Here is a 59,254-nt window from a genome sequence, read left to right on the forward strand (position 1 = left end):
AGGACACTTGTATCCTAGGCCTCTCATATATAGCGGGGGTAGACACACGATGTAAGCTATGCCAACATAATAGCACAGGCGCGCAAGGGGGAGCCGGCGGCGTGTGCCGGCGCCCGGGTGGCCGGTGTGCGGTATTGTGACGGTGTCACGGGGAGGAGCGCCCGTAGTCAGGCCCCGAGGATGTAGCCATATCGGTGAACCTCGTTAACAAATCTCGGTGTCATGCTCGTGTGATTGCTTGGTCCTCGGATGAGAGTGCCTCGAATTTGTTCTAACAAGTGGTATTATGAGCAAGGTTTGAGATCGAGGTTGATTGTGTTGATCTAGAGGCGAAATTATCATGGAAGAATCAGTAGTCGGCGAGATTAGAAGAATCGGCGTGCGGCACGATTGCATGGGCGCCGAGCTGACGTACTCGGAGTCGGCAAGGTTGGGACGTGGCTTGTGGAAACGCAGATGGGTCAAGTGCGGTCCAGCCGGAACACGGACAGGCAGCCCAAGCAGCAAAGGACGCGTGCAGGGGGCGTCTGAGAGTGGACTCGATCGGTCGCGGGGCGTCCAGATTCTAGCGATATATGGTGCAATCGGAAACAGCAAGTCACGAGATTTGTTTGGAGACCAAAAGGGGTCCGAGTCCTTTGTGGAGACGTACTCTCCTGTCGTGCTTGAGGCGGAGACGTGAGGCGCTAATAAGAGCAGCCTGGTTGGGTCACCGTAGGACGACGGGACAGAGGCACAAACAGATCGATTTGAGCGGAGGGAAAAAGACCATCACGTTGTGCATCCATTGAAAAGCAGAGACTTGGCAAGGCAACGCTAGCATCATATATTGGGCCAGGAACATATCACGATTTTTGCTATTAGTACACATGGGTGTACCTCATCAGGTTTTGCTTGTGTACTTGGGGTATTGTGGTGGAGCTCGGTTAATTTTTCGCAGAGTCAACCATACGAAGAACCATGGCGCCAACGGGTACCAGGTTTGAGGTGGAGAAGTTTGACGGGACTAAAAACCTTGAGTTATGGCAGACAAAGGTGAAACATTTGTTGCCACAGCAGGGATGCTTGAAGGCGTTGCGGGAAGTCATGTCAGCTGAGATGGAATTATCATGTGATGGATGAAAATTCGCGGAAGACGATTTGGGAGCCTCGAGCATGTCGTACAGTCGAACGAGTTCGGCTGGGTCGGACTGGATAGTCTGACGGGATCGACGCATGTCGGTTGGTACAGAAGACGGTGGTGGGATCGGCGACGACGACGTAGGAGCGTGATGCTGATGGTGACCGACTTCTGGGGCGTGGAAACACGTGCGCAGGCCTCGATGGCTTGTGTGGCTTCGACAAGACTATGGCGCGGGGTTGATTCAAGACGGTGTATACACGGAGCTTGAAGTCGATGAGGCGCAGGGGTGGATTGATCATCTACCATGGAGTCATGTTGAAGGTGAAGCTAGATTGAGGGGCTACGGCGTAAGTTGACGGGGTCGAAGCCTATTCAGCAGGTTGGAAAAAAGCGAGTGACACGTAATTAGGACTGGAGCCCAATGGTCTGATGGAAGCGTGAAACTCGTCATCGGTCGGTGATGATCGGTGATACTCTGCAGTGGGGGTTGAGTGGTGTGGGTCGCGACCCTTGAGACTCAATCGGGACAGCGGAGGCTCGACGCGGTAATAGCGGCGAGGCGTGCGGTATGCACGGGACATGGAGACGGGCCAGGGCTCTGGTGGTCATATATGTGGTGAGACAACTGTGAATTTGACTCGTGATGACTACAAGCAATGGTGAAATTCCTTCAAGTTTCAGACAGGCGGTCAAGAAATGAGCGGTGATGTTGAGTTCAGGTAACTCTTATGTGTGACACCCAATATGTGAGTCGTTCACTTTCACGTAGGTCAGTGATCAGTGTGTGATGGAGTTGGACTGATACTCTAAAAGTTGGGAGCACAAACTAGAGTAATAAGGAACTTAATTTTGCTCGAGTGTTTACTGTGATCAAGAAAAGAAGGGACTACAAGTTGCAGGTGGAGTCATATGGAGTCTTTGGAGTAGCAGCGGTGCTCATGGGATAAGCTCAAGTCCAATGTACATGGAAGTTTGACGCATTGACGAATTCAAGGTGGTGGAGAATATTCGCCAAGGTGGAGTTTGTTAGAGTTGTGTCGAATATTGTGTACAAGGTAGGTTACAGTTGGACTTGTAGTTGTATTGTGTTTAGATAGGATATGGAGTAGTGTCCTAATAGGACACTTGTATCCTAGGCGTCTCATATATAGCGGGGGTAGACACACGATGTAATCCATGCCAACATAATAGCACAGGCGCGCAAGGGGAAGCCGGCGGCGTGTGCCGGCGCCCGGGTGGCCGGTGTGCGGTATTGTGATGGTGTCACGGGGAGGAACGCCCGTAGTCAGGCCCGAGGATGTAGCCATGTTGATGAACGTCGTTAATAAATATCGGTGTTGTGCTCGTGTGATTGCTTGGTCCTCGGATGATCGACGGAGTGCCTCGGATTTATTCTAACATCTATTAATGGTGAAATAGAGCGGTGTACTTGAGCATCATCCAACCGTTGGTTTATTGTCGTGACGTGTTAATGATCTATGCTTGCATGCTTGGCACTCACAGTGCATGTAACACAAAAGATGCTGTCTTTTTACTACTGGTGAAAGAGAGCGGTGTACATAACCATCATCCAACCGTTGGTCTATAGAGCACTATAGCCTTTTTCCATTGGATTGGATGGTCGTAACGGTGGTTTAGGGCCGCATGTGGGAGGGACGACGATCGAGGTGATGGAATGGATTATTGGATTGTGAATAGATATGGATCGGGTCATCGGGACTGCCGCTCTTGCGTCTTGCCCAAAAATTCTTATCCCGAATATGCCCATGCGCGTACCTCCTCAGCCAACTTTGCCACTTGACCACCAAACTATTCAGTGCTCTTTCCAACGTCCACGTCCAGCACTTGGATATCCATATGCCCATGCACATGCACATACGTACTATAAATTCGGCGTCTCCCGGACGACGAGAGCAGAGCAAGTGAGCAACCACCAGATCAGAGAAACAGCCGCTCTCCTCCCACCGTGGTTGGCCATGACCGGACTCCCTCTCGCCGCCTGCGTCCTCGCCTTCCACCTCTGCCTTCTCCTCTCGCCGTCCTCTTCACTCCCGGCAGTAGTCGACCATGGCGTGGGCATCAGGCCCGCTTACCACTTCCTGCCCGCCAAAAACTGGCAGAACGGTATAGTAATAAACTAACGCTTCTCAACTCGCTGACCCAATTACGTCCGGATTTAGCTGGTCGCTTTGGACGAATGAATTTGGCTAACCTGATCCATATTTATGCATGCATGGTGACTTCCGGATGGTGCTGAGCAGATCCGAATGGTACGTATGTACGTGCTCTTCTCCTTCTGTATGCAAGTTTGCTACTCCCTCCTTCTAAAATGTAAGACGTTTCTTGACACTACACTAGTGTTAAAGGTCTCACATTATGGGACAAAGCGAGTACGTTGTTTTGCCTGCCCGATTAAGTAGTGTGCAAAGTGGACGTGATTTTAGTTTCCCGTCTCAACTTTTCGATAGGGACGTTGCCTTCACAGGACACTGGTAGAGGTAGAGGAAGGAAGACATTTGTGTCCAAGTGTTGCTGCCACTTGTGCACGCGTTTCGAGTTCAACGGAAAAAACCAAATTTGACTCTCCACCATGCAGCAACGTCCTTTGCTCTTTTGATCTCTGCAAATCGCTCTAGCTAGTAGGCCAGCCAATGACAAAAAGGTTGTAAATGATATTATTTGGTCAGCAGGAAGCTTATTTTAGAAAACAAGGTGAATCACCCCCCCCCCCCCCCCCACCACCTCTCGACTTCTCCACGACATCAAGGAGGAAGCACGTTCCTGGGCCAACGCGGGGGCCAATGGTCTCGCCACTCTTACACCGTAGCTCCCTAAGAACGTTTGGGGCTGAGCACACCCATTTTCCGTCATGCCCGCAATAGGATTTTTGTTCCGAACGTTTGGGGCTGAGCACACCCCAGCTCACTGTAACTATACGCGGGATTTTTGTTCCGAATTTTTTAACTTTTCGAAATGTGTATTTCGACAATGGGTGCATATGCACCTAGGAGCCAAAGGCAATTACCTCTAAAATGTGTCTATATACATTCATCCGCTTCAGAAAAAAGTTAGAACATTATAACTTGGAACGGAGCGAGTACATCTAAATATAATAGAAGAAGATGAAGTACTTGGCCCACAAAAGATAACACATACCTACGGGGAAAATCTACGAGCTAACCTCGTGGACGGAACCTGGTTTCATGTTATTGAAAGAGCCTCACACAATGCTTCGAAAGTTTCCCCCGCAGTTGCAAGCATGCACGCCACATTATTATGTTGGGAAGGATTCTTCCCGTAGATCTAACATTATTTGAACTTGCAGTTGATCATTTGCGTTGCATGCATCAACAGGGCCAATGTACCACAAGGGTGTGTACCACTTGTTCTACCAGTACAACCCGCTTGGCGCCATGTGGGGCACCGGCAACCTCTCCTGGGGTCACTCCGTCTCCCGCGATCTCGTCAACTGGGTCGCGCTCCACACCGCGCTCGACCCCACCGCCCCCTTCGATGCGAATGGTTGTTGGTCAGGCTCCGCCACCGTTCTCCCGAGCGGCGTCCCAGCCTTACTATACACCGGCATCGACGCCCATAAGGTGCAGGTGCAAAACGTCGCCTTCCCCAAGAACCCTGCTGACCCATTCCTCCGCGAGTGGGTGAAGCCCACCTACAACCCTGTCATCCTGCACCCGGCCGACGTCCCCGGCGACAGCTTCCGTGACCCTTCGACGGCGTGGATAGGCAGCGACGGTATGTGGCGCATCGCCGTTGCAGCCAAGGTCGGCGGCCCCATGGGCATTGCCTCCGCCCTTGTCTACCGGAGCAAGGAATTACGGCGCTGGAAGCGGAATGCCTCGCCGTTGTACACGTCACGCGCCGCCATCATGGTTGAGTGCCCAGACCTGTTCCCAGTGGTGAGGCCGGACACGGAGGAGGGGCGGCTCGACTACGCATCCATTGCAGCGACCGGTGCTGTGAGGCACGTGCTGAAGCTGAGTGTGATGAACACGACTCAAGACTACTACGCGGTTGGGAGGTATGACGACACGGCGGACACCTTCACGCCACAGGAGGACGTGGAGCGCAACATGGATGATTGTCGAACTTGGCGTCGTATCGACTATGGCCATGTGTATGCATCCAAGTCCTTCTTTGACGCAGGGAAGAACCGACGCGTGTTGTGGGCGTGGGCCAACGAGTCCGATAGCCAGGCCGACGATATTGCTAGGGGCTGGTCCGGCGTCCAGGTGCGCCACCATTACCATCATCCGGTCAATTTGTGATCAACTGCTCATCCTCATTAATTGGCTATTATGTGTGCATGCATCCAGACGGTTCCGAGGAAGGTGTGGCTAGACGGCGATGGGAAGCAGCTTCGACAGTGGCCGATTGAGGAGATCGAGACGCTGAGGAGGAAACAAGTCATCAGCTTGCTCGGAGCGCAAGTGAACGCCGGTGGCATTAACGAGATCGTTGGTGCAGGCGCACAAGCTGATGTGGAGGCTGTCTTTGAGATCCCTTCCCTGGAAGAGGCCGAGAGCTTCGATCCCATCTGGCTGTTGGACCCGCAAAAGTTGTGCGCGGAGAAGGGTGCGTGTGCGCGGGGCGGGGTCGGCCCATTTGGGCTACTCGCCATGGCCTCTAGCGACTTGCGTGAGTACACATCCGTCTTCTTTAGGGTGTTCAAATACAATCAGAAGTACAAAGTCCTCATGTGCACTGACCTCACAAGGTATAGAACACAACTTCCCTAATTAAGATGGGTTTCCCACTGTTGCAAAGTCAAAATTTTATTTTATTTTCACCTCGTATGTGTTCCAACAAATGATGAGTAGATCGACTACGAGGGCCAATGTGTACAAGCCATCGTACGGAGGCTTTGTGGACATGGACATCGAGGAGCACAAGAGGAGTATATCTCTTAGAACATTGGTAAATTAAAATTCTTCGATCCTTTGCTTTGTTGGACGCATCAAGTGAAATTCAGTTACAAATGTGTGACTTGCTTCTCTTCTTCCAACAAATAGATTGACCATTCGATGGTAGAGAGTTTCGGAGGAGGGGGGCGCACATGCATCACGGCACGTGTTTACCCTAAGCACGTGGAGAAGAGCAATAGCCACATGTACCTGTTCAACAACGGAACCGGTGTTGTGAAGGTGTCCAGGCTCGAAGCATGGAAGCTGGCAACGGCGACCGTAAACGCCGTCCCTCGTGGGTCATAACATCAAATGTGAATAATTGTTGTAACACTTTTCAGTGTAGGAATAATGAATGTCGAACACTTGGAGAACTTGTAGCCAGGCCTTATATTCCCTTGAGTTATACGTATATCTTATACCGTTGCATACACTTTAAACATCTACTTTACTGGGATACAAGATATCATGCATTTATGTAACTTCTACTTCCAATATAAATGAAAGACAATTGTAATGTGTGTGTCCAATGATAAATATTAGAGTTCTTGGAACATTAAAGTGGTAGGAAATAAAAAAACTAAAGTGGACCAGATGTTAGAGAGCTCGCTCGCGAGTATCAAGGTGGTTGTCTTTAACTGAAGCTTTTGTTTATTTTTAAGGTGGACCCTAAGCTTAGCAGGATGCGTTATCCATGACTCATGATGCTACTTAGAGCATGGTTAATAGTATAGTTCGTTGCTGGCTATAACATCTTGCTATGTCATCTATAACTAATATAATAGCCAACACGTATAGTAGTGGACTACGAGAAGTACTACTTTTCTATCATATGGCCCACCATACACTCTCACATAGCTTCTTGGAGCACGTGCTACAGCTGGCTGTAAGTCTACAGCCCGCTTCTCTTTTCTCTCCTCTTCTCTCTCTTCCAAGTCAGCAAAGACATAGTATTTAAATCCTTACAATCCACTTACGTCATCTTATTATACTTACTCTTATGATACTATTGTCATCGATCCTTGATTTTCTTTAGTTTCCCATCTCAACTTGTCGGTAGGAACGTTGTCATCACTGGGCACTACGGTGACTTCGTAAATCTCAAGATGATATCCCGGCTCAGTCTCTCGAAGGTGCTCATAGGGGTAGGGTGTGCGTGTCTGTGTTCATAGGGGTGAGTGTATGCGCATATGTATGAGCGCTTGCGTCTGTACTATGTTCAAAAAAAGACTGATAGGGATTTTTTTATTAGGGAAAAGTTCAACGGAAAAATAAATTTGACTCTCCACCTCGCAGCAATGACCATTGCCTTTCGATCTCTGCAAATCGCTCTAGCTTTTTTTTTTGAGAATCAACACTTCAATTATTTTTAATCAAAAGAGTTCAGGATCTCCGCCGATACAACGCTAAGAATAAAGTCTGGAGGTACATGAAACCACACTTTGCAAAGTTCATGACTCACACCCTCTTTGGCTAACAAATGTGCAGCAACATTTGCTATTCTCCGCACCCATTTTACCTTAGTCTCCTGACGACTTTTTTTTGAACGAAGACGCTAGACGCGTCCGGCTTTAAATTAATAAAGCCCTCAGGCACCAGTTCAGCACGATACAACCCAGAAAAGCAGAAAACAAGTTCAGTTCAAGACGACGACGAAAACAGAACAAAGGTTCCACGCGAAGGCACCATTACACCATCCAAATCATCCAACGCAGAAGACCAATCTAACATGAAACATCTACCGAAGGCTCCAAAAGCATCATCGAGTCGTCGTGTCTTGTCTAGCCATCACCTGGATAGTCTTGATGCGCGCCATGGCCTCCGACATGCGCTCAGCATCGCGCTCCTTCCCCAGCGGAGTCCACGTCTGTCACGTCCATGTTCTTGTCAGCAGCACGGAGCTTGGCGCTTTCCAACGAGGACAAGTCCCCGAGCTTGGCCTTGGCGCGCGCGCTAGGAGCCCGGGTCGCCACCGGAGTCGCCCTCGAACGCTTGGCCTTGGTCGCCGGCCCTGGCGCCTCCAGAGCCGCTCCCAGCTCTCCTCCCAGCGCAACGATCGCACCCGCCGCCTCCTTGGCCACCGTCTTGTTCCCTGGCTTCCTCCCTGCTGTCTTCTTGGCCTGCCGCCCGGAGCCGCTCGACATCCTCTTGCCCGAGGCCGGGGTAAGGTCAGTAACCTCGCATCCAGACCCCGAGCCCCCTACGCGCGCTGGAGAGGCAGTCAAAGGGTCTGACTCCTTAGACACCAGCGGCAAGGGCACAGGCTTGGTTGGAACTTGCAAGTTGGAGCCGTACTGGTCGAAGGACTGATCCAGGGAGCGGGCGAGGGGGGGGGGGGGGACTAACAGCAGTGTCTTGAGTAGCGAGCACACCCAACTTTTCCCAAGTCTCCGTGTCAATGGAAGTATCTGGAATGCTCTCTTCGGGCTCCTCAGTCAGCTCGCCCATCGCCACATCTTGGCCAGCCGGGGCCGCACCCGCGCCCGGCGCCACCTGCTGGGTGGCAAATTCCTGACGACTTCGCAACAACGTCTCACTTCCTTAATGACGGGTCCCAAATTCAATAAGTTCTTCCCTGGGTCATTCAACATCTACGCCACCCCCTTATTGTCTGTCTCGATGAACAACTTCTGAATATTCAACTCGGTCGCGAGCTATGCCATCCAGTGATTAAAAAAAATGTTGTAAATGATATCATTGAGCCAGGAAGCTTATAAAAAAATGGTGAGTTCCTCTTTTTATGTAATCATGCATGAGAACTATCACCTCAATTCCTAATTATAGGATGTTGGAGGTTGCGTACCGCCGCTTGGAGATGGGTGACCAATTCATCGTTGGCCGGCTTCCAGGATCTGATCGACGCTGATAGGGACTGCAGTTCGTCTCCCTGTCACTGTTATGTCTCACTAATCCCATCGAACCCTCCCAGGCGGTCAAGGATCTTGGCGATCTGCGCCTCCATGTAGTCTTGGTCTGCTTCTATTGCCAGGTGGTGTATGAGGGCTTTTTTGGCGGGAAAACTTCTGATCTACACATCATCAATCATGGCAATGCAACAAACACCAGAAATAATAAAAATTACATCAAGATCTGTAGACCGCCTAACAACGACTACAAGCACTGAAGCGAGCCGAAGGCGCAGCGCTGTCATCACCCCTCCATCGCCGGGGCCGGATAAAACTTGTTGTAGTAGACAATTGGAAAGTCGTCGTGCTAAGACTCCATAGGATCAGCACACCAGAATAGCAATCGCCGTCGATGAAGAGAAGCATATATCAAAAGGATCCAACTTGAAGACACACTAATCGTGGACGAACGAATAAGGGATCCCAACATATCAACCAAAGACAACCACTAACTGAATCCTGCGAGATCCACCGAGATGCACCTCCACACGCCCTCAACGATACTAGACACACCACCGAGATGGGGGGCTAGGCGGGGAGAACCTTATTCCATCTTCAGGGAGCCACAGCGCCATATCGTCTTACTGAGCAGGACAAAAACCCTAGCAAAAATCAAAAATCATATAAAAATGGAGTCCTCCCGCCTGCAAGGGCCAGGATCCACCGCGCCACCATGGCGCTAGGACCACAAGATACGAGGCAGATCGGCGGCGGCGCTGACGGGAGGTAGAAACCCTAGCAACCTGTTTCACTTGGAGGAGAGACGAAGGGGTAAGACATGCGGATGTATTGGTTTGTTAGAGCTCCGTGTTTTTTTGGTGTATGAGGGCTTGACGAGGTAATCCGGGACCGGCGCCAGTGTAGGAATCGAAGGCTTTGATTACCACTTTTTTTTTATTTGAGAGAAGATTACCACTTGTTAAAAACCACGATCAAGGGTTCCTCTGAAATTGATTTCAGGTAGCACTTTATTAGGGATAAAAGCCACAAGTTTCTACTCTAGGGAAGGAAGAACACAGAGGGGAAAGGGTGGCCGCCGCAAGACAATTAATCTTCCTGATGTTTTTCTTTCTTTTATTGAGGGAATTAATCTTCCTGGTCTTGTGTGCCCTTGCTCACATCAGTCACAGGCTTATGTAGCTGGTGTATGAGACAGGCCTCACACCCACTCAGGCCCAGCAAATCCTTGGATTAGCCTTCATGGCCCTCGTTGACTGCCTGGCTGGTGCGACCTCCCTGTCAGCTGCTTCCTCCTCGTTGCCTGGGTCGTCGTCTGTTCGTTCACCGAACTTTTTTTTGTTTTGAGAATTTCGTTCGCCGAACTGAGAGAGATGATAGCGTAGCGATTAGCATGCAGCTGTTATCAAAGATCAGCCGTGCACGAGCAATTTAAAAAAAAAAACAGCCATGTAGGAGCAGACCAGACCGATCGAGCCCACAACCATATGCATGCACGCACCCATATATCTTGATCTCGGCACACATATACCATCGGACGTTCCAGCCTCACAAAACCTAGCTGCAGCCTCGAATCTCTCTCAGCAACTACGGCGCTACGATGGCCAAGATGCGGATGGTCGCCCAAATTTCCACGCAGCGGGTACAGCGCCGGATACTCGTCGCGCCTCTCCTGACCCGGAGCCCTACGTACGCCGCCGGCGCCGAGCAGGGGGCAGCCACCGACGACGACGGCGTCACGATCGAGCGTGAGGCCGCGGGGGACCCTGTGGCGAGGCGGACGCCTCCCGGAGGACATCGTGGTGTGGGAGATCTTCGTCCGCCTTCCGGCCAGAGACATCCTCGGCTGCCGCATGGTCTGCCGCTCCTGGCGCGGCCTCGCCTCCGCCCCTGATTTCCTCCGGCGCCAGCCGTCACTCCCCCTCGCCGTGCTCTACGGAAGCACAGCCAGTTCAAGTACAGAGGCTGCTGGCCAACCAGTCTTGGGGCAAGGCCGCTGCCGGCCTGTCCTCGGCTTGGACGACTACGACGGCTGGAAGCTGCACGCCTCATGTGACGGCCTCCTCCTGCTAAGCCTCTCTGATGGCCGCTTCAGCGTCTGCAACCCGGCCACGCGTCAATGCGCTTCACTCCCGGCCCTCACGGCCGCAGGCGATATCAACGTTGCGGCACTATACTTGCACTGCCAATCCGGCGAGTACCGCGTCCTTTACTGGGAAGCAGCTGCGTACTAGTACATCCTTAATGTGCGGGTGCGGCGGAGGGTCTCGCCGAGGTGCATTGGAATTCCTTCGGATAGACCTGACATGGTGGCTATGTTGGCCGGGCGTGGGACTTCTCCTATTAATTTGGCCTCACCAATCGTGTTTCGCAACCACCTTCACTGGGAACCTGATGACTGGGATCACTTTGATGTCGGCATAGTCGTTTTCGACACGGTGCTCGAGTCATTCAGGTCTATGTGTCGCCCGACTGCTACCGGCTTCTCCATGTGTTTGTGGGACATGGAAGGTTCAATTGGCTTCAGTTGCTTGGACTCTGGGAGGTCAAGCTCAAAAATCTGGGTGTTGGAGGACTACGAGAGGGAGGTCTGGTCGTTCAAGTACCATGTTAAACACCCAGAGGAGGTCCTATGTCACAGTGTAAACACACGACACCCAGCGGTGGTCTTGTGGCACAATGTAAACACACGGCACTGTGTTTTGTCCCGCGTGGGAGACGTGCTGGTCTACAATATGTCTGCACGTTACATGTTCCACTGTGACAGCGCAGGTAAAGTTACTAGAGGAATTTAAATGGAAACCCTTGTCAGGGAGTTTGAGCATTACTGGACACAAGTACAAAGAAAGCCTTGTCAAGCATAAGTTCTTCTCGAGGCATGGTGCTGCATCCCCCACACAAAAAAGTTTATTCCAAAGGGTTTAAATTAAGGTACCTCAACAAACCATCGATTCCGAGTGATTTATATATTTCCCATCTCTAGTGAGCTTTTTACTGTAGTAGCAGTTATTAGGTAGAGCTATATATTGTCTTGTTACATAGGGGAGTGTCCACCAATAATTTTATCTCAATTTGGGTGCTAACATGTTAACCTTACATAAGTTCGGTGCCCCACGAATAGACGCTTAAAATATGTATTATAACTCAGGATGAAAATAGTTTGTTCAATATCTCTCCACTTATGAAGTGGTCAAATTGTTCAAATTTGATCCATCTAGTTTGGGAAGGACGCTGCTACACACACGAAAAATTCGAAACAATTTTCATACGATGCAACACGTCAAGCCATCCATGCGTAGAGCAAAACTGGATATCACTGTTCAATCCTCCATCATGCAAAGTTCGGGCGGGCAACTGTCGTCCGCACAATAGTTTTGATTTCAGAAAGTAATCCGCCGGTGTGTAGGTACACCCCCACTAACTTTGGAACGTAAGATGCCATGTGTCATAAATAATGGAGAATACTCAAGGCCACGAGCAGAGTTTTTTTTTACAAGGACAATGTTTTTTTAGCAAAGAAGTGCAATTGATGCATTTGTTGCTAAGATATATTCTCAAGTGATACTCATATCTTGTATCGCTCTTTATGCTATGTGAGAACTGAAAGATTGAATTATATATTTGATATTACTAATATACACCTAGTGCATCTTTTTTCTTTTGATAATGCACTAAATGTGTTTGCTCTAGGGCAAGGAGGAGATGATGAGCCCAAGGAGGCCAAAGCAACATCTTCCCCATCCAGGAGCTCCAAACATATGTCTCGGCGCGATGGATTCGGACCATGGTCATTGGAGTTTGAACATGACACCGTTGATGGCGAGAAGAAGAGATGCCTCACATACACTGCCGACAACTGGGTTGATGGTGTGGCTTCCCGGGACACAGTACAAGCAAGATGTAGTTGCTTCCCTCTCTTATAAATGTTTGTTTTGACATGGGTCACATATATTATAATTTACCTGACATGAATTTTATTTATCATGTAAAATGTACAGTCAAATTATGTGTTTTAATGGTTGCTTGCTTTTCAACACCAATTTAGATTATGATAGCAGTAGTTTGTTTTAATGGTCAAGGTGGACTTGATTGAGAGGCCATGGGGGGAATAGTAAATGTAACGTGTGAGGGGGGTGCAACGATGAGACATGGTGGGTTTGTACCAACAATATGCAACAGTTAAATTTTCTTAGGGAGAAGTTCAAAAAATAGGGACAAAGTTACATTTCAGTTAATCAAGTCTCTGTATTAGTTATGCGCAAAGAGAGAAAAAATTGTATTAGTTTGAAGTCTTATTTTTGTTGTGGTCGGAAAATAAGGTGGGATAAACATTTTTTGCACCATGTACATCCTTCATTGCTCGCAAATCAGAAATAAAAATCAAAATATTCTTTTGTATCGATAAATATTATATATTTGTGGAAGTACAAGATAAAAAATGAAGACGGAGCAAAAGGAGGGATGATGAGAAGCTTAGATATCACTTTGTCTTCTTTTTTTTTGCGGGATAGATATCACTTTGTCTTCTTGCAAGGAGACGATGGTTGTGAAGAAATGACGATAGCCCGGAGGGAGAAGTAAGAGAAATCAGTTTATTCATGTGAATGATATGCCATCATGTTCAACAAATTTCTGAACTGAAACAAATTATCTGATCGCTATGTTTTTAACCATGGCAATGCACAGGCATTAAACTAGTAATTTTGTAATATGGGTGTCTGCTAGGAGCGTTAGTGAGAAAAGATATGCTCGCTAGCTAGACGTGCCCAACAAATAATCTTTCATGCACCTAAGCCATAGGTGCTCCCGAAGCAAAATACTCCCTCCGTCCCATAATGTAGGATGTTTTTTGACAGGAGCATTACAGGACGGAGGGAGTATAACGGAGAGAACTTCACCTGCTGATATTCAGGAGCGCGTTCTAGAGCATTTTAGATCATCCTTGTATATTTTTCACTGGTGTGCTACCTGAATGAATGCATAGCCTGGGGAAAAATAAATATAGGTCGCGCGAGGACGGCGTGTGCTGCTGCCGTCTGCTACGACTGGAGGCGTCGCCGTGCCGCAGCTGGGTGGCGTAATCTCACAGAACGCCACTGCAGAGTCCGTTTGTTAGCATGCATGCAGTTGTTATCACAGAAAGATGAGCCGTGCAGGAGCAGACCGATCGAGCCCACAATCATACACGCACCCATGATGCATATATATATCTTGATCTCGGCCCATACAATACCATCGGACGGACCGCGCGCACCGAAACAAAGCCGGCAGATCGTCGTTCCGTTCCACCCGCACAAAACCTAACTCAATCCTCCAATCTCTCTCGGCAACTAGGGCATTACGATGGCCAGGACAAAGCAGGGCCTCCCAGTTTCCACGCAGGGTATACGGCGGCGGATGCTGGTCGCGTCTCTCCTCCCCCAAAGCCCTACGGCCGCCGCCGTCGACGACGTTGTCGCGATCGAGCGTGAGGCCGTTGGGGAACCTGTGGCGAGGCGGGCGCGCAGTCGCCGCGCCCTACACCGCCTCCCGGAGGACATCGTGGTGTGGGAGATCCTCGTCCGCCTCCCTGCCAGGGACATCCTCCGCTGCCGTGCGCTCTGCCGCTCCTGGAGCCGCCTCGCCTCCGCCCCCGATTTCCTCCTCGCCCACCACCGGCGTCAGCCGTCGCTCCCCCTCGCCGTGCTCTACGGCGGCACGGCCAGTTCAAGTACAGAGGCTGGCCACCGAGTTTTGGGGCGAGGCGATGGCTGCATGCTGCACGCCTCCTGCGACGGCCTCCTCCTGCTAAGCATGTCTAACGGCTGCTTCAGCATCTGCAACCCAGCCACGCGTCAGTGCGCTTCACTCCCGGACCTCCCCACCCCAGGTTACATCAAAATTGCGGCACTGTACTTGCATCGCAAGTCCCGCGAGTACCGTGTCCTTTACCGGAAAGCAGCTGTGTACTACATCCTTACGGTGCCGGTGGGCTCGCCGAGCTGCATCGTGGTTCCTTCGGATAGCCCTGGCATGAAGCTATGTTATTTGGCCCCACCCGTCGTGTTCCGCAATCACCTTCACTGGGGACCTGATTGGCCTCACTACGATGTCGGCCTACTTGTTTTCGACACAGTGGTCGAGTCATTTAGGTCCATGCGCTGCCCGGCTGGTGCTACCGGCAGCTCCGCTCATCTGCGTGACATGGAAGGTTCGATTGGCTTCAGTTGGTTAGACTATTTGAGGTCAGTCGTCACAATCTGGGTACTGGAGGACTACGAGAGGGAGGTCTGGGCATTCAAGTACCATGTTAAATTCCCATTCCCAGCGGAGATCTTGTGTCGCAGTAGCATTGCATATACATGCCATTGCGTTTTGTCCCATGAGGGAGATGTGCTGGTCTACAGTATTTGTGACTGTCGGATCTTCCACTGTGACGGCGACGGCAAGTTGCTAGAGGAATTCCGGTGGGAATACAACTCACAACGTTTGAAAATTATTGGACACAAGTTTAAAGAAAGCCTCGTCGAGCATGAATTGTTCTTGAGGCGAGGTGCCGCATGCGTTGAACAACCAAGTTTGTTCAAAAGGCTCTAAATTAAGGTATGGCAACATAACAGGCATTCTGATTGATCTATAAACTTCCCCCATCTTTATGGATTTACTGTAGTGCTTAGGTAGAGCTATTGTCTAGTTACATAGGGGAGTGTCTACATATTTGTTAACATTTTAGTGCCCCATACATGCATAGATGCTTAAATTATGTATAATAACTAAAGATGGAAACAATTAGTTTAATGCCTCTCCACTTATGAAGTGGTCAAATTGCTCAAATTTGATCCATCTAATTTGGGAAATTCTTGAATCGATCAGGGTGTAGGTACACCCCACCCCACTAACTACGAAACGTAAGATGACATGTGTCATAAATGGAGAACGCAATTAAAATTGCGTGCTTGACATGATTAGAAAAAGGCGCGTTAGGAATTTCAGATCTTGTTAGTTGTTTTTCTATGCGATTCGTGAAGCATGAAGATAAACTCGGCAAAGTTCAACATTAGAAGAAGTTAGCTGCCACTCAATTGTTGTTGGTCTATTTTTTCATGGCAAACGTTGGCACGGATAAAGTTTATTTGCTTTTTTTGGGGGTCAAAAACAGGGTTGTGACTTGGCGGTAGACAACAGCTTAACCACCATCTCTTTATGTTGTGTGAAAGTTTTCTATAGTGAAGATACAGTATAGTACATATACAACATCAAGACATACAAGTATGGTGGAATTTTTGGTGGATTAGTCAGCACTACTATTGTACTCCAGCCTGTAAGCTATTTTATTGAGTTTAAGCTATTTTATTGATATTTGAAATGCATTTTAGGTTTGTATGATTGGGGGATGAATGTTATATCTCCATTTGTTACAGTTGAGACTAAAAGTATCTTCCACTTGCATTGTGCATATGTCCATTTAAGCTACACTGTCGCATATTCTAAGCGTCCATGGATGCTAGTTTAATTATAAGTTGTTATCTCTGTTGCTTTTAGGCGATGCCTGACCAACACCTATGTTCATAAGGAGTACTTGGCTACAGCTCGGAGATTGATTTTTAGGCGATGCTGGTGGACTAATTTGAAGTGGTTGTGCCATAGTCCTGTCCAATCACAGCATAGACACATGTCTTGATCTCAATTATGCTCATTGAATTCATCTGCTTTTGGTTTAATATACTACTCGTGGTTATCTCAGCTTTCTAGGTTTGTTTGTGCCAGTTATAAGTCCTAAATAGAAGTTTTCAGACAAAAAAAAATAAACATTCACTATATCAATGTCGTAAACTTGTGCAGTCTGTGCCTTCAAATAATGGGTATGCATCATGACCAGCAAGCGATACAAAGAAAATCAATGAGAGAAAGGGCTGAATTTGAATTCAACCCACACCTAGAGGAATAAAGAAAGAGAAATCATACTGTGAAAAGTACTACTAGATAAATTATGCGGAGCCATGATTGGAGCCTGTTAGCACTATCACAACTGACCCTTTTTTTATGGAGTTGTGTTTCTTATTTGGATTTGAATTTCCATCTAAAACTATATTCCCTCTTTGTTGTAAACCATTCAAACCTTTTATGCACCTTGTAATATCTGATTTCAAACTTAATTGTGCGGGCAAGAGGGGGAAAGGCCAAAACATGAGTATATGGGGATGCAAAATGCCAAAAAAAAATCTCATCTAAGCCCTCCACCGAAAAAAAAACACCGTTTGGTCCAAGAGGGGGGGGGGGGCACCGCCCCCTGAGTTGTACATAGCTCCGCTACTAGAACCTATGGTTAATGACAGGGCCTATGTACCACAAGGCCTTGTACTAGTACAACCCGTTGGGCGCGACGTGGGCCACCGGCAACCTCTTTTGGGGTCACTCCGTCTCGACCCCACCGCCCCCTTCAACGCGAGTGGTTGTTGATCGGGCTCCGCCACAGTTCTCCCCGGTGGCATCCCAATCTTGTTGTACACCGGCATCGACACCCACAAGGTGCAGATGCAGAACTTTGCATTGTTCCCGAAGAACCATGTCGACTTGTTCCTACGCGAATGGGTGAAGCCCGGCGACAACATCGTCATCCCGAACCCAGCCGGCGTCCATCCCTAGCGACACCTTCTGCGACCCTTGCACCTCGTGGATAGGCAGCGACGGCTTGTGGCGTGTCACCGTTGCGGCCAAGGTCAATGGCCCCATGGACATTGCCTCCACGCTCGTCTGCCGGAGCAAGGACTTCTGGTGCGGGGAGATGATGCCTCGCCATTGTACGAGTCGCGTGCCGCCGTCATGGTCGAGTGCCCGACCTGTTCCCTATGGCGGGGCCTGGCATGGGCGAGGGGCGGCTCGACTACGCTTCTATGTACCACAAGGGTGTGTACCACTTGTTCTACCAGTACAACCTGCTGGGCGCAACGTTGCAGCAAGCTTTGGTACACAGGATAACCATGTGGGTGCCTGCATGATAGGCTATAAGAGAACAATATGATGCGCCATGTCCAAGCCCAAAACAATGTGGTGTCATTTTACATTTTCAATCGAATAAAGGGTAAAATCAGAAAACCAATGTCAATTTTTTATGCAGAATCTTAGCTCCGAAACTCCAGTGATTTCTTAATTTTTTAAAACAATTACAAGGTGCCTCTATAAGTTTCAAAATGACCCTTGCATGTATCTAACGCTAAAACGTAACTAGATAAATCCGTATTTAGACAAATCTAAGACAAGAATTGCTCAGTACAATTTCGTACAAAACAATTTCAAGCAGGGCTGCACCAAAAAGACGAATTGGTGATCTAGAATTGCAAACAACAGCAAGTCTATTTGGTATCATATATTAATTCTTTTACTGAAATACCGTTGGGGCTTCCCCCACTGTCCCAGTAATTCTTTTACTGAAATCAGACATTCACCTAATTGTGAAAGATCAGACATAACACTCCCTTGCAGGCTACCACCATAATTTTCTTGTAATTGGGGTGGGGGGGTTCTTGTAATTTTAGTTACACTTGCGCAGGGTGTAGAACATTATGATTTTTTTTATCTGCATAAAAAAACATTCACCTAATGGTGAAAATATTTGTTGTTTAGAGAGAAATGCTGAACTTCTGAAGAAAAGGAACAATATTAATAATTTTTAGAAGATGTTCGATCGCTCAAGAAAAATATTTTTGTAAATAAAATGTCAGGGCAGCAGGTGTAAGCAGATTAGGGTGCTGCATAAAGCTTTCACAAAAATCTTGGTAGCCCACCATCCACCCTTGGCCTTCATCATGAAGCTTCCAGGAGAAAGAAGAAACCAAGTAAATACTAAATGGATTTCATCATGGGCAGATATTGTGAAGATCAATGCTGACGCTGGGATTAACTTTCCTCTATAAATTCCTTTGAAATTCCTTTAAACCAAACCGTCGTCTCTAAGTTCTGATGACACGCACTAGTATATATGACCATGTATGTAACACTATACACCATCTTTTCTTATATGACCACAAAATGAAGTAGTATATATTTCTCTCATCTATGATATGATCCTATCATTATCTCTCCTCAGTCGTCATCAGCCATCATCATCCTACAGTAACACAAATAAGTCCAGTGTCCTCCTATGCATGGGCATCATCGCTGAGCCGAGTCGGCGGGGTGCTAAGGCCTATCGTCGAGGCTATCGTTGCCACGGCAGCGATCCCCGGCATCGACGCCGACCTTACGACGCCGCGGCCCTGGCTGCTCGGTGGCGGTGACGACGGCGCGGAGGCTGAGGCCGAGCCCTGTCGCTGGAGCAGAGCGTGCTGGGAGCTGCCGCCGGGGGTCCAGTTGCTGCCGCCGGTCGGAAGCTGGTGGCTCGGCATGCCTGGTGTAGGAATGCCACCGCCGCCCCGCATTGGCCGTAGCTCGATCTTCAGGTATGGCGGCAACCTGGGTGTCGTGGCATCATCGGAATGGCCATGGCCGTCGTCGTCTTCGTCCTCGTAGTCGAGGGAGCACACAGTGCTGGTCTCCGTACGAATGGTGGAATCATCGCCGCGCCGCTTCTTCCTCTTCTTCCTTGTGTCCTTGCCCCACCCGTGCATGGTTTCTCTGATCCTGTTGGGGATCAGGGCAGCCTTGTACTTTGATCCCATCTGTTGTCGTACCAGCAACAGTGTATTAGCCGTATTTTTTGCCGAAAAACAGCAGATGTGAACGTGGAACATATGCATCCCCAAATGCATAATGGGATCTTGATGATTTATTAAACTACATTAAAATGTTGCTGTGGCATGTCATGTGAATAAACAAATTGTTACCTGTGTGACAAGCGCATAAACAGGCAACGTACTGTAACTGCAGAGAAACTGTCCGGCAAACCTGAAATTATAGATTGTGGCTTGTCATAATGACGAACACGAGAAAATTAATGGAACAACGAGAAACTAAGTAGTAGCTTCTACAGACTGCTTACCCCAATACAAGGCGGCAGTAAACCAGTAGGTGGTTTTTGATGAAGCATGACTCATAACCAAATTGCCACTGCAGCACAAGGATATAGGTATGTTAACTCCTCATGCCACTTGTAACTGAATTTCCGATAAATATATATTGTTAACAGTAGGCAAGTAAGAAGTGGTACCCAGAACCAGAAGAAAGAGGCCAGCTCGAATGCATTCTGCAGAAATTTTTAAACCAGGGCATGCATAAGTTTAGGTTTGTGCTTTATTTGTTTCGAACCAGAGGGAGTGTCATTTTAGCACATTAACAAGCATTGCAGGTAATTACCTGGAAGAGAACAAAGTGAATCAGCCACAGGAGAAACTTTGGTTTCTTGAACCAAAAGAGATCATCGCGTGGCTTTATCCTTGGTCCAAATGCAGTCAGCTTTGCACCCTCTGATGTTAAAATCGCTATTATATGCTGCAGTTTCGCACCGACTAGAAGAACAAGCTATGGAGCATTTGAATCCAGTTGAGAACATCAAAATTTGAGTGAAACTACCTACATTACAGAATATACAAGAAGCAGGCTGCGACTTACAGCAACAGGGAGGATGGCTATCCAAAAGTACAGGTTAGATCCTGCGACAAAATCAAACCATGTCTGACGTTAGATAAACGAGGAAGCAGAAATATATCGCTGGAAGAAAAGTAGTTCAAAGTTTACCATCAACATTAAATAGCATGAAAGCAACAACGAAGCCCCACAGCACTCCACTGCATCAAAGGATCGAGTTAGCTGATAAGATTTCTCCAATGCAAGAATAAAATACTAAAACAGAGCACAGTTAATATTCATAAGCAGGCAAGCATGCAGACAAGCTAACCTCACTCCAACAATCTTCTCAAACTCCTCTTCCATTGAGCGTATCATGTAAGTGTGGAAGTCGTACGTTGGTGCAAGATTGTGGTTCTGAAATTATTAACAAGTCGAGCACGAGTGTGTGACTAATAAATACCAAGTTCAGTGTAACTACAGTATGCCTTTCTCATAAGGTATAAGCTCAGCAAAACAAATAAACAGAGTCTGCCCGATAGATACATCATTTTCTATCCAAGATGGCCCAGGATATCTATCTTACCATTATAAAACCCTTGCGAAGGATAAGGTAGTCAGCTCGAACAACAGATTGACCAAATTGAGCAAGGAAGCAAAACTGTACAATGGCACAACAAGAATCTTAAGTGGTGCCTATAACAGTGAAATTACAGTAGCTCTATACATGAAAGGAGAAATTTATGCCTAAGATAAGCAACAAGAATTATTTTCCTCAACATACCACCCACATGACCGCATTATTTTGACTCCAAAATCTGAATGAAGAGGATTTGGTAAGTGCTGGTGGTTGCCTTCTAGTTGCTGATGCATACGCAATCTCTGTTCAGGCAAATTAGAAGAGGAACCATCAGATGGAGGTTAACATCAACATGGCTAAGTATACAGTGGCACCAATAACACCAGGATATTGTTTGCTACAGTTACAGAAGTAAAACAACGGTGTATTTGTTGCATCAGAAGGTTTTTCCTACCTAGATTTTGAAAACATTTGTTTAGTAGGAAAATAAAACAAATATGATCACAAAATAATATTTAGAGGAATTAACATGGTTGCAAAATTCGGACAAGAGGAACTGCTAAAGCAAGCATAGAAGACGTGCTTAAAATCTTCCTAACCAAACCATGTAACACATATTATCTCAGGATCTGCTATTTCGATGGGACCATATAAGAAACTTATACTGATTTCATCGTCCTCAATTGCTTCTGTTAAGTTATGCATTCAGAATTGCTTCTGTTTAAATTATGCTTTCTCACTTTTAGAAGCTCACATATCTTCTTTGCATCATACTGAAAAAGGCTTTCGCAGATGTGTTTCAACGTTGTATTATGTCCTTTCTTCTGAAAGATGATGGGGGTAAAGATAAGTACACTTACGGGAAAAAGATTCGTGATTATCTCTAAATGCTTCATCTTCCCATTTTCTCCATGTATGGACCTGCCAACATCCAACGAATAGGCATCAAGCCCACATTCATGCCCATCTTCTAAATATAACAAACGAAGGTGAAAACGGTTAATCCACATGATAATGGGGGAAAACCTTGAGTATAGCTAGCAACATCGTCAAGCAACTGTAGGTCACATGGGTTACCGCCATGACAAATATGAAGCGGTGGAGCTGCTCCAGACCCTCATGTGAAACAAACGACTCGAAGCCCTGCAACCGAAATGAGCTTCCTCAGTCACCGAAAGGATTCCCAGACAAGTTTAGCCATTCCAAGGAAGCTTTGCAGACACACCTCGTGGCAGCTCTCCACCTGATGGGACTGCGCCTTAAGGTTCCTCCTGAGAGAACGATGCAGAATGGCATCGATTATGTGGTTGCGCTTGCGAGTCAGGTCGTGCTCGGTGCTCAATGACTGCTCAGCCTCTTCTTTGTTGCACGGGGAGAACCTGCTGTTGTAGTACTTGGAGTCGATGCAGATACCGGAGATCATCCTCGACGTCGCCGCTAAAAGCAGGGATATGAAGCCGAGCAACATCATTTCTACAGCAAAACAGAGCAAACCATTAGCTAACATTTCAGGGCATTCAGAGAAGAGAAATGAGAAGAGAGGACAAACAAAGGAACAGCAGATGGGCAGGTACCTTCTTTCATCTTCTCCATTGCCTTGTGGAGCGGGTTCCGGTGAGTCTTCTTCAGCCACTGAAGAAGCACAAGAACACCGTGAATTAGCCCACCAAGTGATGGTGAGAAAACTTAAAATCGAGCGATTTATGTTTGGGATTCAGTGCGCATGCAGTACGGTGCTAGGAACTCAGTGATAATGAACAAGAAAATTAATATTTGAATTTTCATTCAGTAACAAGGTTGTACTACTAGAAAAGCTTATGAAGAGTGGAATCATGCAGAGGTCGTGCCTGCACAACTTTTTGCTCACTTATGTTTGGAATTCGGTGTGCGCACACACAGTACAGTACTAGGAAAAGAGTTACTCCTGATAGGGATTTCGTTCCCTTTTCTAGAAGAAAGTAAAGGACAAAATCCCGTAGCAGAGAAAAAACGAGGGGTCCGTTTGAGTTGTTATTCGGAACACTTGAGACCAACTGTTTGGTGTTTGGTGAAAAAGGAAAGAAAAGGACAGGAAAAAATTGCAGAGAGAGAGACTGACGTTGCTGAGGCGGTGGATGGAGCGCTCGACGATGAGCGAGGCGGCGACGAGGAGCGTGAGCACGGTGGCGACGGACCAGGTGGGCGTGAGCGCCAGCGACCGCATCTCCCCCGTCCCGCCCGCCGCGCTGGAGCCCTCGCCGCCGGCCATGTTGCCCCCGCTTTCTTCTTGGTCCCACTTCCTGCTGTCCCGCGCGAGCGAAACCAAGACCAAGACCAACGCCGACGCCTCCTATTCCTCTCCCAGACCCGGCGCGCGCCGCCGCATTGCTCACCAGTCAGGGAGGACCCGGCGGGGAGCTCGAAAGGGGATGGAGATCTTGGAGGAGGAGCAGCAATATGATATCCCCCCTTGGTCTTTCTCTCTCTGGCCCTGTGTCTGTCTCGGCCGTGGCGGCCACGGCGCCTATATCTAGGCTGCTGCTCGCTTCTCCCCAGCGGACGGCGGGAGAAGAAGAGGAGCAGGAGTGGGGTGTGGAGGGAATGCGGAGCAAGAGCAGGAGCGGATGGGTCTCCTTTGGGAGCCCGGCTCAGAGCCTGAGCAGAGCAGGAGAATGGCGTCAACAGTGAGTGCGGGAGGAAGAAGAATAAGAAGATGGGAGGAGGAAGCAGAAGAGAGGGGAGAAACAACAAAATGCTGCCACAGGAAGAAGAAGAAGAAGAAGAAGAAGATGGATCGGTGGAAGCAGCTAAATGCCAGCAGATTGAAAGGGGGTCTCGACTGTCACCTAGCGTAGTGGTACTACTAATCTTCTTGGCATCTCACAGACCTCGCTCGCTCGCATCGCATGGATTGGAATGGAATGAATCATTAGCCGCTGATTGGGCGTTAAACAAATGAGATGGTGCGGGGGGAAGGGAAGAAGATTCGGGGGTGGGGCTGCCTTCTTTCCTCGCTGCTTCTGCAAGTACAGGTACAGAGAGCTCTGACAGGAGCACGAGGGGGGCGCGGGAGGCTGGCAGGCACATGACTCGCTCGCGTAGCTACGTAGACGCTGACGTGCTCCGGCTGCCACGCGGGGCCGGCGGGGGGTGGGCTCCGGCCGGTCAGCGTCGCTGCATGTGCCGATGGACACAGCCTACGTGCGCGTCCGGTGCGGCGGTTGGAGACTTAATTAACTATAAACCCTTTTTCTCCCCCGCTTATATCAGAGCGAGGACGAGGCTATCAATTCAAAGGCGTTGTGCAACCCCACCCCACCCCGCCCCGCCGGCCTACGTGTGTAGGTGTGCGCGCGTACGTGCGTGCTCCCGGAATTTGGCCCGGATTTGATGGGCTAAATAAACGCGCACGGTCAACTTCCTTCTCACGCCTATCAAATCAAGAAAAAAATTATTTACGGAAAATCCTATAAAAATGGTTAGTATTAAAAATCTGACACCAGATTTTTAGAGACTGCCAGCTAAACGTCCAGGCTTGGCACGCGAAAACATAGTATAAATTGCGTCATGCTCTTGTGTAAGATTTGCCATGTTCCAAACTGAAAATTGCCATGCGGCAGCGACTAATTGCCTTGCATCCAATCAGGATACGACGTGACAGTCTTGCTAAATCTGGATCTCAAGTCTTAACCCATGGTATATCTGTGATTAAATCTCGGTCGACTGAGGCCTAGCCAACCCCAAAGCTAAAAATCTGGCATCGGATGTATATTGTGGTTTAAAGAAACGGAGTTTAATGTTATCATCAGCAGACAGCCGTGGAGGCGCTGGTTAGGCGTTGACCGCGAGTGATCTTACCTCTTTGTTCTTGTGCAGTCCGTCCTCACGTGATGCACTGTGTGCGAATGAAACATAGCCCCTGGCAGCACTGGTGAGTAGTAGCGAAACCGATGAAAGATGAGACCTCGGCATACAAAAAGAATCCGTGTGCCCATGCATCGCTCCAGAGAAGCGCACTGATGCGCATGTGCACGCATGAACCTACCCACCAATCTGCATCTAGTTCGATTTTGATTCTGTAGGGCAAACTTGAATGGCGCCGTCGTATATCCACCAGAATCAACCAGCACCAGTGCCCATTACATTAATCCCTGCCTCCGGCTGGGCCACCACCACCCGTGTCCCTCCAACACCCTCTTCCTCCCATGTCACCAGGCCCGGCTCAATTCCACCCCCACCGCGTGGATGGATATCTTCTGATGTAAACAACAGTTTCGCATTGAGAAACTCTGTTGCGTAATTTCCTTTTTTCTTCTGTACGTAGTTCCAACTCTGTTGTGTGTTTTACTTTTCTCTACAAAACGCAGGAGAACTCTCTTGCTTGTGTGTCATCTGTGAACTGTGATGTATAGCTGTCGCTGCTGTAAGGTACGGAGTGGAGCAGTCAGCAGTGCCGCCGCCATCGATTTGTAACTTCATTCACTCGATGTAGGCGACGGTGCAGCCGTAGTTGAGCGGGCTCTCGTCCTCGATCCTCACCACCCGGGGATGGCTCCGGAGCACGTCCAGCGCGCACTCCTTCACCGCGCCGGTGCCCATGCCGTGGACCACGAACAGGACCTGGTACGGCCTGCACCCGTCGATGGCCATCTCCAGCTCGTGAGACGCCTCGCCGACACGCATCCCCCGCAGGTCCACCGTGTTCCTCGACGTCTGCACCGCCGGGGCAAAGGAGACGCTGCCGGTCTGCGCCGTGCCCGCTGGAGACCGCTTCTGTGCTCGAGATCCCTGCCAAATTGCCACACCGTAGACGTAAAACATCAACATGGCAGAACAGGGCCTGGTGATATCAGGGCAAGATTGAAGAACCAAGGCTTGGTGATAGATAATAGACAACGTTGACCATACAACCAATCATACGCCGCCTACATGATATATGATGGGAGTTCAGTTAATTAAGGTGCATGCATGGATCCACATCCACCGGTCTAGCTTTGCATGGACCAATGTGTGCCCAGTCCAGCCTAGCTTGCTCCACACTGCATCTACCCGAACTAAAGCCGGAATCATCAATAGTACCAGCAATGTCAGATTCAATGCATCCTGTAGGGCTCGAGCTAACTCCGTTTCCCTCCCAAGATTGACATGCTAACATGCCACGTGTGGGACGGGGAGCGTACCGACATAAAGCAGGATGGTGGATATGCCATCAGTGCGTACGTGCGTGCGTGGCTCAAAAGATAATGGCCAGTTGGCTGGGGAACACATGATACCAGTCGTCTAATGGGGCGTCCGACGACCCAACTCGATGGAAAGGAACGATATATGCAAACCTAAAGTTGAGTCCGTCCTTCGGAGAAACTGGATGTGCTAGCCTAGCAGCGCAGATTTTCTGAAACGGATAGAACGAACCAGCATTGAATACACCATGTTTCTATGCACAACAGCACATGATGGGACTATTGATGAGTGTTAACGAGACCTGCTTTACCCAACTGAGCCTACAGATATTTGAATAGGGTCTGAGAAGAACTTAGATGCCAGTGAGAACCTCAGCAAAATATCATTTGAAACGTACATTTTATCAAGGACACAGCAGTCAAAGGGACACCATTGGTCCTTGACCACAGTTATGTTGACGAAATATATGATGTAAGTTATGTCAGTGGCTACACTAGGTTTCCGACATTTCAAACAGGTTTATCATGTTGCATGCCAAATGATGAGTAAAACCAAAATAAAAGCAGCTGGACAATCTATTATAGAGCGGATGCAAAGCGCACCTTTCCTTGTGCCGAGGAAGAAGCCGATGTTTCCTTCGTGTCTCTCTGGGCCAACTTCATCTTGTTATTCTTGGCCCGGACCTTTATTTTTCCATACTGAACCATACAGCTCCCATCTTCACTGAGTATCTCAACAACAGTGGCCATACTCCCGCCTCCCAGTCCTTCAACATACACTTTGTCGCCAATTTGAGGAACATATAAACTCTTGTTTTCGCCGTCGCTGACAGCAAACTCAGTTGGCTGGTGAGCAGCAGCCAATGAGGCGGTCGCAGATTCTGCTTTCCTCATTATTGAGTTGTACTGTTCAAGTTTCGAATTCTTAAGTTGAACTTCAAAGTTCTTGATTAGAAGGTCCATCTGAGACTTTACAGACTTCAACTCTTGTTGCACCTTTTGAGACTCTTTTGCCTTCAAAGCAGCTACTCGGCTATCTAGCCCATCAGCTTCTAAGCGAATCTTCAAAATCAGATTATTATCAAGTGAGGTTTCAACTTAAAGTATGAGAATCACTACTGTGGAAATGTCAAACAAGATAATAACAGTAAAGAGATGTACCTCATTGTAAAGATCCTCAACCTCTGAAAGAACAGATGCTACTTCATTTGCCTGGGACTCCAGAAGGTTTCTTTCATCCAGCAGAGAGCCGTAAAGTAAACCTTGGCGTTCCTTTTGTTTGTCAGGCAATAGTTTCTCAACCCATTCTTGTGCACGATCAAGTACTTTCTGATCAAAGCCAATTGACTTTGCAATGCTCAATGCATTTGAATTACCGGTACTTCCCCATAATACTCGGTATGTTGGTTTCAGAGTTTCCAAACAAAATTCCATTGCAGCATTCTCAAATCGATCATCAACAGCTTTAAGACGGCTTAGATCAGCATAATGGGTTGTCACGACAGCCAAGTTTAGTCTACTAGCAAGATACTTCAAAATGCTAGTTGAAAGGGATACACCTTCGGATGGGTCAGTACCGCTGCCAATCTCATCAATAAGAACAAGAGAATCTGTTGATACAACTTGTGCAATCTTGCGAAGACGTGATATGTTCCCGCTGAAGGTAGAGAGGCTATTCTCCAGAGACTTCAATCCAGAAAACAGTTTGCATCAATAAGCATATTTGTCCCGCAAGTGGTTAGAGAAACTCTCTTCAAAAGACAGAGACTACCTGGTGGTCACCAATGTCTGCAAGAACCTGATCAAACCATGGAAGCCTAGGCCTTCCTTTGGCCGGGAAGAACATTCCAGCTTTTGACATAAGAGAGGCCAATCCCAAGGTCTTCATAGTAGCAGTTTTGCCTCCGGTGTTAGGTCCGGAGATCACAACTATCCTAGTATCATTCTTCACATGCATGTCCAATGGAACAGGCATTGAAGGGACAGGGTGGTCTTCAGATAGCTGTTGTTGCCCCACTTCAGTTGCTTCAGTGGTGGCCGATTCTTCTGCAATGCCAAGGGACTGTTCTAGGAGCAAAGGATGTCGAATGCCTTCAATAAATACTGAATATGCGCTACTTGGGTCCGATTCACTGCTGTTATCCCTGTCACTGAAGGCAGGCCTCACGCCATTTATCCATAGGGCATATGAACCTCTAGCACAAGCCAGGTCCAGCTCCAGTATTTTCCCCATCAAATGCCTGATCTTCGTTCGGGAATCTGCTATTCTTGAAGTTAGCAAGCCCAATACTGCCAACTCCTCGGCTCTCTCATCGCCCGAGAGTTTTACTTCAGTGTTGTTCAGCTTGACGGCGTCCCTTGGCTCCATAAAGTAGGTCGCGCCAGAGCCACTGGAACTCAGAACAATTCCACCAGGCACCAAATGCTTGTGTGAAGCTTTAACACCAACGCACATTCTAGAGCGGCGCTTAGTGACCACAGGGCTATCAGCCCCGCCTGCCTGGAAAATCTTCACGGACGTATCTCTCAACAGGGATTCTAGCATCTCGGCATTCATCCTCCTTTCCTTGCGGATCGTTCCTAGTCTTTCGCTGGCCCGATCAAGAACCATGGAGAGATTGGAGTCAAGGCAGAACTCGATCATTTTTACAAGTTCTGTCAAGAAGTCGCAGCCCTGCAATATATCCAGAAGAGAGGTGTACCTGCAGAGGATGAACCAACAAAATGTCTTAAGATGCCACCGGTAAAAATAATACTGTACAACCCAAGCTGAGTTGCATAACTGGATATGGTCCAAACGGGGCACTGCATTCAAAATCTTAGCCACAAATTGTGTGCAATTGCACAAACAAACCTTCTGAGCTACAAGCTGAAACTACACTGATTCGAATTCAACAATGTTGTGTTTCAATATTCCCTACATACAGAAAATCGTTCATCAAGATGATTTGCTAACTGGATATAGTCCAAACAGGGATCTGCATTCAGAATTTTAGCCCAAAACTGCATGTCACTTGCACAAAGAAACCTTATGAGCTACACTGATTCGAGTTCATCGATGTTGTGTTTCAGTGTTCCAAAACTGCTTTGCGCTGAACCTACTGGGGTTGGTGGGTTTTGTGTCTGATGAAATGGAACCAGGGAGATTTTATACAAAGAAAATGTTGCATTTCAACCAAATCACTACATTCTAGCTCGATTACATTTCCACAACAGTTAAGCTGAACCAATCCCATTACCTCCCATCTGGCATCTCCTCGGCGAGGCTCTTCACTTGGTCGAACACCCCGCGCGCGGCCCGGAGGCTGCCCCCGACGCCGCATATCTCCCGCACGGCGAGCAGCCGGCCACGGGCGGCCGCGGCGACGACCGCGGACACGTCGCCGACGCCGCCGAAATCCAGCGGCGCCGAGAGCAGCGACGCGGCTGCGGTCTGCTCGAGCAGCCGCTCGCTCTCCTCCCGGCTCTGACCGACGGGGACCCGGCCCTCCCCGCAGGCGGCGCGGCCCGCGGCGGTGGCGGCGAAGTCGGCCAGCCGCGCGCACACGCCGCCCCATTCCAGCGCGGACTCCGCCTCCAACCGCAGCTCCTCTGCCTCCGGGACTTCCGACGTGGCGGGCGCTGCTAGGGTTCGCGAGGAGGCCGTCCGAAGGCGTCGCAGCGGAGCGTGTGGAATGCGCGAGAGGCGGGTGGGGAAGGAAACCGTAAAGGGGAGTGCCGATGGGAGGCGGAGGGAGAGGTTAGAGACGGCGGCGGCGGCGGTGGCCATGGCCGCCGGAATGGTAGTCGGAGCGGGAGGTCTCCGCTTCCCGCCGGAGACGGAGGTGGGAGTTGGAACACGCGGCCGCGTTCAGCCAGCCTTATCCAAAAACCCCATACCGCTTCATTGAGGGCTTAACGTACAGGAGAAATACGCCTTCTCCCTTCGTTTACGCGCAAACATTGCATTGTGCCTGAGCCTCTGCAAATTCGTACACAGTACAAAAACAGAGTGTCTGGATAATCCAGGAAGGCTTTTTTTTACAGCTGAAAATTCGTCGGGAAGTTATAAGAGTAGCAGAATAATTCACACTCCTCTCATAGATATTATCACAACTCAGAAGTTCAGAACTAGTACATCTTAATAATTCAGAGAAATAACCTACACTGGTGCTGTCCAATGAATGGGTGGGTATACACAATGGAGGGGAATTGATGCATGCACTGGATCCAATTATACATACATACTACATAGCGCACACGATCATATACGCTAGAAATCAGCGGGTAGCTCTACAGTTTTACTTGGCGAGGATGGTGGCGCCGCAGGCAGCCCCGGCGTGCCTCCCTTCGGCGAAAACCAGGTTCCCCCTCACGAAAGTCGACAGGACCTTGCCCGATAGCTCCTTCCCTAGGTAAGCCGAGATGTTCTGCAAACGAAGTGTGAAATGAGTATGGGTTTGGTTTGAATTGTAGGACTGTTGGAGCAGTGTAAAGTTTCATGGTTTTTTGGAGTCGGGAAGCGAACCCGGTGCTTGTGGTATACGGCATGAGTGTCGTCGAGATGGAACTGCGCCTCGGGTTTCCACACAACGATGTCAGCGTGGTACCCCGGCAGAATAGACCCCTGCGCAAAACAAGCGATGGAGCTCTTGAGTTTGATGATTTCAATCCGATCATTTGAAACCAACATTGCTTTTCGAAAATGTAAATATGCTATGTACTGTCTCTGTTTTATTGTTCTTTCAGAAGATAGTGGAAGAGTGAACTCCCCCGTTCTCTGTGTGCTAAGATGCACTGCTTACCTTATTCTTCTGCCCCGCAAGCTCGGCGGGCTTCTCGCTCCACCACGAGGCTAGCTGATTCAGAGTGATGCCGTACTTTTTCCCATGTGACCATGTTACAGGGAGCACAAACTGCAGCAATTTGTGAAAAAAACACAGTGAATTCTCATCAGTTCTGTATGTACGTATGCAGTAGTTTGGCAATATGACTCTGCTGAAAAATGTGCACGCTTACACAAACAGTTGAACCAAACTAACCTGCAGAGACGAGATACCTCCCCATGCCTTCATGAAGTTGCCTTCCTCCATTAGCTTGAGATCAGGAGTTGACGGTGAGTGGTCCGAGCTGAGCATGTCAATGTGTCCATCCTAGCATTCGTTCATGCAAAAGTTAGCCTAGTTGGAACTGTTGATCACAGGTTGCAGCGAGTCGGAATCGGGAAGGATAGAAGATGGCATACAAGCAGAGCTTCCCAGAGGTCTTCCTTGTTGGCGGCGTCACGTATGGGAGGAGAGCACTTGAAACGAGTGTCCCCATCTGCGACTTCCTCGGCCGAAAATGCGAGGTAGTGAGGACAGGTTTCTATAGTGACTTTTGCGCCGCTGTGTTTTGCATCCTGCAAGCGCAAAACTTGTCGGTGATGCACCGGCCAAGAGAACCGGGGAAAATGGAGGGTAAACTAGTATGTCGTCGCACCTTCAGAAGGTCGAGGGTAGTTTTTGAATCTGAGAGATGAACAATGTGAAGATGAGCTCCTTCTGACCGGCCTCCCACCTCGGTGTCCTTCATGGCACGTTTCAAATCTCTAACGGCTGATTCCTCCCTGGGTATAGGAGATCCTAGAATTAATTAGTGAACCTCTGTAATCCATTCACTCTGAATTGTTCAGTCAAAAGAAAACACGTGGCACTCTCCAGCTCATAGAGCGTGGTTACCAATTACATTTCGGCAAAATGTAAATTACCATGCTGGAGTTCTAGACTTCAGGTATGTTGCGTATGATCGAGGATCTAATTCGCCATCAAGCTCCTCATCGCTCGACACATCCGGTATGCGTTCTGCGTGGATAAGTAAGGGCCTTTTGTACTTTGCCAATGTAACGAGGCCCTCCTATAGTGCGAAAACGGGACGATGAACTAGTTTAGGGACTCCATAAGTAGAAGTGTGAAATTCTTGCCGAGGCCAAGTTTAATATGGCAGAGTTAAGAAAGCAGCGCACCTCGATGTGACTTGAATTTGTCATGGGGAAGTCGTTGATGCCAGAGGGGCACATAAAAGACTAGAACAGAAAAATACAGTTAGTTTCTCCTTCTAGTGTATGCATGCTTTGATAGGAAATGATTGAGCCTGTATTACTTGTTGAGAAACAAACCTTAAGTCCTAACACCCCTGCATTTAGCAGGCTCTCCAATTTGCTTGGGTTTAAGGCGTTCTCAGGTACAAGGCCTCCCCAAAACCCTATATAGGAAGAGCAAGCAAGCCAGTTATGAAACAGATTCAGATGGAGCATTACTGTTCAGAAAATAAAACCAAAATGCTGAAATTCTATGGATATGGTAGATAAGATAAATTCAGTGTTCTGACTCTTGACATTGCTAGTTTGCCATGATACTGAATCTTGCCACTTACCGACATCGACATACAGCTTATCCCGAGCTGCATCCACCTGATAATCAAGCATGCAAGTATTATCAGTGTTAGTTGCAGAAAAAGCTGGGAGGTGGGAGCAATCATGTAACTACTGAAACGTACAACAAGGAAACAGTCTGAACCTTGAGTTTGAGAGTTTCTTCAGAGACCGTGGAAGGGAAGCTGTTGAGAGGCATGTCCACCAAAGTGGTTATGCCACCTGAAAATGGAGGAATCAATTTGCGGAACTGCGGAGCAAGAGAATACATCTACTTAATTGCTAAATCGGTCTTAATCCAATGTTAGAAGAGGCAGTAATGTCGCTTGCTATATACGTTTGTTAACTTAAGAGGGAAATGATACTGTAGTTACTTAGCATATCAGGTTCAGGTTGCTCCTGATTAGCACAGACAGACACAGTCTGAACTCTGAACTCAAATCATAAAGAATGCGCACCTGCGGCGGCGGCTCTTGTGCCGGTGGAGAACCCCTCCCACTCCTCCCGTCCAGGCTCGTCGAGATGCGCGTGCCTGAAAGGACAAGGCCACCATGAAACCCAAGGCGAGTAATTATCTTCAGAGATAGTAATTTTTTTTTTCAGAGACAGTAATTCATTCAGTGACAGTTTGTTTGGCTTACACGTCGATGAGGCCGGGCATGATGACGGCGTCCCCGTAGTCGACGAGCGGGCGGCGGAGCACGAAGCTCCGGTAGTCCCCGACGGCGATGGCGTTGATCAGACCTTCCTTCACCTCAACTGCACGCGCACAAATCACACCTCAGTTTGACTTTTTCTCGCGCATTTCCATCACGTATCGATGGAACGGGGGTGAACGCTCGCGGCGATGGAGGCGGGATGGAAGGAGTGCCATACCTGCGGCGGGGCCGACGCGGCCGAGCGCGACGACCCGCTGGCTGGCGATCCAGAAGTGGCCGTGCGGGAGCAGGCTGCACCCTTCGCCGCCCAGGCTCTGCGCGCGCGCAACAACAAACAGGCTCCTCCGTCAGTCCCCGTAAAACCAAACCACCGCAGATTCGAGAGAGAGGCGTCGGTCGGTCGCCGCCGAGAATGAACGGCTGGACCTTGGAGAAGGGCGCGGTGTAGAGGAGCGCGGCCGCGAGCGCCGCCGCCACGGCCAGCAGCGGCAGCACCCTGCCCGTCCCAGCCGCCATCGCTCCCTCTCCTCCTCCGCGTCTGCGTCTGCGTGCAGCGGCGAGAGTCCCGTCCCCGTCTGCGTCTGCGTGCGTGCGCCTCGGTCCCGTGCGCGGCCACCACTGGCCAAGGCCAAGGCGACTTGCGTGCGCGGCTGATGCGGACGCGCGGGGGCATCACCCGCCAGGGGCACCGCTCCGTGCACGCGGTGCACTGGACCTGCGAGGGCCGGGATTCCTGCGGGCCTCGGGAGGCGGTGAGAAGGGTCCAGTGGACGGTGATCTGGGACGAGCGTGGGGGCAGAGTTTGTTCGGGTACGTCGTTGCTGGGTGGTGGCTGGCTGGATCCCTCCAAGTGGCCGGGGCCCACGGGGATTTGGAATCTTTTCCTAAGCAAGCGTCAAAAAAAGGCACACGAGATTCTATTCTATTCCAAGGAAAATAAATGGGAGATTCTGGTGCGGGTGGAGCTCATGTGACGGCTCTTCATTGGTTGCCCCTTTGCCGGTACTTGGAGGCTTCTTCTTTTTTTTATGAGAAGCGACGACTCGTGCGGCCACATTCACCCAACCCAAATGGTTAAATAATCCATTTCTTTACGAAATATCTACTCCATCAAGTTTTTAGACATGACAAAGCAAATGGTTTTCATGACAATTTGTATTACATGAGAATGGCAACTTTAGTCTTCAAGCACGGCAATTTTTCCCGGCAATAAATGAATTGGGGCGGATTTGTCATGTTGGCCAACTAAATTTGTCATCCTCAATAAACACAACTTGCCATTAATGCTTTGTCTTGCCTAAAAATCTGACGTTGCCTCGCTATTTGGGCCCGTTTGAGTACATTTTTTGTACTTTTTTGGGAGGAGTTGTTAGCATTTTGTACTTGCACGATATCGACGAATTACTTCTAAATAAATACAAAAATGATATGAAAGTGCAACGCAAATTCGTACAACTAGCAATGTTTATGCTAAATTCAGCACTCTTTCCGTTCGCATCGGGCACGTCACACTCTAGCTGCTAGGTGTCTGTTGGCGTCTCTTGCTTTGGCTGTGGCGAGGTGTCGTCCTCGACTTGTCCGTCCTCGTGGTCGCACTATGGATCATGTTCACCATCACCTCGTTGGTGGTCGCTGTCGAGCTTAAGGGAGGCATTCCGTCAAACAGTGACCGAGCTCCTAGGATGAGCTGCGGGGACTGCGAGTCGGTGAACGTGTGTTGGTACTGAGGTCGACAGTGTACGATGGAAGGCGGGCGGAGGAGGCGAGGTGTCGTGGCAACTATGTCTTGGGCTGACCGTTTAGATGGTCGGCATAGCAGTATGATGGCTTGTGTTGGGCCAGGGCTATGATTGCCCGGGAGCACCAGCCCGACGGCCAGCTGCGGAGGACGAGCTACAGCTGTGGACGCTGCCTTCTTGACGGTTGCGGGCCTAAAGCGTCACCCTTGTTGTTCAGCGAGCCAGACCATGCAAGTGGAATTGTACAAGTCTAACGGGACGCCGAACATGATGAAGGGCTCCATGGTCGTGGTGACAGCAGAACGTGCGGACGTAGGCGACGGGGGCGAAAAGGGCGTGCTTTGGTGCGAAAGGAGCGACATAACTGTGGAAATGTGGGGGCTCTATGTGAGGTTTTGAGTGGGTTCGGGGTGTTGAAGACTGACACAGCGGACGTCCGGACTCCCACCGGCTCCCTCGATTTGGGGCCGGCTTGTGAGATTTCGGATGGCTAAACACGGTTGAATCCAATTTCGTGATTCACGTTGAAGGCTTAATGGTGTCCAAATTGTCGGATTCAAATATTTAAATAGTTTTGGGATCGAACTACACCGGTGAACCGTGTCGGAGATGCCCTGAGCCATATGCGCGATACGTTTGGTCTGAAGGCAATTACGGGTGTTTGGTGTACTGCCATGATTAGATAGCAGAAACACTTGCGGGTGTCGATGCAGGTGGTCTAGATTGTTTTGTGAGTAGTTAGTTTTAGTGTGTTTTAGATGGTGTTGATGTGCCAGCGATTGATATACGCATAGATTGTTGGCATCTTGTAATATTGTTGCCTCTTGTATAAAAAATATGGTGCGTTATTGGCATATTCTAGAAGAAATACAAATAGGTTGCAAGTTTTTTGGAGAAAGAAAGTCTGGAGCTATGACAACCAGTGGGATTGCGTTCACCATCCGTGCGGGGCACCACACCACCACACACCACGGACGCAGCGCACAGGACCTAGCATAGCAATCTAGAGAGCCCAGATCCCAGTGATGGGCCACACTCTGTTTGGAACTTTGGATGCGTGGCTGGGATTAGCTAGGAGCCGCAGAAACAGGCCATGAGATTCCTTTTTCTGTCCTTTTATTTTAAGAGAAACAAATCGGAGATTCTGTTGGAGTGATGCGTGATGCGGATGGGCAGCTGGGAAAGGTGACGGCTCGCGACTGGCTGCTCGGCCTACGAGACGCAACGCAGGGACGGGCACCTTGCCCTGCTAGATTCAGCGCACCAGCCGGCGGCCGCGCTGAATCTCGCCGCTCTACGTCACCGTACGTAGAAAGAGAGATGAAAATTGATGCCGGGATTCTTCTCTTCTCCGGCCATCGCACCTCCCGCCCAGCGTCGCTCGCCCGTCTTTCTGTCTCGCTCGGCTCGTCCTTCCGTCCGTCCGTCCGTGGGTCAACTCCGTCATTTTCTCTCCTCTTTCTCGTCCGACCGCAACCCACATTCATGTTCAATTTATTTCTTCTCTTTCTTCTTCCTTCCTCTCGCTACAAAAATAGCCTGCTATAGCGTACTCAGAATTGTCTCGCTAAATAAATCAATGTACAATGTCTCATAAATAGCACGCTAATAGTGTATTTTAAGACCGGCGCTATTTTTACCTTGGTTCTTCCTCTCCCTCCTTCCTTCCTTTTTCCCTCCTTCTCTCGCTAGCCGTCGTCCTATGGTTGTCGCGGCCAAGTCATAGTCGGTACTTGAGATGGAGAGAAGGGACAACTCATACTACGCTCGATTCACCGAACCAAGATGTACAATGCAATGTTTGTACTATTATGAATGCTTTTTTGTATTTTTCTACACAAGTTATTTGTGTTTTATATCATGTATAAGTAGGGCACATTCATACTACTGGCAGTGTTTAGGCTAAATTCTGCACTGTTTTTCTCTTCTTCTTTTTAGCAGCATTTTGGCCGGGTGGGAAGGCTTAGGTCTACCAGGGGAAGAATAGAAGGTGATGCACTACCACTTGTGTTTCTGTTGGATTTTTGGGTTTTTACAATAGCATTCTTATTGGCTCAAACATTTCTTTTTTATTTTCTTGCCTTGCTTATTCCGTGTTGTGTCAACTCGCCATGCATGATGTGGTATCAAATAAACTGCCGGCCATGATTTTGCTCGTTGCTTCGATGGTTTCTTTATGTTGCACTTTCATTGGTTTATGTTGTTTTCCCCTTTTGAGATTCCACCAGTTCAAAGAGAAAAAAAATGTTTTTTTTTATGTTTTGGTTTGGGTGGAGGTGATTGAATAGCTCATGAGCTATGTGCGGCGTGTGGCTTGATGGTTATGACAACATTTGGTACTGCACTCATCATCCATGTGGGGCACCAACCTCATGGACGCGGCGCATTGGACCTATAACTATAAGAGCTCGGATTCCGGTGGGTCTGAAGTGTTGGTGAATCGGGTTTGTGAGACCTGGTGCCGGGAGACTGCGTGATGGGGCAGAATCTGTTTGGATGGATCCAAGTGGTTGGGCCCCTTTTTGGATTTGGGGAATTTTTCTAGCCATTAAAATAACCCGAGATTATTTTTCTATTTTGAGAGAAATAAATCAGATATTCTTTCAGCATGTTGTATGACGCAGGATGGGCAGGGGGTGACGACTCACAACTGGTTGCTTGGCCTTGGAGACGGACACTTACATATACTACCTGCTACTAGATTCATCGTTCCTAAGCAAAGATGCAAGATTCTCCGCGGTCGCACTAAATCGCCGCCAGAATTATTGGCCGTCGCATGTCGTCTCCCACCCAGCATTGTTGATGTCCACCTTTCTTCCTCTCTCGTCTATCCCGGTGAAAGATACAAGAAAACAACAAGTAATACAACAACCGTAGCTCGCCGATGCGGCAGTTTGACACCACATCATGCAAAGTTAGTTTTGTTGCACCTTTCACTGGTTTATGTTCTCCTTTTTGAAATTTTTCACTAGTTCATGATTCGTTTATGGTGGAGATGTTTATGATCAAATGGATCTTGAGCTATGCATGGTGTGTGATATGACGTGACCATGACATCAACTAGGGTTGCGTCCATCATGTGATTATTCATCTTGACAGTGGGCACTAGTACATTTTGTCTTTGATGAGAAGTCTCACCCAACTTCATTAACAAAACTCAAAGAGTTTCACACTGCTTTGAGGCAAGCAGATTGTCACAACTTAGAGTTCAAATGCTAAACACTGAGCAAAGGTAAAAGAAAACAAATACTCGCTCCCCAATAGTGGAGCACAACCGAAAGATTAACACACATTCTTCACACATTTGAGGAGATGCACACGAAATTTGAAACATCATGTTACAACAAACAAGTTGACAAACTTAGGAAAATATTTTTTGACTGTAATACTAATAATAAGGAGCCGGTTCATCTTTTGTATTTCTTAATGTTCATATCAAAATTGAAGTTGAAGTTTTATGAAGCTAATAGCCTTTTCGGGAGTTTCAAAGACATCTTGGTCATCTATGGTGCTTGGAGCACTCTCACGGAATGAAGCATGGAGGCAGGCAGGTAGAATCTAGGTGTGGTCTTAACTCCACATAAGAAAAAAAATAGTGAGGCCACTGTATTGATAACCCACACCCAACGGAAGCAACGTCTTCTTGTGGACCACCTCTCTCTCTCTCTCTCCATCTTTATATTTGTTTCATCCATGGCTCGTTCCGGTCTAGTTCTAGTTCTCTCTCGTCTTTTCCCTCCCTTATTTTTTGCTTTTCTCAAGCACTTTTCGGTGAGGAAGTCGGCTCCTCTGCAAGAATTGTTTGGCTCTACAGGCAGTCGTCTTTTTGCGTTTTATCCTCCCTGGCAGTTGCCCCTCAAGCATGCATCTGTGAGGTAGTAGTCCACCTTGGAGCATAGTACATGCTTTTAAGCAACTCCAATCCGTCCTAAAAAACCTCAAGTACGAAAAGATTTTGTTTGAAGGGAAAAGATACATCTAACCGATCCCTAAAAGCTCTTTAGTGCCCAACAAGTTTTGTATCAAGCTAAAAGTCAGCCCCTCCAACCTCATGTATCAGAGCAAACCGACATTTTTTGTTAGTGCTCAAAACACATCCTCTCCTTCTCCCACACTCAATGAAAAATGGACACACCTAGTGAGGTGGTTGGAAGATTTTGTTTGGGTCTCATTTGTTATTGAGTATGGAAAAAACATTGGGCACTAATTTTTTGAGGATGGATTAGGTTACTCCCAGAAATTTATTAGAAATTAAGTTTTGGGGATTGGATTAGAGATGCCATTACACTAGAAGGCATGTGAGTACTAGATTCGATATGTTCCTTTTTTGGTTGTGCTCTACATGTTAGTGTTTTCTCGTCTTCAAAATGAGAACACAAAAAAGACATGTATAAGTAGAGGCATCGCCTAAATTATTAATTCTCAAATTGGCGTAATATTATCAGTATTATGGCCAATTTTTTTTGAAAAATAAAGCCTGGACTAAATAGCCGATTATTCCACTAAGAAACAAGTTTGACATTTACGTAGAACTTTGTCGCGAGTCCTTACATCAGAATGGATTCAGATGAATGGATGATGGGAGTGGCCTCGTGACAGGGCTAGGTTTGTAGTCACGATTTTCATGGATCCGAGTGATTGGGACCTTTTGGGGTTTGAGGATCTTTATAGACATTAAAATAGGCCGAGATTCTTTCCTCTTTTGCGAGAAATAAACCGGAGATTCTTCATGTGTGACGCGAGGAAGGGTGACAACTCGTAACGGGCCTGCTCGGACTTCAAGACACGAGGATGGACACTTGACCTACTAGATTCACCAAATCAACCGGCATGCACATTGGATCTTGTTGGTCTGTGTCACCTAATAAGAAGAGAGGGGGAAATTGCTGCTGAAATTCTTTGCCGGCCATCGCCCGCCGTCTCCCACCCATTATTGATGTAAGTCTTTATTGCCCGCTCATTCATTTGGGTTAACTCTGTCATTTTCTCTTCGATTTCTCACCCCGGCCGCAGCCTACCTTCATGGGACGTCTCTTTCATTATTATTTTTCTTTTTATTCCTCCTTGTTCCACTGCCCCCTCCCTGCAACACTATTTCTATCGACGGACGTCCCATACTAAGCCAAAACCACAACTTGTAGTAATTGATAGTAGTAATTGGCTTTCATGTGGTTGCCAAATTCAGTAATGCTTTTCTCATGATGATGGATGTACATTACCATGTGGAATTCAACCTTCCTGTGGTGTTTAGCAACATCATCTTGTACTGGTTGATAATATGCCTTTTCCCTCTAAGTTGTGCACCAATAGTCGTTGCTTATCTTTGCCTTCCCCATATCCACGAGTACAAGGAGATGAGGAGGTCAGCATTCTCAACAAATATACCTCGTTTTGCCAAGATAATTTCTAGGATGCTCCTCTAATAAACTAATATGAATTGTCCATGTTTGCATCATCTGATGGTAGTATCACTATCAACTCTTGGAAGCTGAGATATGGTCAACAATCATGTAGGCTTAATATGGACTTCTATTCGAATAATGTAATAAATTAGTATGTCATTAAAGCATGGTGCTAAACTAAGAAATATATCATGCAGAGTGCTAAAGTTTCTATATCATTGTTGTACATGCCACACCCCTGCCATTGTTTTTTATTTTGTTTGCGGGAAATAAGTAATTTTGTTCAAGCCCCACCTTATAAGGAAATCCAGAAACAAGCAGAAATTACAAGACAATCCCTCGTGATACTGACATCATCGGCATCCAGAATGAGACGGTGGCTCGCCGATGCTGCCCCTCTTCTTCAGCCTTGTAACTAGAGCTAGCCTCTCTCGCGGGCGAGAAGTTACCGAAGCTATGGTTCTGTACTGCCGTATTGAAGAAACGGATGCCATCGCCTGTGGCCCTGAAAAAAGGTGGACAACACCCGACTCGTCACCAGAGACCTACCCGTGCCATCCCAAGAGCTAGCAGGCGAGCCCCTCCTCCAACACACCTCCCCACCACCACCACACACCCGCTAGAGGAGGCGACGTGACCACGACGGGGTTGAAGGACGAGATCCCTACCATGCACGATTTTCGATATTATCTCATTGACTGCCCATAGGAAACATAACCTCGCAAGATGTGAAGCTCCTCGAGCACCACAAGCCGCACGCTCCCCATCGAAGCTTAGAAGACACACACATAGGAAGGAGCGGCGACACCCTTATTCGCTCCAGCAGCACCTTCGCCTCCACAGCGCTGCCAGCCGAAACCCTAGCTATCCACACCCTATCTACATGCCAGAGCCAAGATCCGTGGTTATCCCACCCTTCCGCCAACGGAGCGGCAGACGGAGGGGAGGGAACCCACTATCTCGTTGACGGCCAAATGGGCAAAATGAGACCACCTTGTAACTATTTTGTGCCCACCGGCATCTAGCTTGGTTGAGAATTAGATACCAATGGCCAGACAGAAACTTAAACCACTCAAAAATTGCCGGCAGCGATTATTTTTTACGGTTGTGCCGCTAAGAATTTCATACAGATATTTTTGTTTTCATAGAACCTTAATTCTGGCCAATAGAGCAAAAAAATCACCACACACAAATATACCAAAATGAATTGCTAATCTTTAAAAAAAATACGGTATGTATACCTAGAATAAATAGGTGAAGCGCACATTTGCGCTTTGCTCCCTGCAAACCTGATAAATTTCTCTCATGGTGGCAACCAAGGGCCCATCCGCGAACAGAGAAGCGTGGAGGGGCCTTCCCGACAGTTTCCGGGCCTCCCCCATTTCCTCCGAACCAGACAACCTCAAAAGCGCAAGGCCTCCGCCGCCTCCGCTCCCCCCTCCGCCCCACCCCACCCCCACCCACCCCCCATTGCCCCTCCCGTGACCGGCGCCGCCGCACGCATCCTCCACCCACCCCACCCCCCTCACGCCGAACGCGCCGTACGCGCGAACGCCCGCCGGACCGGACGAGCCGGCGCGCCGTCGTGAACAGGGTAAGGCGATGTTCTCCGGCGACTGGACGCCGCCGTGCGGCAGCTGCTGCACCAAGAAGTACGCGACCCTCGTCCAAATCCCATGTCGGTTGCCCCCCGCGCGCCCTCTCCCTCCCTCCCAATCTCTCCCCGCGCAAAGCGGGTTCTTGTCTGTGGCTGATCGAGACTGACGGTTGGTTTGTTTGGTTGGTTGGTCGGTTGCCGTTTCGCCGACGCGCAGGGAGGGTGTTCTGCAAGAAGGGGTGCAACGCGGACGGCGACACCTGGGAGGAGTGTGAGTGCCCCCCTGCCCAACCACCAGCCGCGGAATGCAACTGTTTGATTGACTGATTGATCCGCTGGTTTGGTCTTGGTTTCAGATTTATTTTTGGTTATGTGCCTCGTCAGTTTCGAATTTGATATATGCAATGTGGTTAATCTATGTTGGCTGTCGCCTTCCTAAATCGATTGCCCTGGAAAACAGAGTGAATTATGCATGTGTTGTTGAATTGGCATTGTTCATGGTTCAGATTTTAGTAGCATTCGCCAATAGTCGTTACCTGCCACAATTCTATTCTGACACGTAACAATCGTGGTTGACTGCGAAATGTCGGAGGACGCCTTTTCTTGTCGTATAGCGTAGATGTTCGTTATTGTATCCGGGGACGCGCTTCTTGTCGTATAGTGTAGATCTTCGTTATTGTATCCGTGGATGCGCTCCTTGTCGTATAGCGTAGACGTTCGATATTTTAAATATGGCTATGCGTGTAAATTGTAGTGGTAATCAGTGGATTATTATTTGTTTTCCATTCTTGGTGCCTTGCTTGCTTAGGAAATTGCATTTTCTCCATTATTTCCATGGCCTAGGAGAGCTTGCTTTTTTAAAACAAATTGTTTCTGTTGTTGAAACAAGTCTTTAATTTTCCTTACAGTAAGGTCTTCTTCATTACTTGTATATGCCTTTTTTTTTAATGCTGGGTGACTGTAAAATAGCAGATTGTTATGTTTCTGGGTGACTGTAAAATAGCAGATTGTTGTCTTTCAATTTGTACACCTGTCAATGTGCAAGCTAACTCACATGCTGTGAAATCCTCAGGCATAGGTAAATGCACTGAAATATGCTACAAGGATCCGGTGTTGGAAGATCGTCAGTGGAGTGCTTATATCGATCGGTCACCAGGAGAGGACAGTTACTCCTTGGTGAGTTCTTGATCTGTTAATATAACATCTTCTAAATTGTTTCAGATGTCTTCTCCTCACTGAACCCCTTCGACTATAAGTACAAAATCTGTTATGCAACAACCCCTTTACCTATAAATCTGTTTAAATTATGCATACTCATGCTGGGCCTAACTCCCAAGTCCTTGGAGCAGCAGAAGTACTAAGCTGCAATTTTCGATGCCTGGACTGCAACTGTGAGACAGTCTCAGAAAATTAGCTGGCCATATATAATTAAGATTGAATAGCAGTGTGATACTGCGCTGTGAAAAGTGATTTGAAATAGTAAACATTGATAAGTATTTATATAGGATTCACATGTTCTGACCATGAACAGGACACTCCTGATTCTATAGTGTTTGCTGTACAGTATACATTTTTTCTGTGCGATATCAGTATATCACAATATTTCCCTTCTGCTTACCATTTTCCTTGGAACACATATGTTAGTTTTGGGGATTTTTGTTGGGATAACTGAATCCTTGGTTTTCCCTGTATTTAAAACTTGTCCCGAGTGATAGCATGAGCCATTGAGCCCTCAGCTTTTCTGCTAACAGGCAGAACGCAAGTCAGCAGGTAGATAACTCTGAATTGTTACTTACTGTCAAGTTAGATTGCCCTAGTCCAGTTTGTTTGATTAATTTTGAAAATTTGGCATGCAAATATTAATGCGACATAGATAGTCTGGTCAGTATCTATCAACTGGCTGGTTACTTATGGGGATAATTTCTATACATAGTTTTATGCCAGTTCAATGTGGAAGCTGTTTTACTGCAAATATCTGGATGGTGTGTTATTTCCATATCTGCAAGTCTATGATTCTGCCTTACTGCTGAAAGCTCTGCGTTAAATAGTTTGTAAACAACAAATTAGTATCTGCTTCTCCGTGACTGCTATTGTGATTTTTTTTTCTGACAAATTCAGCAACCAGTGCTTTCTTTCCTAATAAATTCGATTTTTTTGCTCACCAGGAGTGCTTCAACGCGTGCATCTCTGGGTGTGGATACAGGGTAAGTTAATAAGTTTCCCTCGCGAACATCATTGACGTGCAATATGGCTTCCTCTTTGTTTACTATGATATAACAAACTACGCGACACCTGACGTCTGACATTGCGGCGTTGTGTTTTGCTTGTGTGAAAACGACAGTTTGACATACCGGCGGAGAAAGTGGGGCTCATCAAGCCGAACAGGCCATCCAAGCCACCGCCGCCTCCTGTGGTCGAGCGGGCCAAGCCTGGCTCGGGGCCTCCTGCAGCGGCCGGTGAAGACGTGCCCGGCACATCGGCGTAGCCCATGATGATGCCAAATTTTCGTGTAAACTGTTAGTAAGCGTCGTCGCCGAATTACCCGCCGTTGTTCACCTTGGTTGTGATGGATGTTGTATGTGTTTGGGATGTTTGGTCCAACTCCAACCTCACCCTGTTGGGTGAGGAGTAGATGCTGACTATAACAAGCAAGCGTATATGGAACGGAACGGGTGTTCCGGTTCCACCCAGTTAAACCTGTTGTTGTCCGAGAACCTGTTGGTCTAGCATCTTCATCTTGGGCGTTCCTTACTCTTAATTTAACCTACCTAACTGCTGAATAAATAGCACAAACAAAGGTGCCATGTTTATAGCCTTGTGCTGCACTAGAAATTCCCAACAAAATCATCAACATTATTATCCAGGGACATGCTGCTAACAAAATTTAACATTTGAAACATGCCACATCTAGAGTGTTTTCTTAAAACTATTACCAGCATAGAAAAGTGAATCTGATTATGAAACACTATACCATTAGCAGAATTTGGTACATTATCTATAATGTTAGCAGGAAAAATGACATTGTCAACAAGATGCTTATCGTCCCGCGCTGCAAATACTCCCTCCTTCCCAAAATAAGTGTCTTTGAATTAGTATAACTTTAAGACCTTCCACTGTGTAGGTGATGCCCAATCCAACAAAATATAACATTTGAAATATAGCTGTTGAACAAATAGCACATACAAAGATGGCATATTGATAGCCTTATGCCGCACTAGAAATTGCCAACAAAATCATCAACATTATTATCCAAGCACATGTTGCTAACAAAATTTAACATTTGAAACATGCCACATGTAGGGAGTGTTTCTTAAAACTGTTACCAGCATAGAAAAATGATTCCAATTATGAAGTATTATACCATTTGGCAGAATTTGGCACATTATCTATAATGTTAGCAGGAAATGAGATTTTACTAAATCACTGTCAACAAGAGGCTTATTGTTCCAGGCTTTAAATACTCCCTCCTTCCCAAAATAAGTGTTTTTGGTTTAGTACAACTTTAAGGCCTTCCACTATGTAGGCGATGCCCAATCCAATAAAATGTAACCGGTTGGGTAGCGAGATGCCCTGAAGAATTTATTTGGCACCGATTTCACAACGTTGTGTTTGCAGCCTGGAACAAAACAGGACCTAGACACGAGTAAAAAACTTAATCAAGCCATCAACTACTTGCTTCACGTGAGTTACTTGAACGTGGTTTGCTTTCTGCAGTGGGCCATGGCGCTAATTGTTTACTGTTTTGTGTATTTGACACCGGCTGGGAATCGGAGCGGCTACTTGCTCTGGTTTCATATAAAAAAAAATTATGGCGGCGATTGGGCAATGGAGGAAATCGGTGTCAAACGGAGAAAAGATGAATTTGACATCTCTTTTGACCTACATAGTGGAGGGCTTAAGTTTTACGAAATCAAAGACACTTTTTCCATGATAGAGGGCAGTGGCGGAGCTTTTGAGGGGCCAACCTGGGCGGTGCCCCTGAAAGAAAATTACCACCCCCCCAAGAATTGAGCCGAAGCTCCGCCACTGGGAGTAGAAGATATACCAACATTTAAGCTGCATGATAACCAAACACACCGTCCATTGTCAGACTGTAACCCTCTTGTGCATAGCATACAAGTAGCACATGAACGTGGCATCCCACCCGATACTGGGCCTCCTCACCGGGCATGCCATAACAAAGCGGCGGCGGTGGCGGCCGGGGCGCCGTCGAGCGAGGAGCCTACGGTGATGGGCCAAAATATTGTTGCATCATGGCACCAACGGACCAGGGAAAAAGTCTAAAATAAACCTTGAATTTGTAGACGAAAGCTAAATCGACCCATGAAATGAGCACATCAAACTTGTCGCTCCCGGTCTATTTTGAACCCAAACAGGGATTATGGATGTGGCAGGTTTAATCCCGGGACTGTTCACTGCGGACACTATTGATTGCGGACGCTATTGGACTGGCCCACCACGTGCGAAGCAAGTTCTTTTTTCATAACGCGCGACGCCACGCAAGCCGCTACAACAGATGGCAGTCATTGATATAATTAGACGCCCGAAACATTTAACAACAGCCAGTAACGTCGAGATTAGAAGAAACATTTTTAAGGGCAAACAAATATGGAAAATGTAAACAATTTGTGAAATCTCTGGAAAATAATTAAAGTGCGACTACTTTTTAAAAATTCTGAATAATTTTTTAAAAAAGATATCATTTTGAAAACAGAATCAATTTTGAAAAAGGGTTCACTGTTTGAAAATAAACAATTTTGAACCTGAACAATATGTTAAAGTGCGAGCATTTTTTGAAAGAAATGGGAGCAACTTTTGAAACCTGAACAGATGTGTGAAAAAGCACTGTATATTTTAAAAAATGAATAAATTTTCTAAAACAGAATCAATTTTGGAAAAATGAACACTTTTTGAAACATAAACATTTTTTTAAACAATGGGAACAAATTTTGAAACCTGAAAAACAAATTAGAGTCCGAACACTTTTGATTTTTTTTTAAAACGGGACCAACTATTGGAACCTGAACAGATGAGTGAGAAAAATTCTCAATAATTCTCAATAACCTGAACAGAATCAGTTTTGAAAAATTGAATACTATTTGAAACATTTTTTTTTCGAAAAACAAAATTTTAAAGTCCAAACACCTTTTGATTTTTTTTAAATGGGAGCAACATTTTAAACAATGTAAAAATGTTTGTACAGTTGAAGCCGAGCATGATGAACACGACCCAGGACTACTAGGCTGTCGGGCGGTACGATGATATGACGGTCATCTTTTCGCCAGAGGTGGACGACGAGCGAAGCATCGAGGATTGCTGGACCTGGTGCCGCTCCGATTACGGCCACGTGTAAGCGTCCAAATCCTTCTTCAACACGCGCAAGAACTGGTGCGTGCTATCGGCGTGGGTGAACGAGTCTGGCGGCGAGGACGACGACATTGTTAGGGGTTGGTCCGACGTTCAGTTGTGCTTCCATAAAGTAGAACGGGTTAGGTCCCATCGTTGGGGCCTGGGGTGGCAAAATTAGTCACGCGCACTCAGTAACAACGATTTGGATAATCGCTATCAAGTAGAAAAGCAGATCGTTGGCTCCTTTCCAAAAAAAAGAGGTTCCGGTTTAAGGTGTGCGGATGTTTTTTTTAACCGGTGTGACACCGGTCCACCTGCACACGTTTTGAGTCCGGCTCGAGATGCCCGCGCTGGAGATACCATTAGGGTCATATAAAAGCCGAACTCGAGGGAGAAACAAGCCCAGATCTACACACCGCCGAGGCGCCGACCGCCCGGTGAGCCATCCATCATCACTGCTCGGATCCGATGGACACGGGCAATCCTCCTTGACGCTACCGCCGTCTCAGAAAGGCATCCGATCTCTCGGCTGTGACCGACGCCTCCTCATGCTCCAAACGGGTATCCCTCTATATATCCTTGCATCCTTCCAAAGATCTGTGCTTGGATCATTCTCAAGCTCCCTAGGGTAGGGTAGACGGCGTTTTCTTCTTTGGATTGCTCCATTGTCCTCTATGCGTTAATTGTAATGCTATGGAGAGGCAATGCTGTTTAAGATCTATAGTTTAAACTCTTTTGGAATCACTGACTAAAAGTTCATACTACTCTTTTTCATCATGGAAACAAAACCAGATGCATAGGAACAAGGAACACAACACTTGTGATGACAGGATCAGCACCTTACGTACCTGACGACATGCTAATCATGATCCTTGACAAGCTAGATGCACGCACAACAATAATCACCACCATCCTTTCCAAGCGATGGCTGCATCTTCCTCGTGGGTCGCACACAAGTTATTTCCTTTCTGTTCATCAACTCCTCCCTCCACGCTACTACAGGCTGAAACAAATCCTGATGGATGTCAAGGCAGGGTACCAAGCAGACAAGAAGAACACGCAGAATCTGACTGATTTTGTTGCTGTCAGAGGTCGGTATGAGCAGTGGATGGGGAGGATCCGTCGCCTCTCATCCGTCCTGCAACGCTATGAGCGTCGCGCCATGCGATGCTACATTAAACGGGTGAATGCATTTCTTCTGGCTCCCAGGAACGTGCTCCGACGCAGGTCTGTCAAGAAGCTGAGGATTGAAAGCTTTAGGACGAGTAGCGGTTGCATTGATCAATGGATTACTGCAGCGATTGCCGGATGCGGCGTCGAAGATTTAGAGCTTGCCTTTGAAGGCTTCGGGTGTCATCTCTACGACTTCCGGCTTTTGGATGGATTATTGCAGAATGTGCGGCTGAAGCGGCTTGTGCTATCACGTTGTTTCCATCATTTTGCGTTCAACTCCTTGTTGTTCCACTCACTCACGGAGCTCACGCTGTGCAAGATTTTGGATCTTGGAAGCGTTGGCGATGTTCTAACCAACTGTGTGAAGCTTGTGGACTTCAGGCTCAAGTATTCTTGTGTCTACTATCCTGTTTTACGAATCTGTGCCCCGGCATCGAAGTTAAAGAGACTACAAGTGGACAACTGCAAATTAGGGAAATTTTACCTTAATGCGCTGCCTTTCCTTGAAACTTTTGCTTGTCGGGGTCAGCCAACCAAAATATATTATGGTGAGGTGCCTCGACTTAGGCAGGTGAGTTTGAACTTCTTCTTGCAAATTGGAGATAATGGCAGAATCCCTAGCATCAGCTACTTTCCCTTACTGTGAGTATATCATCCGCATAAACATCAAGTTTAGAGGTTATACCATCATAAGAAATGAATTTAGATATTGAAACTTCATCAAGTTTACTTGCCTTGTAATAAGGCTTATAAAGAATATTATCGTATACTAACTCATTGATAATTCTAATTGGCGGGCGGTCTCACATCCTGAAAGATTTTATTATATAAATCTGATAATTTATGGCTATGTGTTTGCAGTGATTATAGAATGTTGGGCTGTGAAGATGATTCCTCTGGTAGCAACATGACATATCCGCTGAGCAAATTCTTCAAAGGGATGCCGCTGCTGGAGAAGCTTGTTCTGCAACTGAAAGGACCTCAGGCGAGAGAACCTACCTCAAAAACTCATTCTGGAATACCAACTTTACGTCTCTTCTCTACCTACTAAAAGATCATTGCATGTTGGTTTATGTAGATGTGGATTGAGCCAACCGCCATTCCCAGTGCGTTCAGTCATCTCAGGAAGCTTTTCATTGCCAACGTGCCGATATATTGGGACATACTCTGGATTTTCATCCTACTAGATGCCGCACCTTGTTTGGAGTCGCTCCATGTTCATGTATGCCATTAATTCCTGGATGAAATAATCTCATAGTCGTGTATGTGTTGAAACCAAACGTACGCTCTAGTTCTCAATAATTTGTGAAAGTAAACATTTTGTGATCTGAGTGCAGATTGACAAGAGCTCAGAGAACATGGGTGCTGGACTAGATGTGCAAGGGGAAGAGTACCATCTCCTGAAGGAACTAGTGGTCATTGGCTTCAACGGTGTTAGTTGGCAGACTTGTTTTGTGAAGCGGATGATGAGGGCGTTGCCAAGGCTGATGCGCATTCATCTTCTCGACGGGCATGTTGTGGAAGATGACGACCAGGAGCTTGGGAGCCTTGAAATAGTCCCACATCGGCGTGAGTGGGAGGAATGTGAGAAATTAGAGGTGATTGATGATCTTGTAGATGGATTTTCTTTGCACTACTGGGAAATAATTTTAGAATGAGTTGCTGTCTATGTGGGGACATACAAGTATGCTTGCTTAATTTTTTTTTTAAAATGTGTACTGTACCTATATAGTACGTATGATTCACTGTTTTTTGAATTGACGAAGGGGAGAATTTACATGGCAATCCCTATTTCTATTAGCTACACTGTAGGCAATGCATTTATTTCTGTGAGGTGTGATACACCTGAACTTTCAGACTTGCTATAACAAGGATTTAACCTGCTAGCTATTCCTGATCTCTTAATGGATTTTATCTGAAGCAATTTCCCTTATTTGCAGCAGCTTTGGCAAGTGTCAGGTTGTGTGTTAAAAATGTAGTCTAGATGAGGATTATTGTAGCACCTTTAATGTCAAAATAACTAGTGTCGAAACACTTGGGCATCTAGTAGGCGACCTTTTATTCCCTTAAGTTACATATATGTCACTTATAACCAATTCTCATCTAGATGAGGATTAGCAAAACGGATTTTTATTTTACGCCATTAACTTTTGGACATTTCATTTCGCTTTTGAATTTGAATTTGGTCCCTTCTTTTTAAGGGTCTCAACAAAGATTTGATTAGACCCAAGATTACTGTAGTGTGTATCCAAACAAAGGGCAGCCCTAACATTTGACGTAGTGTCAGAAAATTGTGTTGTGTTCCAATGATACACAAGGTTCACTTCCTTCATCTACACCATGCCAGATTCAGGAACCATGAATACATTTTGAAATGTAATCTCAACTCTTTTGTTCTAACGTGTTCGATCAAACCTCCATAGCAGCGGTTCTTACAAACCAGGGTATATATATATCTCTCCTCAACAGCAAAAAGAAGGTACACACAGCAAAAACACGCTATGATCAAAACTGAAGCGCCGATGAAGTCCACACAGCAAACAAACTGTGGCGCTCTCCGGCCATTAATCCTCCTCCATGGGCACCTCTGGCACATTCCACCTGCCCTCTTCAATCGGCTTGGTGATCACGGAAACAGGTGAGCGTAAGGACGGAGTTAAGGACACAACTGTGTTACAAGGCAGTAGAAAGGCTTTGATTGCACAATGAAATATTTTGCTTGACCAGATATATCAATTAACATGCAAAGCAAAGGACTGGAAATAAATGGTGCGGCCAGTAAAGGATATATATCGACATATCGGTCGGCTTTTTGCCCCTGTTGGCGCTGCTCCGAAGTTCCCTACGAATTTCTGGAGTCACCTGTATATACATGGACAGCGGCGAGCGTATTTCAGTAAAATAAGCAGCGTTCCGAAATCCATGCAGGCATGCGAATGGCGAAATGAGAGTCGTACCAAATAATGCTTCTGGTTATCTAACAAGCGCAAGAGTTGCTCCTTGTCTTTCTTCTCCAACTCATTCTTATATCTGTTCATAAAAATATTTAGCAACACGTGGATGAAAAAGTGGAAACTTTGCAACAGCGTCCATATGGAACAATTTGAAATGAGAGGATTTCCGTATATGAACACTTTTCCCATTAAGCACTTTGCCCCAGTTATGGGAAAAGGTTTAATAGAGAAGAAAAGCAGGTAAAGAGAACCTGCTATATTACAAGCACAGTAATTGTTTTGCTGAATTAAGAGTGATGCTTTTCCGATTAACCAAAATATGCCTTCAAACTTTACACATCCATCACTAACCTTTCCACAAAGGCGAGCAGTGACTGGTGCCATATAACAGGCATGCTCCTCTCATCGTCAAGAAACCGCATGAAATGGGCAAAAACAGCATCGAGTACACAGTACGGCAAAGCATATTTCTTATCCAGAAACAGTTTGATAAAGTAACTGCAAGAGAGATATTAATTAGCTTACAACATGTTCAGGGGATACGGAAAAGGAGATACATTTCAACCAGGCATCTCAGCAAGCAAATATCACACGAACTATGCTCTTAGAAAGTATCAGGCACCTCAGTCCAATCCATCATGTTGCACGACAGAACTACTTGGCTTCAAAATTCAAATATGAACACTGCTACGACAACGATCAATTTCACCCCTGAGATACTGTAGAACAAGATCCTAAATTTTGAGGCGAAAATGATGGAATTCCTAGTAACAGCATGGTGGTCTCTATTTGGGGAAATGTAATAACAGGCTTGTGGAAACCATTTGGTCAAAAAGGTCATGTCGTATAAATTGGCAGACAGACACACGTGAAAGGACGTACTAAAGGAAGTGCTGCTGTTTTTCTGCATAATATAACATCTGACTAGCTATAATATCTTTTACTGCAGCAACATTTTATTTACTTATCAAGAAGTGTCATTTAACTAGTAATTCGTATTATAAAGAAAAGGCAATGCTTAGTCACAGAAGTATAAAGTTCATTGGGCAAAATTTGTGGATGTTCTTATATTACGCGCGCGCGCACACACACAAACAAAAGAACAGATTATAAGGTGCCACACTTTACCTAGTGGTGCCACAGTACTCCAGATCTGCTAATTTCATTAATGCCGCGCTGCATCAAAATGATAAGTAGAGATAAGATATCAACTTCACAACCATCTTAGACAAGGACTTGGGAGGGGAGGAAGGTTGCCGGGGAGGTCGAGGCTCGAGGGAGTGTAACGAACTGAGGAGGAAGGGGATCGGGAGTAGGTAGGGGAGAGCGAGAGAGACTTGGAGAGGAAGAAGATATTGCATCCACAGGAAGGATTGGGGATGAGGTTTACAGCTTGTCACATCGCATGCCTCAGCCACAGGCGGCCGGCTGCTTTTAAACACTCTCCTCGCTCTCTCTCACTCACGCTTACAGGTGGGGCCCGATCCATGCCACGTCACACTGGACAAGTGGTGGACAAGTGGCCAGGTGTGACATTCTCCCCTCCTTGAGAGCGAGCTCCGTCTTGAGTGCTGGCTTCGTCTGTTCCCCCATTGCACCTTGATCTGCACGATTGGCGCATTGCCTCTTTTCATCATGCGTCGCTCCAGGATGCGCGTAGGTGCCATGCTCACCACGGACAAGTCGGGCACCCGCGGCAGCTCAGCATACACCGGCGTGTAATCCGGCGTGAACGGCTTCAGTTGCGAGACGTGGAAGACCCGATTCTGGCAGGTCGAGCTTGTATGCCAAGAGCCCGATCTCCTCAACGACAGTGTACAGCCCGAAGAACTTGTAGGCGAGCTTGGCGCAGGGGCGGCTAACGACGGACTGCTGCATGTAGGGCTGGAGCTTCAGGAGTACCTGCTCACCCACCTGGAATTGGCGTTCCGTGCGGTTGCGGTCGGCATGCTTCTTGAAGCGCATCTGGGCACGCTCCAGCTGGGCGCGGATGTGCGCCGTGTGCGCTGCCCAGTCCAGGTCGTCGCCGGGGGGAGCGTCATCCGGCCAGGCCGCCATTGCCCCCAAGTTGGCCCCCTTCCCGTACAGCGCCTTGAACAGAGTGCAATTGAGTGACGAATGGAAGGTTGAGTTGTACCAGAACTCCGCCATGGGCAGCCAGCGACGCCATTTGCTCGGGGTGTCGTGCACCGCGCATCGGAAGTACATTTCCATGCACTGGTTCACACGCTCACTCCGCCCGTCCGTCTGCGGGTGGTAGGCGGTGGAGTAGAGCAACTTCGTGACGGCGCCGGCGAGCAGCTCCCGCCAGAGATTGCTGGTGGTACACCTTGTCGCGGTCGGAGACGATCGATGCCGGCACACCGTGTAGCTTGACCACATTATCCCAGAACGCACGCGCCACCTGCGTCGCGTGGAAGGGGTGGCTTAGGGGGATGAAGTGGGCGAACTTGGTGAAGCGGTCCACCACAACCATGATCGTGTCGAAGCCCTCTAACGACAGAAGCCCCTCCACGAAATCCATGGTGAGGTCTTCCCAGGGCGCGATCGGAATGGGCAGTGGCGCCAGGAGACCTGCTGGCTTGGAGTGCTCGTGCTTGGCCTGCTGGCAAGTCACGCACTGCTGCACGAATTCCTCAATGTCGCGCTTGAGCCCGCGCCACTCGAAGTGCTTGCGCACGCGCTGGTACGTCGTCGTGACGCCGGAGTGGCCACCGACCGCGCTATTGTGGAGCGCAGCGATAAGCTTGGTGCGGAGCGCGGTGTTGGCGCCAATCCACAAGCGGCCACTGCGACGGATGACGCCATGGTGCAGCTCGTAGCCGTCGTCGTCCGGGCTGGTGATGGCGAGCTTTTGCAGGCGCTCCTGGGCGTCCGGGTCGGTGGAGTAGGAGTTGGGGACCTCCTGAATCCAGGCCGGCTGGCACGCCGTGAGCGCGGCCAGGTCGAGCTGCTTGCCCACTCGAGACAGGGCGTCGACAACGCCATTGTCGAGGCCGCGCTTGTATTGGAAGCGGAACTGCAGCCCGACAAGTTTTGCCATGGCCTTGCGCTGCAGCTCTATCTCCAAGTGTTGCTCCCCCAGATTGCAGAGCGACTTGTGATCGGTGAGGATGTCAAAGGGGCCGCGTTGCAAGTAGGGGCGCCACTTGTCGATCGCCATCATCACCGCCAAGAACTCCTTCTCATACGTCGAGAGCTTCTGGTTGCGCACGCCGAGCGCCTTGCTGAAGAACGCGACAGGGTGGCCTTCCTGGACGAGCACGGCCCCGAAGCCCGTGTCGCACGTGTCGGTCTCAATGGAGAATGGCTTGTCGAAGTTGGGCAGGGCGAGCACTGACATCGTCGTCATCGCGGTCTTGAGCTGTTCGAACGCTGCTTGTGCTTGCTCGCTCCAGGCGAAGCCCTTCTTCGTGAGGAGCTACGTGAGGGGCTTGGCGATGATGCCATAGTGCGGCACAAATTTCCTGTAGTAGCCGGTGAGCCCCAGGAACCCGCGCAGCTCGGTGGCATTCGTCGGCGTTGGCCACTATTCCATGGCATGCGTCTTCTCCGTGTCGGTGGCGACACCCTCCTTGGAGATCACGTGCCCGAGGTAGCCGATGTGGTCGCAGGCGAAGCTGCACTTGCTCTCCTTGACGAACAGTTGGTGCGCGCGCAGGAGCTCGAAGACGATCCGGAGATGCTCGGTGTGTTTCTCCATCGTTTCACTAAAAACAAGGATGTCATCAATAAAGATGATCACGAGTTTGCGCACGTACTTACTAAAGATCGCGTTCATGAGGCATTGGAATGTCGCCGGAGCGTTCGTTAGTCCGAACGGCATGACCTGAAACTGGAAATGCCCATGGTGCGTCTTGAACGCGGTCTTGGCTTCATCTTCTTCGCGCATGCGGACTTGGTGGTATCCGGCGCGGGAATCCAGCTTGGAGAAGACAACTGCGCCCGCCAGCTCGTCGACGATCGGTAGCGGGAACTTGTTTTTGATCGTTGCATCATTGAGGCGACGGTAGTCGACGCAGAATCTCCACATCCCGTCCTTCTTCTTGACCAAGAGCACCGGGGCTGCGTACGGACTGACGCTGTGTGATCACGCCGGCGTCGAGCATTTCTTTGACCTGCCGCTCGATTTCGTCCTTCTGGAGCGGCGAGTAGCGGTACGAACGCGTGTTCGCGGGGACCGTGCCCTCCACCAGGGTGATGGCGTGGTCGTACTGGCGGTGCGGAGGCAGGACTTGTGGGGCGGCGAAGATGTCGGCGAATTCTTCCAGAAGATTGCTGAGGGGCGTCTGGCTGGCCCACTTGCGCCGCGGTGGCGGAGCTCGCCCACATGTATCCACCATGGCCATGGCCCAGACGTGGTTGCCCGCGATCATCTTGCGCAGCTCGTCGGACTTGACCGCCTTGAGTGTGGTGGACGCCTTGGTGGGCACGCCACGGAGCGTAACCTCCTCGCCGTCGTGCGTGAACTTGACCCATTTGTCCTGCCAGTGGCAAGTCATGGGGTTGTGCTGGGCGAGCCAGTCCATGCCCAAGATGCCTCTGTACACGCCGATGTCCAGCTTGCGCATGGGTGTGGCAAAAGTGTGCCCCTGCATCCACCACTTGAGCTCGGGAACAATGCGGTTGCAGGTGAGACGGTCATTGTTGGCGACACACACGTCCACCGGCGGCATCTCTTTGGTTGCCAAGCCGATGCGATCAACGAACGACTTGTTGATGAAGCTGTGCGTGCTGCCAGAGTCGAAGAGCAGCATCATCACCTGATTTCCCACCAGGGCACGCAACCGAATTGTTCTTGCCGAATCGGTGCCATCGAGCGCCTGAGACGAGAGGAGACAGCATTCCGGCGCGCCCGCGGCCGGTACTTGTGGCGGAAGCCCGGGGCCGGGATCGTCCAGGAGCTGCAGCGCGTGAATTGTGTCGTCCGAGAGGACCTCGCCGTGGTCGCCGACGTGGATGGTGAGCAGCTGTGCAGGCGGTGCACAGCGGTGCTCGCGCGAGTAGCGGTCGCTGCACTTGAAACACAGTCTGTTGGCGCAGCGGAAGTCACGCAGTTGTCGCTCGCGCGTATATTCGTCCCCTTGTGCGCGCGCGGGCGCCACGGCTCGTGGTTGCTGTTGTGGTGCCGGCGCCGGTGGAGGCTGTCCTGAAGGTGTGATGCGCGGGCGTGCTCTGGTCATGCCCAGCTCTTCCTCTTGGATCCGCCCCAGGACGGAGGCACGCGTGATGCTCGAAGGCGCCTGGAGAAGCACCACGGCGCGCAACTCGTCCTTCAATCCTAGTAAAAACTGGTGATGAAGAACTTGTTGTTTATGGACGGGTCGAGGGCCAGCAGGTGGTACATCTGCTCGTCCAACGCCGCACGGTACTCGGCGACGGTGCCCGTTTGCCGGAGTTGAAGCAGCTTGTGCATCACCACCTCGAACTCGTTCGCGCCGAACTCCTCCAGAATCGCAGAGGTGAAGTGCTCCCACGTGATGTTGCGATGCGTTTGCCACAACGCTTGTAGCCAGTGCGCAGCCTGGCCGTCGACGTAGAGCGCCGCGGTGGCCACCCAGTGGTGGAACGCCACTTTGTAGAGCTCGAAGTAGGCGAGGCAGCGATCCAGCCACTGATATGGTGTCGTGCCCTCGAACTTGGGGAAATCATGCTTGGGTGGCTTGTGATATTCGTTGGTGTTATAGCCCGTCGGAGAAGCAGTCGCCGCGGCGACGAACCCGCCGTGAGGAGGCACCAGGATGAGCGGCGGGCGGTGGTCTCCCAGGCGCGTGTGGGACGAGGACGGGCGAGACGGGCCAGGGACGTGACACCGTGACGGTGGAGGCGGGGGCGGAGATGGAGGTTGCTGCTGTTGTTGGGCGGGCTGGTGGAGGAGCGTGGTGACCGAGCCCGCCGGTGAGGGCGACCCTTCCACCGTCTTGCGAGTGGCGTCGAGGTCCGCCTGAGTCAGATCGATCTGACGAGAGAGACCGCGCACCTCCTGCGAGATCTGGGCGTTGAAGGCGGCCTGCAACTCGATTTGCTTGTCGTGCGCTGCCTTCTGCTCGTCGACCTTGGAGAGCAGGGCCTCGAGCATCTTGGTGATGCTGGTGTTCCCCTCGTCCATGGCGGCCAGCACCTGTCGCGTCGCCGCCGAGGCCTTTGAATGAGCCGTTGTCTTGCTCTGAAGGGGATCGAACCCTGCGACGGATTTTGTGCGGCTTGCCGGAGCAGCGCGCACCAGCACGGTGGATGTTACCGATCCCAATCAAACGCAAGGGAGAAATGTTTTTGTGCGAATTTGGCTCTGATTACCAACTATAATGAACTGAGGAGGAAGGGATCGGGAGTAGGTGAGGGAGAGCGAGAGAGACTTGGAGAGGAAGAAGATATTGCTTCTAGACGAAGGATTGGGGATGAGGTTTACAGCTTGTCACATCGCATGCCTCAGCCACAGGCGGCCGGCTGCTTTTAAACACTCTCCTCGCTCTCTCTCACTCACGCTTACAGGTGAGGCCCGATCCATGCCACGTCACACTGGACAAGTGGTGGACAAGTGGCCAGGTGTGACAGGGAGAGGGAGGAGTTGGAGAGATGGAGACCGCTGCTCCCGTCGTGGAATTTGGCCGCGGACTCCACGAGGAAGGCGGCAGCGCCGCCGGCGGGGGTGCGCCCGCTCGTGCCTGGGGAGGATGAAGGGGATCTTGCGCGCGGAGGATGGAGGGGATCCTGCGTGATGCGTTTTTTGAAGGACCGCGGGGTGAATATACCAAACTATGCGGAGTTTTATGCAAAATCGAAACATTTTTCTAGATTCACTAAAATAGGGACGGCAGGTTTAATTCATAAAAACGACAGGTACCTTTGTGTAAAAGCGCCGCGACGGTGAACCCGGCAGAGTCAATCTGTGCTTTATTATTAGGGAAAGATTGAGATCTAACAAAGGGAATATGTCCTTGGTTAGAAGTACAAGAAAGAAATCAAGGGTATGCTTCGAAGTAAGTCTCCCGTCATGGACATGATCCTTGGAAATTAAGCATCCTTTATATATACTCCCTCCGTCCCAAAATTCTTGTCTTAAATTTATCTAAATATGGATGTATCTAATACTAAAACGTGACTTGATACATCTGTATTTAAACAAATTTAAGACAAGAATTTTGAGACGGAGGAAGTACTTGTCTGCAGTAATATCTTCCCTCTGAAGTTTGGGACCTTGAAGGAATATTTGGAGTAAATAGCATAAAACTACTAGTTTACAGGTTAGGGTTTCAAATAACTACCAGATAAATTTTCTCAAAAAACTACCAAACGTGTGGTCGGCTGTTTCAAAAAACCCAAATCACCGAGTGTTTAAATTGTAAACCGATTTTTGACAGTTGTGGCCCACCTGTCAGGTCCATGTGGCATAAAAATTAACACCGTTAGGTTGACCGTTAGATTGATCATTCACAGGTTATGACGGGTGGGGCCCAAGTATTTATAAAAAGCAATTGAGTCCCTGTAATTTTCAAAAGAAAAGCGATCAGGTCCCTGTATTTTTTCTGAAAAAAAGCGACCGGGTCCTTGTGAAGAAAAGAAAAAAGCAATCAGATCCTGGGCCAATCCCGCACGGCTTCTCTCCGGCAACCGGCCGCCGCCCACTCCCCTCCATCCCCTCCCCTGCCGGTGACTGGAGGAGGCCGAGCTCCAGGACATGGGATGCGCGGCCGACGGCTCGCCATGGCGCGGCCAGCAGCGGGGCCTCGGGCGGCTCCCCATGGCGCGGCCTCAGGCGGCTCGCGGCCAGCAGCAGGGCCTTAGGTGGCTTCCCATGGCGCGGCCTCAGGCGGCTCGTGTCCAGCAGCACGCGGCGGCTCCGCATGTCGCGGCCAGCAGC

The 59,254-nt window shown here is 48.5% G+C and overlaps 7 protein-coding genes and 1 pseudogene across 9 annotated transcripts; 4 read left to right on the plus strand and 4 right to left on the minus strand.

The window, feature by feature from the left end:
* The first annotated feature begins 3,061 nt into the window (after nt 1–3,061).
* Nucleotides 3,062–6,419, plus strand: LOC123050661 (fructan 6-exohydrolase-like). The gene is made up of 6 exons (XM_044473421.1): nt 3,062–3,247; nt 3,385–3,393; nt 4,478–5,373; nt 5,458–5,858; nt 5,962–6,058; nt 6,154–6,419. The coding sequence occupies exons 1-6, from the start codon at nt 3,100–3,102 to the stop codon at nt 6,349–6,351; spliced, it is 1,749 nt and encodes a 582-aa protein (XP_044329356.1). The 5' UTR covers nt 3,062–3,099; the 3' UTR covers nt 6,352–6,419.
* A 7,750-nt stretch (nt 6,420–14,169) lies between these two features.
* On the plus strand, nt 14,170–16,626 carry LOC123050662 (F-box protein CPR1-like). Its single transcript, XM_044473422.1, has 2 exons — nt 14,170–15,491; nt 16,431–16,626. The coding sequence occupies exon 1, from the start codon at nt 14,253–14,255 to the stop codon at nt 15,483–15,485; it is 1,233 nt and encodes a 410-aa protein (XP_044329357.1). The 5' UTR covers nt 14,170–14,252; the 3' UTR covers nt 15,486–15,491; nt 16,431–16,626.
* Nucleotides 16,627–18,835: 2,209 nt separating this feature from the next.
* Nucleotides 18,836–24,948, minus strand: LOC123055231 (MLO-like protein 14). Of its 2 annotated transcripts, none has more exons than XM_044479219.1 (15): nt 24,808–24,948; nt 22,545–22,602; nt 22,196–22,443; nt 21,997–22,113; nt 21,831–21,891; nt 21,175–21,272; nt 20,977–21,051; nt 20,722–20,807; nt 20,562–20,611; nt 20,436–20,476; nt 20,181–20,345; nt 20,035–20,070; nt 19,867–19,934; nt 19,712–19,772; nt 18,836–19,546 (listed from the first exon to the last, which is right to left on the minus strand). In XM_044479219.1, exons 1-15 carry the CDS (start codon nt 24,946–24,948, stop codon nt 19,028–19,030), a joined length of 1,824 nt encoding a protein of 607 aa, XP_044335154.1. In that variant the 3' UTR covers nt 18,836–19,027. The 2 variants fall into 2 exon arrangements, with proteins under 2 accessions (XP_044335154.1, XP_044335153.1); XM_044479218.1 differs by lacking the exon at nt 24,808–24,948 and adding an exon at nt 23,069–23,975.
* Nucleotides 24,949–25,228: 280 nt separating this feature from the next.
* Nucleotides 25,229–33,847, minus strand: LOC123055233 (endonuclease MutS2-like; annotated as a pseudogene).
* On the minus strand, nt 29,365–30,028 carry LOC123055232 (uncharacterized). The gene has a single exon (XM_044479220.1). The coding sequence runs from the start codon at nt 29,896–29,898 to the stop codon at nt 29,365–29,367; it is 534 nt and encodes a 177-aa protein (XP_044335155.1). The 5' UTR covers nt 29,899–30,028.
* A 7,911-nt stretch (nt 33,848–41,758) lies between the features above and the next one.
* LOC123050663 (uncharacterized) lies at nt 41,759–44,610 on the plus strand. Its single transcript, XM_044473423.1, has 5 exons — nt 41,759–41,998; nt 42,135–42,188; nt 42,990–43,093; nt 44,083–44,121; nt 44,259–44,610. Exons 1-5 carry the CDS (start codon nt 41,923–41,925, stop codon nt 44,400–44,402), a joined length of 417 nt encoding a protein of 138 aa, XP_044329358.1. The 5' UTR covers nt 41,759–41,922; the 3' UTR covers nt 44,403–44,610.
* Nucleotides 44,611–47,688: 3,078 nt separating this feature from the next.
* On the plus strand, nt 47,689–50,202 carry LOC123050664 (uncharacterized). Of its 2 annotated transcripts, XM_044473425.1 has the most exons (4): nt 47,689–47,827; nt 48,059–49,010; nt 49,301–49,661; nt 49,777–50,202. In XM_044473425.1, the coding sequence occupies exons 2-3, from the start codon at nt 48,090–48,092 to the stop codon at nt 49,301–49,303; spliced, it is 924 nt and encodes a 307-aa protein (XP_044329360.1). In that variant the 5' UTR covers nt 47,689–47,827; nt 48,059–48,089; the 3' UTR covers nt 49,304–49,661; nt 49,777–50,202. The 2 variants fall into 2 exon arrangements, with proteins under 2 accessions (XP_044329360.1, XP_044329361.1); XM_044473426.1 differs by lacking the exon at nt 48,059–49,010 and having other exon boundaries at nt 47,690–47,827.
* Nucleotides 50,203–51,175: 973 nt separating this feature from the next.
* LOC123056124 (bystin) lies at nt 51,176–52,785 on the minus strand. Its single transcript, XM_044479850.1, has 4 exons — nt 52,522–52,785; nt 51,745–51,891; nt 51,397–51,469; nt 51,176–51,301 (listed from the first exon to the last, which is right to left on the minus strand). Exons 1-4 carry the CDS (start codon nt 52,557–52,559, stop codon nt 51,176–51,178), a joined length of 384 nt encoding a protein of 127 aa, XP_044335785.1. The 5' UTR covers nt 52,560–52,785.
* Nucleotides 52,786–59,254: the final 6,469 nt, after the last annotated feature.

The sequence above is a fragment of the Triticum aestivum genome, chromosome 2D, assembly GCF_018294505.1.
Source record: "Triticum aestivum cultivar Chinese Spring chromosome 2D, IWGSC CS RefSeq v2.1, whole genome shotgun sequence".
NCBI lineage: Eukaryota > Viridiplantae > Streptophyta > Magnoliopsida > Poales > Poaceae > Triticum > Triticum aestivum.

Excerpts from the sequence above, each read along its gene's own strand:
- LOC123050663 (XM_044473423.1), top strand. The coding sequence starts at position 41,923 with ATGTTCTCCGGCGACTGGACGCCGCCGTGCGGCAGCTGCTGCACCAAG. Across the intron at positions 41,999-42,134 it reads GACCCTCGTCCAAATCCCAT|GGAGGGTGTTCTGCAAGAAG; the intron begins GTCGGTTGCCCC and ends GCCGACGCGCAG. Across the intron at positions 44,122-44,258 it reads TCTCTGGGTGTGGATACAGG|TTTGACATACCGGCGGAGAA; the intron begins GTAAGTTAATAA and ends TGAAAACGACAG.
- LOC123055232 (XM_044479220.1), bottom strand. The coding sequence starts at position 29,898 with ATGGCCACCGCCGCCGCCGCCGTCTCTAACCTCTCCCTCCGCCTCCCA.
- LOC123050662 (XM_044473422.1), top strand. The coding sequence starts at position 14,253 with ATGGCCAGGACAAAGCAGGGCCTCCCAGTTTCCACGCAGGGTATACGG.
- LOC123055231 (XM_044479218.1), bottom strand. The coding sequence starts at position 23,218 with ATGGCCGGCGGCGAGGGCTCCAGCGCGGCGGGCGGGACGGGGGAGATG. Across the intron at positions 20,612-20,721 it reads GAGAAGATTGTTGGAGTGAG|TGGAGTGCTGTGGGGCTTCG; the intron begins GTTAGCTTGTCT and ends CCTTTGATGCAG. Across the intron at positions 19,773-19,866 it reads TACTGCCGCCTTGTATTGGG|GTTTGCCGGACAGTTTCTCT; the intron begins GTAAGCAGTCTG and ends CTATAATTTCAG.
- LOC123050661 (XM_044473421.1), top strand. The coding sequence starts at position 3,100 with ATGACCGGACTCCCTCTCGCCGCCTGCGTCCTCGCCTTCCACCTCTGC. Across the intron at positions 5,859-5,961 it reads ATGTGCACTGACCTCACAAG|ATCGACTACGAGGGCCAATG; the intron begins GTATAGAACACA and ends AATGATGAGTAG. Across the intron at positions 6,059-6,153 it reads GTATATCTCTTAGAACATTG|ATTGACCATTCGATGGTAGA; the intron begins GTAAATTAAAAT and ends TCCAACAAATAG.
- LOC123050664 (XM_044473425.1), top strand. The coding sequence starts at position 48,090 with ATGACAGGATCAGCACCTTACGTACCTGACGACATGCTAATCATGATC.
- LOC123056124 (XM_044479850.1), bottom strand. The coding sequence starts at position 52,559 with ATGAAATTAGCAGATCTGGAGTACTGTGGCACCACTAG. Across the intron at positions 51,892-52,521 it reads GAGTACTGTGGCACCACTAG|TTACTTTATCAAACTGTTTC; the intron begins GTAAAGTGTGGC and ends TCTCTCTTGCAG. Across the intron at positions 51,302-51,396 it reads ATAACCAGAAGCATTATTTG|GTGACTCCAGAAATTCGTAG; the intron begins GTACGACTCTCA and ends ATGTATATACAG.